At 42.3% G+C, this 72,089-nt stretch overlaps 2 protein-coding genes and 1 long non-coding RNA gene across 3 annotated transcripts; 1 reads left to right on the top strand and 2 right to left on the bottom strand.

The window, feature by feature from the left end:
• Positions 1-14,418: 14,418 nt before the first annotated feature.
• On the bottom strand, positions 14,419-18,847 carry LOC145396474 (uncharacterized). The gene is made up of 3 exons (XR_013896787.1): positions 18,715-18,847; positions 16,667-16,856; positions 14,419-14,796 (listed from the first exon to the last, which is right to left on the bottom strand). It is a non-coding gene; the product is annotated as an uncharacterized LOC145396474 (long non-coding RNA).
• A 2,197-nt stretch (positions 18,848-21,044) lies between these two features.
• Mpp6 (M-phase phosphoprotein 6) lies at positions 21,045-30,468 on the top strand. Its single transcript, XM_080269847.1, has 4 exons — positions 21,045-21,301; positions 24,390-24,487; positions 27,458-27,592; positions 29,389-30,468. The coding sequence occupies exons 1-4, from the start codon at positions 21,248-21,250 to the stop codon at positions 29,879-29,881; spliced, it is 780 nt and encodes a 259-aa protein (XP_080125973.1). The 5' UTR covers positions 21,045-21,247; the 3' UTR covers positions 29,882-30,468.
• A 4,421-nt stretch (positions 30,469-34,889) lies between these two features.
• LOC145396472 (pyruvate dehydrogenase phosphatase regulatory subunit, mitochondrial) lies at positions 34,890-68,376 on the bottom strand. The gene is made up of 17 exons (XM_080269846.1): positions 68,309-68,376; positions 66,470-66,658; positions 64,779-64,932; positions 63,336-63,548; positions 60,679-60,842; positions 58,849-59,085; positions 58,041-58,148; positions 57,343-57,512; positions 54,621-54,813; positions 52,921-53,088; positions 44,573-44,736; positions 42,897-43,045; positions 40,437-40,564; positions 39,435-39,604; positions 37,729-37,908; positions 36,639-36,839; positions 34,890-35,087 (listed from the first exon to the last, which is right to left on the bottom strand). The coding sequence occupies exons 2-17, from the start codon at positions 66,648-66,650 to the stop codon at positions 34,890-34,892; spliced, it is 2,778 nt and encodes a 925-aa protein (XP_080125972.1). The 5' UTR covers positions 66,651-66,658; positions 68,309-68,376.
• Between the last annotated feature and the right edge of the window lie 3,713 nt (positions 68,377-72,089).

Genomic DNA, 72,089 nt, shown 5'->3' with positions numbered 1-72,089 from the left:
TAGGGTAGGCTGAGGTAGGCTAGTGTAGGGTTGAGAAGAGTAGGGTAGGGTAAATTGAGCTGAATAAGTATATACAATAAAATCTGGCGATACAACAACCAGGGTCATATGCCGCCGGACGACAACGAGAATAAAAGCACTCGAAAAGATGAAATATACACACACACACACACACACACACACACACACACACACACACACACACACACACACACACACACACACACACACACACACACACACACACACACACACACACACACACACACACACACACACACACACACACACACACAATACAATTGATAATTAAAACAAGAAAAACACTAAAACACTAAGAACACTAAAACCACTGTATACTAAATTTTACACGGTAGTGCAGCTGCCTACACCAAGCAAAGGTTTCCCCCTCCACCACAACAAGCATCCTCTCCAAGTACAAACAGAAGACTACAATCCCTCTCCTGCCCGGTGCTCAGAGAGGTAACGATGGCGCAATTCCCCAACAGTGGACACCATCAGCAAAAGCCGAAGAGTCAGGGGGACGAAGCATTCCACGCAGAAAGTAGGGGGAGAGTCCTCCATTAAAAATCAATGAGAGAACCAGGAATGGCCCATTCGGAGCCAGCATAAAGCCGTCTCCCACCTGCATTCAGACCTCGGCAAATGAAGGGGCCCGTTTACCCACAAATATCACACATTTTGTTGGCCCCCACCGCATCCCACCTACTCTGCCAGTGGGAGCAAACAGTGAGTGGTTAGATGAATATCACCGAGCGAGGCAGGGGAGAGGTGAGGATGGGCGAGAGGCAGCAGCCTTTGCCAAAGCGTCAGCATGCTCATTGCCCATAATGGTACAAAACCACAAAGCAGTCCCTAGCAAGCACAGCCATTCTAAAACACTGTAGACAACAAAAGAGGATTGGACGGGAAAACACAAAATGGAGATCGGCAGAGTCGCTAAAAACTGTATAACAAACAGGAGGGAAGCTAAATATCAATTTGACTGCGAGTAAAATAGCAGTAAGTTCTGCGATAAAAGTAGATACGATGGGGGGAAGACTCCTACCACGAATGAAATAGGGAAATTTAACACCCAAGCCTGTCCCCTCACGGGATTTCAATCCATCAGTACATACGAGAATCGAGACACTGTGAGAGGAAGCATGTTCTAAAAAAATAGCAAAGAGCCGCCTGTGAGGAAAGAAAGGCCCCTCTCTCAGGAAAGTAAACACACGGTTGCACCCCTGAGAGGAGCCAGGGAGCCATCCTTGGTACACGCACAGGACAAACAAGAAAGGTTGGAACATCCACATTCCCCATGGCAGCCTTCACCCTGTACCCAAACGGATGTGGATAGCGAGGATACGGCGAGGCAGACACTCCCTCCGGAACAGAGCCAACAAAATCTTCCTGAACTTTAGCAAAGACGGTGACACTAAGGACACTAGTTTGAGGCACTCCCTCCTCTTGAGGATATGAGGGAAACAAGGTGGCACCAATACGGAAAAATTCCATAATCAGTAAAGGCAACCTACCACGCAAACCAAGATGGTGACCTGCAATACCTGGCTTGTGAAACGGTAGGACAACAGCCCCCCGCCAAGAAGCAGGAAAGGACGAATATCTCCAAATTCTATTTATAAGACTCAGGAGGAAGGACACTGCTTCATCATCCAGGTACCTCAGCACTGCATGGGGAATATTATCGACTCCGGAGAAGTGTCATGACAGGGAAAGGGTAGACCAAAGTTTACAACAAGACAAAGGGATGTTGTAAGTCTCTCCGCCCCCAGAACGGATGTCCAACACCTTAATCTCCTCCACCTCCCTAAGCCTGGCAAAAACCGAAGAACGAGTATCCCTACAGGAGACCTCAGCGGTAGGATAGGGTAGGGAACGCTAGGGCAGGGTAGGCTGGGGTAGGGTAGTGTAGGGTAGAGAAAAGTAGGTTAGGATGGGTTGGTTTAGGCTAAAGTAGGACAGAATAGGAGAGGGGTAAAATGTGCCTAGTCCAGGAACGAAAAATATATCAGTTATCCATGTAACTAGCGTTTTCTATTTCGGTAGATTATTTTCTTGTCTGCCTAAAGTATCGTGATGTACGAACAATGAGATTCGATATCGAAACTGTAAGATGCGAATTAGTTACAAAGACGGTATTTTGTTTTGGCTAACGTTACATCGATACGTTCAGCTAAGAGCAACTCGGCAGAACTGAACAGTATATGACGTGCTAGATGAACGCTGTGACCGGAAAATAAATATTTATGTATATATACTTCAGCATACAGTAAGCGATTTTATGTTAACTGCAGAGAAGCCACCACAGCTAATGGGTTAAGTTTACACACACACACACACACACACACACACACACACACACACACACACACACACACACATACACACACACGTCGCGAAAAGTTTCACTGACGAAGCGGGTGGTTACTGTCCCCCTTGAGCAAGGGGACTGGTGTGTGCGTGTGTGGTCACAGCCTTGCCCTTAGATCGGACTATATGAGTTCTCAGCTCCCTTCCGGGAGGGTAAAAGCTGACGATCACGACCATCAAGTGATCCTGACCGACCTGGTGAATTACACACACACACACACACACACACACACACACACACACACACACACACACACACACACACACACACACCACACACACACACACCATTACTTGCAACTGGCTGGCCTATCATACAGCCATATCCTATATTCATGAAGTACAACACATCTTACATTTATGTACTGTAGTATGTAAAAAAAAAAAAAAAAAAAAAAAAAGATGGTTATATAATACAGAACTGGGAAATATGATGATGATGATGATGATGATGATGATGATGATGATGCTGATGCTGATGATGATGAGAGGGGAGTAAACAGGGTGAGATGAGGAGAATGAGAGAGATGGATGGACATAACAGTGAATGTATTATGTATATTAACCTGACAAATGCCGAAGCTGGTAAGGGTGAGGTAATATGGAGCCTGACCCTACCGTGACACCATATAATTATTGATTTATCCACCGATAGATCTATCTATCTATCTATAGCCCGACCCCCTAATCCCGCAAAGAGTGGCCGCAGACAAAACGCCTCCAAGTCGCTGTCACCCATCATTTGACTACCCTCCCCCCAACTTAGCCCCCCCTCCCTCATATACCTGTCAACTCCATCCCTCCACCTCATCCTCGGTCTACCCTTCCCTCTCCCTCCCTCCACTTCACCTACATACACCCTCCTAGTCAGTCTATCATTCTCCATTCTCTCCACATGTCCAAACCGCCTCAGTGTATTTCTCCTAATCTTCTCAACCACATCCACATCCACCCCACAACGTTCCTCCACTTCTTCATTCGTCAACCTGTCCCTCCATGTCACTCCACATGCTCCTCTCAAGTAACTCATTTCCACTGCTCTCACTCTTGACTTGTTTCCCTCTTGCAAGGTCCACGCCTCGCTTCCATAAGTCAGGATAGGGATCACATTACTATCATGCAGAGACTTCTTAACTTCCATACTCACCTCCCTATTTCTCATCACTGCTTTCAGTGAACCAACAACCTTCCTTCCCTGCTGTACCCTTTCACGCACTTCATCCCCCGAAGTTCCATCCTTACTCATCATACTACCCAAGTACTTGAATGCACTCACATTCTCCATATCCTCACCATCCAACCTCACTGTACATATTGTGACTTCATTCCTCTCAAACACCATAACTTTACTTTTGTATACATTGACTTTCAGCGTCCTCCTCCTACACACTGTCCCAAATTCATTCACCAAACCTTGCAACTCCCATTCACCTTCACTCAACAATACTGTATCATCAGCAAACAGCAACACCGGAATCTTCCAAATCTCACCCTCATTCATTAGAGCCACCCCCACATCCACTGCCCTACCTTGCAGCTCCTTCACAACCCCATCCATGTATACATTAAACAGCCATGGAGACATCACACAACCCTGTTTCAGTCCCACATTGAGATCAAAGAACTCACTCAGCTCACCATCCACTCGCACCGTAGCCCTACCTTCGTCGTACATACTCTTCACAGCATTCAACAATTTCCTCTCCACCCCATATATTCTTAGTACCTTCCATATACCTTGCCTATCTATTCTGTCATAAGCTATCTCCAAGTCCATGAGGGCAGCATAAACTTTCTTTCCCTTCTCTAGATACTTCTCCACTAAACATCTTAGAACAATTATCTGATCTACACACCCTTTTCCCTTCCTAAATCCCCCTTGTTCTTCTCCAACTAGCTCCTCTGCCATATGCCTAACCCTATCAATGAGTATTCTACCATATATTTTACCAGTCACACTAAGAAGGCAAATACCCCTATGGTTACCACATACTTCTCTCTCCCCTTTTCCTTTGTATAAAGGAACAATTATACCTGATTTCCAGTCCTCTGGAACCCTTCCCTCTTCCCAAGCCAATCTACACAACTTCCATATCCACTCCACAACAATCTCACCCCCATACCTCAGCATTTCACCACACACTTCATCAATTCCTGGGGCCTTTCCCAACTTGATCTTCTTCATTGCTTCCACTACTTCCGCCCTACTGATCTCTTCCTCCCTCCTCTCATCTCTCCTTCTCCCAGCCATTCCCCAACCACTTATACTCGCATTGTTGTCACCCTCTACATTCAACAAATCCTCAAAGTGCTCCTTCCATCTCCTCACTGTAGTGGAAGGGTTAATGTAATGTGTGTGTGTGTGTGTGTGTGTGTGTGTGTGTGTGTGTGTGTGTGTGTGTGTGTGTGTGTGTGTGTGTGTGTGTGTGTGTGTGTGTGTGTGTGTGCGTGGGAGAGAGAGAGAGAGAGAGAGAGAGAGAGAGGTGGGGGAGTTGATGAAATGATGTGGAAAAATACTACGTGTCTTGTAATCACTCACCTGCATTGCCAAAATTCTATCTCTTGAGCATTCTTACTTGGTGTGCATCTCCCCCTGCCTTCGACCTTCATTTTTCTAACGCTGTGTGTCCAGGTACAGCATGGTCTTGACGTTGGCTTGCTTGTTTGACTATCTTGCGTTGGTGTTCAGCCTTTGGTTCCTTCTCTCTGAAAAATGAAATAGTGTTAGTATATTGTATTGCTGGCACTTACTGTTAGGAATTTGGCGGAGAGGAACACGCAGAGAACATCAGGAAAAGGGTAATGAAAATTAAAAAAAAATAAGAAAACTATAAATAAATGAGGGAAACCTGTCATAGAGGTATCCAGGAAAAATGGCCTTGGGTTCATTCTTCCTTGCACGGAAAAAAAAAAAAATACACAGAAATAATACAGACTTCTTCAATACTTCGTCTTAATTTAGTCCTTAATCTTAAAACTATGAGACCAAAGGAGAATTAAAGACCTCAGTTTTTGACGGTCACTAATGTAAAACTAGCAGGGATCAGATTTATTAGCCTGCATGCCACATTTTGAGTTCCTAATTAAGATATCATACAGGTAAAATCAACACATCAGTAGAGGTGCATAATATCAGTGATGGTTTTATGTGAAAATTCTTTACTTATTCAACATCATGACACCTTCTTATTTATTATTATTATTATTATTATTATTATTATTATTATTTAACTGGTACAACCTGATGATTATAATTGGCTCAGGTGTGAACTATGCAGGTAACTGGGTTGTCAACAGTCTCCTCTACTCCTGCCAGCGTCTAGAGATTTCTCCTAAGATGGGTGAAGCTCTACTGAAGGGAAGAGGCTGTGTGTGTGTGTGTGTGTGTGTGTGTGTGTGTGTGTGTGTGTGTGTGTGTGTGTGTGTGTGTGTGTGTGTGTGTGTGTGTGTGTGTGTGTGTGTGTGTGTGCGTGCGTGTGTGTGTGTGTGTGTGTGTGTGTGTGTGTGTGTGTGTGTGTGTGTGTGTGTGTGTGTGTGTGTGTGTGTGTGTGTCTGTGTGTGTATGAAGGTGTGCCTGTGTATGGAGGTGTGGCTGTGTGTCTCTGTAGGATATTACACAAACCATCTCCATAACGTGGTGTCTAAATATGTATATCAACATTTCGTAAAGCCTCTTATTTCCTAAGTACAGAATCACCCACTGTCTATCAATAAAGATAATATATACTTACATATATTCACACCATATTACTTCTACCAATGACATACACACACTCTGACACATAAACATAACCAATACTTTACAATATTTCCACTTTCAAAAACATCACACTCCCTACACACCCATCCCATTCCCAGATGTACTTTGCCAGCATGTGGTAGTTAATTCTGCCTTTCACTCTCCCTCATATTTCTCCACTTTCATATGCATCATCCCTCCTACGGACACCCATCTCCCACTGGCACCTCGTCAGCATGGTAGTTAATTCTGGCTATCACTCTCCCTCCGACTGTAAGGTCCGACCCTACACTGAACGTAGCATAGATTGATAAAGATATATATTCAAGCAAAAACTCCAGGATTATGTTAAGCTGAGACAAGACCTTACAGAGCAACAGAAAAGAAAAATCAATTGACTCGCTACTATGGATGTATTTATATCTCGGTGCTCTTTCTTATTTCTAAAACTAATCTCTGGAGGGGTGACCACAAACAAACTGCCTCCATGTTACCCTGCCATGCATCATCAGGCTGCCTCTCCTTCAACTCACACCAGCATCGTTCATATACCTCTCCACCGCATCCCTCCACCTCATTATTCTCGGTCTCCCACTACTCGTCTCTCCACCTAACTCACATACACTCTCTTATACTCCTTTCACTCTAACTTGTCCTAATATTACTGTCTCTGTCTTCAGTTCGGAGCTGTAGCAATACGAATACCAGAATATGACGCGTATAATAAATAAATAAATAACATCATGGTAAGAACGTACGTAGAACCGTAGTACTGTATTATATTTTCCTGCCACTGAGCTACATGAAATAAGCTACAAAGGGACGAAAACCTGGGCCAAGTTAAGGTGGAAGAACTATAGGTAATCTATCAGTCTTCATTCCACATGGCCAAACCATCTCTAGGTACCTCTCCCAACTCCCTCCAGCGCATCCACATCAACACCACAGCGCATCTTTACTTTTTCAGATTAATACAGACGATTTGGCGCAGCAGTGAGAACTCGTGGCTATCAAAGAACGAATGAACAGTATCCTCGCTTACCCTTCTGTACCTCAAGAAGACGGGGATGCTGTTTACACTCTATAATTCTATCACCGAGTTAATATACACACAGCAACTGCGTCCTCCCCCTTTCTCGATTAGAGGGTGACTGATGGGATTCGGAGCTTCAAGGGTTCACAGAGTTCCAGTTCGAGACAGAAGACTCATTTCAATCATGCTCGGTAACATTTGCTTTACTGTATATTTCATTTTAACTATACTCTTTCCCCTTATGTGTTATATACTTAAACATTATCATTATCTTTACATTAACCACTTCACTTTGAGAACGTCTCTTTGCCTCTGTTCATATTACTGTCAGACGATTTTAATTATCTAGAGTAAAATCTGTCGAAAATGATCGCTTATAGCAGCATCATCCATTAACCTCTACGTAAGATGCGCCTTTTTAATTATATCTGCCACCGAGTCTCAAGATATTAATATATATAAAATGCCCGCCGCCGGACCATCCACCCCGCCACCCCCCACCCCACCACCGGGCCACCACCACCCCAGCACCCCAGGAAGGGACAACGGGGGGGCTAATGACCCAGGGCAAGAGGGTCACCCAACCACCACTGACCTGTGCCCCTTCTCCCCGCAACTGCCCCGACACCAGGTGAGCCTGGATCGGAGACAACCTCACCGGCGGGCTAACCATCGACAGGACTTTTATGCATGGTTGCGGAGAGAACAGACGTGTTTCCTGAGCTTTCCTCTAGCTATAGGCTGCCTCACCGGCATAGATTTTGCTTTTTCCGCCACTAGGGCGTTTTTTAAATAAAGTTAGGATTAGTTAGTTCTCATTTTCCTCCCCTCCCTGTTAGAGATAAAATAGGTTTTTGTATCTATTTCCTGAGTTTACCTTTGCTTATCGCCCACGGAGGGTCCCCCCCACTGATCGCTCTGGGGCGTAAACGAACACGGTCGGGCCTCCCTGGAGTGGTTTGAGAGGGCAACCTCGGATTTAGGTGTTTTGCCCCTGGTTGTTGGTCCTTTGTTTGTCTTCTCACCTTCTTCCAACTTCCCCCTTTAGGGGGGAGTGGTACTATGGAGGACGCCCCTACTGCTTCTCCCCCCCATCAGGGGGGGAGGTAGTCCTGACCGACCCCCGACTAACCAACGGAGGGACTGTCCCCTGACTGAACGGCCCCGGACCAGAGCTTTAGATATAAGTGTAAATAACGCCGAGTTTGTCTTGATTCACGCGGTTGGTTCTACTCCCCTGTCCAGCCTTAATCCCTTCTTCATCAAGAAGGTGATTGATGGGTGTGCAGGTGAGGTGGAACAAGTTAAAAAAAACTTGCAAGTGGAGATCTCTTGGTAAAGACTATCAATTCTGCCTAGGTAAAGGACTTGCTGAAACTGAGGAAGTTCCACAGTTACGATGTCCAGACGACGATCCCCCACTCCATGAATTCCTGCAAGGGTGTTATCACCTGCAGGGATCTGGTGCTTATGGAAGAGGAAGAAATCGTACAGGAACTTGCTCAGCAAGATGTAATAGAGGCCACCAATGGGCCTTGTAGTGGGGATTTAAGTTTTCCGTACGTAAGTGTGCCGCTATAGTCTTCACTAATCGTAACGTACCTAATTTGTGCTTAACTTTGGATAATCAGGCGGTACCTTTTCAAAATTCTGTAAAATTTTTAGGAATACATTTTGATCGTAGAATGAATTTTAAACTTCACGTTAATACTTTGCTTGCTCGTTGTGATAAACCGTTAAATGTCCTCAAGTACCTAGCAGGTACTACCTGGGGTGCTGACAGAAAATCTTTATTAATGGTGTATAAGTCCCTTATTCGATCGAAGCTAGACTATGGCGCACAGGTGTATGGCTCGGCATCCGATGCCACGTTGAAAGGATTGGATGTGTTACAGAATAAATGTTTGCGAATGTGTCTTGGAGCCGTCCGGTGTACCCGTGTGGCTCGTATGGAAGTGGAGGCGAATGTGCCTCCCCTCCGTATTCGCCGTGACCACCTGGCCTTGTCCTACGGCAACCGATTTTCAACCTCGACACCGTCATACAACAAGAACCAGTTGCTCCCGACTCAGAATACGGCAGCCACCCCCCTTGGCTCCACCCGCTTTCAAACTAATAACTCCACACTCCTCCGCCAAAGCCAACACCCCCTCAGAAGAAATACGCCAACTCAGCCTAGACCTCATCGCTCACCTCACACCCCACAACTTCATCACATACTACACCGACGGATCTGTTAATCCACCCAAAGCAGGAGCCGCCTTCATCTGCGGGAACAAGACAGCAGCCTGGCGAATCACAGACGGAGCATCAACCCTCCTTACAGAACTCGTAGCCATCCGTGAAGCTCTAATAGACGCCAAAAACACCACTGTACCGCCAGCCATCATTATACACACTGACTCCCTCTCTGCAATACAAGTACTACGCCAACCAGACCGCTACGACAATATCGACATCTCCAGCACCACTGTCAACACGGCATACCAAATATCAGCAAGAAAAACTATAATCACACACTGGATCCCCAGCCACGTAGGCATAAGCGGAAATGAAAAAGCAGACAACGCCGCCAAACAAGCCACAAACTGCCCCCACATCGATATCGAAGTCACACTTAGCCACTCACAAATTAAAAAGAAAATATTAAACAAAGCATCAGCCCACAACCAAGCTGACCACGAAACCTGTGTAAATGAAGGCTCTCCAACAGCCACCTGGTATGCAACCGCCACGAACTACGCACCCCTAGCATATCCCAACCGCCACCAACTACGCATCCCCAGCATATCCCAGCCGCCACCAACTACGCATCCCTGGCATAACCCAACCGCCACCAACTACGCATCCCTGGCATATCCCAGACTAGTAAACAACTACACTCATTCACTGATGCGAAGGTTACGGCTAGGACATCGCCCCCCTCCCAATGTAATCGACGAACACTCCCAAAACTGCAAACACTGCAACGCAAACTTTCCCTTTCCCCTATTACTGTACATTATCAACTAAAAAGCCCTGCAACCGAACTACTCAGAGCGGCAGAATCTACCCCAACCCAGACATCCCACCCACTGAACCCTCCGTCCCCCTCGTCACGTCTTAGATCTATCTATCTATTGCCAGACGCCTTAATCCAATACGGGGTGGCCACAAACAAATCGCCTCCACGTCGCCCTGTCCCCTGCCATTTCACTGCCCTGCTCCCAACTCACATCCCCCTCTCTCACATACCTCTCCATTCCTCTTCTTTCCACTTCTCTCGTTATTACCTCTCATCCCTCTCTCGTACCCTGTCTGGTCCTACGTCATTCTCTTCTCTCATTGCCCTACAAAGCAACCTTCCCACTGGCAAACATCATCTACCCCCTCCCGCTGTAGAGAAGCGACTGTCTGTCAACGCATCGCATGAATGCATCGTCAATTGTCATCGCCGCGTAAGGGCAGCACCTTACAATGTCACCTCCTTCACATTGCCTGCCTGTCATCGCCGCGCGAGGCACTAAACAGACACATATCCTAAAAAAAAATACAAATGTTGATGCCTATAGCTTCTATTTGGATCAGAAATAGACAAGATTTTCTTCTGCATTGTAGAGACTAAATTCTTATGGAAGAGGTTATGCATTGTCAATCCCATTTATATGTATAAAATGGTTAAATGTAAATTAGTCTAAAGATATTTTGTCGCAGAGCTGCAACAGTAACATGCAAGAGTTACACAGAAAAATAAATCTGTACTATTATTTCTTCAACGAGAAAGGCAGTTACGTATCTCTTATAGCATAAAACATATAGTAAACAATTAATGTCCGCAATAGGCCAAGGGTTTTGTGCAATATCAACATTATCAAGTCTGAAAAAATTGCCTAAAAAATCAACTCGGCTTAAACCGCCTATGTTAGCGAGCCCGAGAAGTTACCCGACATTTCTAGTAATATAATTATTTTGGAATTATTTCGGAGCTATTCAAATGTACTGAGAGAGCAGTTCATTCCAGTTTTTCTATGCCATATTGCTTAACCACGCTAGTATACCTTTTTTGCCCATAATTTCAAATGCACTAGCTTTTCGTGAATCAAAATGCATGCAAATATGACAATACGAGTTGGCGGCCGGTCCATTCAAAACACGTTCTCAAAGTCCATTATTGTACGTTAATGCTTCTACAGGGTGCAATAATGTGGTAAGACATATAAAAACGCTTCTGAGGTGAGTTAAATGTGAGTCTGAAGTGATTTAGGCTACAAATAGAGATTTTGTTGTCACTCATTCATGTTTTCTCACTCTGTTTACGTTATGTTCATTCATAATTGTGTTTTTTAAATTTACTAGTTACGGCATTGTTTACGTTGCAGACCTTTAAATTCATTCATACTAAAGTTTGAACTTCATTCAAGAAAAAAGATATGCGAGAGAAAGAGGGAAGAAATTGAAAAAAAGAAGACATGAGAAAGAAAAAAGAAAGGAGAAAGAGAAGAAATGAGATAGAAAGGAGAAAGAATAACACAGAAGAAAGAAGACGAAAATAGAAGAAAGAAAAGAGGAAGGAGGAAGATGATGATGAAGAGGAAGAGGAGAAAGAGGAGGTGGAGGAGGAAGGAGGAAGGAGAAGAACAAAAGGAGGAGAGATGAGGAAGAAGATGAAGAGGTATGGGAAGAAGGGGAAGAGCAAGAGGAAGAAAAGGCAGACGAAGAAGAGGACGTAGAGGAACAAGAAGAGGGGGAAGGGGAAGAAGGAAAAAGAAAGAAAAGCAAGAGGAGGAAGCGGGAAAAGAGGAAAAGAAGGAAGAACAAAAGAGGAAGAGGAGGAGGAAAAGAGAAAATGGAAGAGGAAGTGCCGTATCTCCTTCCTTTCCTCCTCCTCTTCATCACCTTTTTCCTTTTCTGCCCCTTCTCCTCTCATCTTTCATTATAGCGCTATCCTCTTCTTTTTTTTATTAATGCATTCTTTTTCTGCCCCGTCTCCTCCCATTTTTCCTCCTCCTTCCTTTGATTTCCTCTCCTCTTTTTTTTTCATTAATGCATTTCTTTTCTGCCCCTTCTGCCATCTTTCAACCTCCTCCTCCCTTTCACCAGTCTCCTTCCCTCCTCATACCTGTACTGGCATGTCCTCTACTGGTTTATTATTTTGGCAGCTTTTGACAGATCTTCATATATACGGGGTTTGCAACACCTCAAACTTTCTTTAGTTATACTTTTCAAGTAGTGCCCAATTCTCTTGCTGTATGGGGCTACTCTTGGATCAGTATTATTATATTCTTTAGGCAACTTACCTCACTCCAGTTACCTCCCTATTCATTTACCTCAGGCCTTTGCCGGTTCCACCTTTATATTTTGTAGTATTTCCAACCTCCCGTCACCCATCAAAGAAATACAGGTAATATATTACAGTAGACCAGTTGGCCCACGCTAGGCAGCTCCTACACAAGTGTGACTAAGTAAAAGAATAAGTCATATGCCCACTGGTTGGGAAGACACCCAAGCACCTTTCCTTACCAGTTTATTTCTGCATATACATATCAGTGTTCCCCTGTTTATGGTCACAAACTGCCACCATTCATACATCAGTAAGAGAAAGAAAAGAGTTGCGTAAGGTCAGCAAAACCCATCACTGGGCCTCAGGTGCTGGACTGCCTCCTGTGCTAAACACCACTGCCCACTACTAACAAAGGCTCTCTCATTTACCTGATCTATTATCCTTTCCCAGCTTTCTTGTCTACAGGAGCATATTGGCGGCAGATCACCATTCTCCTTTCAGGGGATGCTGACCACCAGTCCCCTGAGTTCATATCTAGCTGAGTGAAGTGAAAACAATACATGAAGCTAAATACTGAAGGATTTAATCAAACACTCAAATGATGCCATCCTTTTTCTGAAGGAATCCCCAAACTGAGGTAAGCCACGGTACTGTACACATGGCTTGTATTCTCATCAATTAAGCAAGCTCCCTAGCCCTTAGCTATTTATTTTTGGATACAGCTGGGTAATAGGATTTTGTATATTTTATAGGAGGAGTATGGTGATATTTGAATTATTTAAATAACATACAAGACGACAGCAAGGGTTAATAAGCATCTGGTAGCGCTCATGACTGGAATGTCACTCAGCCATATTGCAGAACTTCGGCCTATCAGAATTCTTTCATTCCCGGAACTGCATCTCTCTGGAACTCACTTCCCCAGAGTTGTTTCCCTCCAAACTTCAGCCTACAGCTGTTCAGGTCCAACTGTTACAGACGTTTTATGAATGGAGGACACCAGTAATCTGAAGTATGGATTATTAATTTTTTTTATTCATTTGTTTTTCCTTCCTCTGTTCTGTTATTTAAACAAAAATAAAAAAAATAAATTGTTTGGGAAGAGGTGTTAGGGAGCTGCCTTAACTGACGAAAATACAGGCCATGATTTAAAGAACTGGCTAAGCACTGAGTCAAGAGAAGAACATAACTGAGAATTACTGAAGAAGACTGGCAGACAAAAACACAGACTGGCAGAACACAGCACATAAAGAACATAACAGAAGAAGGAGGCAGAAAAATGCACATAAACACAGAATATGACACTGACAGAACACAGCACATAAAGAACATGAAAGTGTAGCTCCAAAATCCTGGAAAAACAAAGAACGTAACTATGAACATGCAAGTTTAACTGCAAAAGGGCTGTGTGAGCTGAGAGCAGGACAGTGAAATGGCAGGGGACAGGAGGACATGGAGGCAATTTGTTTTTGGCCACCCCTTACGGGATTAAGATGTCTGGCAATAGATAGATAGAATGACAACAAACATGCAAATTTAACTGCAAAAGCTTGGCAAAACAAAACATAAACAAAAAACATGGAAGGATAACTACAAGAAATTGGAAAAGCAAAAAGCATATGAGGGGAAAACTTAAAGTAGGTTAGTCCACGCTAGACTGCTCCTGTAAGTGACTAATCTATAAGAGTAAGATGTAAATAGCAAAGAAAACTATCACGCGAGTGGATGGCGCAACCCACAAGAGGCCACATTATGAGTTGTATGGCAGGCACTGTAGCTCCATTTTGTTAGTGATTTATCTTCATTTTTGCAACTCAGTATTCTCCTGCATTATTTTGTTCATTACTAGTTACATACAAAAGGACACTGAGATGCAATGGGAATGAATCACAAAGATGTGTTAAGTCTGCAAAAGCCTCTTGTGGTATGACTCTGGGAAAAAAAAAACTCATATTTCACATGATGCATAATTTATTTTTCACTGTGGGATAAAAAATGACAAGAGATACACATAATTAAACATTCCCTATCATTCTTACACAACTGCAGTCATCTAACATTCTCACACAGTTGCTCAAACATCTAACATTCTCACACAATTGCTCAGACATCTAACATTCTCACACAATTGCTCAGACATCTAACATTCTCACACACTTGCAGTCATCTAACTCTTCAGGGGGAATTAAAAACAGTTCAGTGGGGGTTAAAAAGTAAATATTCCGACATTTATTTATGCCTTGACAGCATACCTGCGTGGTGGGAAATTCGCTTCTTGATATCTTAGGTGTGAGGAGCTTCATCTGCCACTGTCAGACTGCATCAGATGGCATGGGTCTTCTTGGGCCACAGATCCAGGGGCCTGAACTTCTGTGGATGGAAAATTCTGAGTTAATACTACATAGTTTTCAGCCAATGGAACAGAGCTTTTCTTACAATATGCATAGTCATTGGCCTCTGGTTGCTTCTTCCCCTCCCCCCCCACACATACACACACAGTGGAGCAATAAATGGCAAATGGAATATAATGTGAACAAGTGTCATGTAATTAAGTTTGATAAAAGTGAGAAAAGATCAGATTGGGGTTATAAGTTAGGAAGACCAACCCTGCACATATCAGACATACCGGTATCAAAAAGGGAGAAGGACCTAGGAGTGACTATCAATAACAGACTATCTCCAGCTGACCACATCAGTGAGAAGGTACGTAACATGTATACACTGCTTGCAATATGAGAATAGCATTCCCATATATACATGAAGACATGCTGAGAGAGATAATAACATCATTCACCAGACCAACCTTGGAGTATGCATCAGCAGTCTGGAATCCTCATCTCAAAAAACACATAGATAAGATTTAAAAAGTACAAAGGGCAGCTACAAGATGGGTACCAAGCTAAAGGGATCTAAGCTATGAAGAAAGACTAGAAAAATTGAATCTACTAACACTACAGGAGAGAAGGAAAAGGGGAGAAATGATAATGCCATATAAATCCATAAAATGAAATGGACATAAATGAATATATAACCTATGGGGAAGCATCAGCAAGAGGACACTGCAAAAAGTTACATAAAAAGAGATGCAATAAAGACACAGGGAAATTCTGTTTCCCAAATAGTGCAACTGATCAGTGGAATGCACTACCAAATGAAACAGTGTGTCCAAACATTTCATAAATTTAAGGATATGTATCATAAAAATGGTTTAATACATCGGACAGTACAAGCTTGACTCATTCCTGTAAAGATACAATTAGGTAAGAACACACACACATACACACACTTTAAAAAAAAACATATAGGCTGAAGGTACCGGCATCCAGGGCAGCCACAATGCTTGTGTTATACAACAGACTGTGAAGCTTCTCATTACTGTTCTATTATCATCATCATCATCATCATCATCATCATCATCGGGACCTCCTTTCCCACCCTAGGACAGGGTGAAGAGTAGCAATGTCCAGACAGCCCAAGTTTGCCCTGTCCAATGGGCCACACTTCCACTCACTCATCATTCAAGCCCCCAGAATTCTGATACACCAAAAACATTCACCACATTCTGTAGCTTCGCATAAACGTATCCGATAGAGTCAATCTGTTCTACAGGAATAAAAACTCATTTACAATACAGTACACATTACTGAATCCAAACAGCCAATTTCCAAAATATTTTTTCATGCTACAATAAAACTCTCTTTAAATCTGCACTAACTGTGTGAGGATGCGATATCAACCCCTCTCTGTTTGTATCATTTATAAAGGCATGTTGGAGCCTTTATAAACGACACAAACATACGATATCAACCCCTCTCTGTTTGTATCATTTATAAAGGCATGTTGGAGCCTTTATAAACGACACAAACTTTTGATATCAACCCCTCTCTGTTTGTATCATTTATAAAGGCATGTTGAAGCCTTTATAAATGATACAAACATATGATATCAACCCCTCTCTGTTTATATCATTTATAAAGGCTCCAACATGCCTGTGTAAATTAAACATCAATGCCTCTCTGTTTGATTACTACTACAACTATCACAACTACTACTACTACTACTATTACTACTACTACAACCATCACAACTACTACTATTACTACCACTACAACCATCACTATTACTACTGCTGCTACAACAATAAGTACTACTACTGTAATTACCACACCCACTACAACCACTACTGCAACCCTTACTACCACTACTATACTCCACTTCTTACACTAAGCCGTGCTCTTACCTTCCTATCGGTCACCCCATTAGAGTCCAACTGAAGGCAGCACTGATGGAGGTCATTATGGGCCATGTTGTGTGCTTTACTATCTATCTATATATCTATTATCAGACGCCTCAATCCTGTAAGGGGTGGCCACAAACAAATCTCCTCCATGTTGCCCTGTCCCTGCCATGTCATTGCCCTGCTCCCAGATCTAGAAAAAATAAATAAATAAATAAATTAAACCTACTCATTGTACATCAAAACAAAGCATTATATATCTTGCTACCTGTTTGTCTGTCTATTCATGTCCATCTGTCTATTTACCTGTCCATCTATCATTTATCAAGGCTCCTACAAGCTTGTATGTGTAGGTCTTGCTCACTGGAAGGCTGCTCTCCATGCTGCTCAATCTCTAGCACCCTCTCTATCAATCCCTTATCCCTGAGATCACACTCTATGACCTCATCTGGGAATTTTTATTTTTTTTTACACTCTGATACACTGCCATACTAAACAACTTCTGCCTATCAGATATCATCTATTCCCCAAACTGCTTCTCTTTGGAACTCACTTCCCCAGAATACTTTCCCTCAAAACTTCAACCTACAGTAGTTTAAGTCCAAGTGTTATAGATTTTTTATGAATGAACGACATTTGTTATCTGGTATATGGATTCTATTTTTCTTTTTTTTTTTCCCTTCCTGGCACCTGGTGGTTTAGCGGGTAATTACTGTGCTCCAATCGGACTGAGCCGGTGAAGGTTTATATCCAAGGGGTGATTGGGGTTTATTGCTCACGTAATGCCACTCAGGGATGAGTGAGGTTGGTCACTCTCATCTTAAATGTCAGGACCAACTGCCTAGCCCCAGGCTTCTATGCTCCTCATGGGGCAGTGTAGGATTGGATGATGGATGGATGGGACATCTCGGTAGTCAAGATGGAAAGATGGTTATTTCATGCTGTGATAAGAAGACAAACAGACAGACTGACAAATGAAGACGTAAAGGAGCACTGTGGTGTTGATGTGGTTGTAAGTGTTAAGAGAAATACTCTGAGATGGTTTGGCTATGTGAAGAGGATGGAGAATTAGAGACTGACTAGAAGAGTTTGTGAGTGAGGTGGAGGGGAAGAGGGGGAGGGGAAGACCAAGAATGAGGAGAGAGATGGAGTGGAAAGGATGGACAATGAGAGACTGACCTGAAGAGTGTGTGTGAAGGGGGTGGAGGGGGAGACCAAGGATGACATGAAGTGGAGAGGATAGGGAATGACAGACTGACTGGAAGAGTGCAAGGGAGATCAAGGATGAGATGGAAAGATGGAGTGGGGAAGATGGGGAATGAGAGACTGACAGGAAGAGTGCACATGAATGAGGTGGAGGGAGAGACCAAGGATAAGATGGAGAGATGGAATGAAGAAAGATATGAGAGAGGAGGGGTGTGAGTTGGAGGGAGGGTAGGGGACAGGGCAACATGGAGGCAAGTTGTTAGTGGCCATCCCTTACAGGAATAAGGTACCTTGCAACAGACAGATAGAGAAAGACAGATAGAAAAACAGACCCATAAGTTTACTATTAACAAAAATGGTTCAGAGTCTGTTGCTTTGATATTCCATCTAAATGACTTCATTGTGAAGTGTATGTTGACACTGAGTGAAGACAGATGCAGTACAGAAGCCATTTTACAAACAATATAAGCTCAGTAAAGTATACAAAGACAGATGCCTTCACGTGGTGTACTGGTCAGCTCCGCTGCCAGGTTTGACAAACATTCCTCAGCTCCCTCCCTATCCCCAGAAAAATGGATGGTGAACTGCAGGAGGAGGGCAGCTTGAGCCCACAGTTCACTGGGTTCACATTTCAGATGTGCTTGAGGACACTATTACATGTGTTGTGTGCTGCTGGTGCAGGATTTGTGCAGTACACTGACAAAATATAGTAAATATTACCTATAGTGCTGCCAGCCAGTTGGGTACAGCCTGGGACATTCCAACAGACAGGTACTTGTATACAATTGTCATAAGTGCTTCCTCCTCTCCTCTCATTGCTGCAGCCTTCAGATGACCCCACTGACCTGGGTGATGCCGAAGATGGTTTGGTTGATGAAGTATTGGTTGATGCTGCTGACTATGAGGGTGATGTCCTACCAACTAGCACATGCACCAGCTGAGCAGAGCAGTCACTGACCTCACTGAGTACACAGCTCTGGAAGTGTTGGGAAAGATATAGTGTAAGACAAATAAATAAATAACTACATCAGTTCATCCCAACTCTTATTTACCCATCAAGTTAAATAAGTAAACTGAAATGTCAAAGAAAATGTAAAGTGATGCATATGGGCCTGATGGAGTTCCTCCTGTTGTTCTCGAGAACTGTGCTTCTGTGCTTGCACCCTGCCTAGGCAAACTCTTTCGCCTTTGTCTATCAACTTGTACCTTTCCTTCTTGCTGGAAGTTTGCTCTCATTCAGCCGGTCCCAAGGAAAGGTGACCATTCCCAACCCTCTAACTATTGTCCAATTTTTAACATCCTGTATCTCAAAAGTTTTTGAGTCTATTCTTAATAGAAAAATTTTAAAGCATCATTCTTATCACAACCTTCTTTCTGATCGTCAGTATGGGTTCCGTCAGGGACGCTCCACGGGCGATCTTCTCACCTACCTTTCAAACTCCTGGTCATCCTCCTTTTGGGATTTTGGTGAAAGCTTTGATATTGCACTTGACATCTCAAAGGCTTTCAATCGAGTCTGGCTTAAATCTTTAATTTCCAAACTGCCCTCTTACAGTCTCTATCCTTCTATCTGTGCCTTCATCTCTAGCTTCCTTTCTGGTCATTCTATAGCCACTGTTGCAGGCGGCCATCGTACTTCTCCTAGATCTATTAACAGCGGTGTTCCTCAGGGCTCTAACCTATCACCAACTCTCTTCCTTTTATTCATCGATGACCTTCTACGCTGTACATCTAACCCTATCCACTCATATGCTGATAACTCCACTCTTCACCTTTCCATTCAATTCCCGCAACATCCATCTCAGTTTGCGGTAGCTGTATATATACACACCTCATATGTCTATCTATCTATAGCCCGACGCCCTAATCCCGCAAAGGGTGGCCGCAGACAAAACGCCTCCAAGTCACTCTGCCACCCACCATTTGACTCCCCTCCCCCCAACTCACCCCCCCCTTCCTCATATACCTCTCAACTCCATCCCTCCACCTCATCCTCGGTCTACCTCTCCCTCTCCCTCCCTTCACCTCACCTACATACACCCTCTTAGTCAGTCTTTCATTCTCCATTCTCTCCACATGTCCAAACCACCTCAGTGTATTTCTCATATGGCTTAGGGAAATTTGTATTCTATTACATGGTTCCTACCTGTATGTAACAGTAATCTCCTGTTATTGCTAAAATACCATCTTTTAATAATAAATGGTGCATACCTTCAATATCATCTTCACATGATCAATAACACTGTCATCATAGCACAATCGTCAATACTGATCGCTTAATGGCCAGTTAATAATACTGTATGCTACGCTGTGAATGTACGGTAGCAGTTGTACTGTACGGCAGTATCAATACCTAAATTAACCTTCATCATAATTATGAGGAATGAATCAGTGATTTCCTACAGCTTTCTTTCACAGGTGTACTTACTGTTGTTTTTGCTTAATTTACACCTGAATTTCTGACCGTAGTATATTTATTGATGTTTGACTGGTTACCTCAATTCATTTTACGTACCTCGTTTGTCTTGGGAAGAAATGAAAATGTATGTCGGTGTCAGTCCATCAGACTTTTTCACAACACAGCGGTGTCCATGTTTATTAGCACTGCCACGGATTCTGCTTTGTACACAATCAGTGTCTATCAACCTTGTAAACAAACAGACGAAACACCGGCGACCACAGTGCCATCTGTTGACAAAGCCAGCTCATACACTGCTCTCGTGATGCAAGACACTGGATATTATTTGATATTATTATACTTTTATCTTTTCAGAGTCAATTTAAAACATAGCCAGGATATTGTAGTACCAATTAAAATTAATGAGAGCTGTGGGTGACGATAGATTATAGTTCCGTCATAAGCGAGGCAATGTGCAACTAAAATATCCAAACCTTCGCTATTGAATGAACTTAGATTATTGGTGGTTCCTCATAAAAATTAATTATCGTAGTAATATTATTTCTATAATGACGGAGATTCGCCCTGACGGGGAATCGCCCATGTTTACTCCACCTCCCCCATATGATCTCATTCTCGGTTTCGTCCTCCTCCTCCAGTTCGTCTCACTCTATCCACATGGCAAATCAAACCCACCTCGATGTACTGTATGCATGATGGTGTAGCCGTGTAGGGTCCGACTCGCATAAGGTAATAGATAACGAAAATACTGAAAACTAGCGCCGATGCAAAAGATTTGGGAACAGGGATAGACTCTGTACTCAAGGAGGAGAAGAGCGACTATCAGGTGCCGTGCACAATTTATCTTAATTTAGGAGGATGCTGCGGGAAATTTCCCACTGAAGAGTACCATAGGTGGTGAGTTAATTAGGTCCGCAAGCTTCAGAAGGTTTCGTTGAAGTGTGAACTACTTTGTGGAGATGGAACAGAGACCACTTGCCAAAAAGCTGTCTAAGGCAGTTTTGGAACTGAAGGTATGGATTAGTTTTATACCATATTTTGCCTAATACTTGCTAGTGCATTGTTAGAATTTGATATGGTAAATTTTTAGAAGTAACCAACGGTTTCTTTTATTATTATATTTATGTTTTCCAATGCAAAATACTGTTTTAATTAGTTTTGACCTTCATTTTTGGGGGAAAATCCCTCTTTTGGAATTCTGAGTAAGATTTCCAAAACAGGGCTTATCCCCCAAAATCAAGATCAAAATTAATTAAAAACACACTATTTTGCATTAAATTAACCCAAACTAACTTAACCTAACCTAGGGCCTGGCATAGACCGAGTGCACACGCCTGTGCCAGCCTATATGGCGCAACATTCATCCGCTACTGAGCAGTAGCATAACCTAAGCCACTATATGACTATCCCTACAAAATTTGCTCCCCCATCTCAAACTAGGCTTAAAAGGTAAGTCTTAGTTAGAATAGTTCAGGGACGTAATGTAATGAAAATTGGTAACATTGGTTACTTCTAAAGTTATACCTTTGATATTTAGATCCACACTGACAGAATTAACGGAAGCAATATTGAACCCCAGTCCAGTCCAGTCAAGTGTTGGGATTGCCTTTGCTATGGTACTAATCCCTTGCATCGTCATTTTCGTATTATTTTTTTGATTTTACTTCTTCCATACTTGTGTGATGAATTATTTTTTGGTGTGTCTTGAATTTTTGGCTGTTAATAATAGTACTTCAGCCATTTTGTCTTTTTCATGTAATGTTTTTTGCATGAAGGTATACAGCATTTTCTTATGATGGTGTCCTAAACAGGACATTCAAGTATAAAGTGTATTTCCTCAGATTCTCCACATGATGGGGATGTTGAGTCCTGGTTCTGGTGTCCCTTCCTCCAGTGTAATTTTAATGTGTTTGTTCTGCCTTTTGTTAGGAGGCTTGATCCTTCCATATTGTCAAACCACGTTACTTCTTTGTGTTTATATTGTCTGTCGAGGACGAGAGTAGTTTTGGTGCATATTTCTTTTTTCCATTTTAAGGTATCCAAGTCTTTGACCGTCTTTTTTAGTTCATTTTCTGTCATATCTCTAACTTCTGTTTGGCTTATGTTTACAGTTTTTAAGTACTGTAGGTCTTTAGTTGTTTTATCCATTTTGTTTTTCCTTCTTCATACTCTCTGATAAATATTTCTTTTAATAGCTTAGTTCCATCTTTTTCTATCACATGTTTTGTGAAGAAATTTTTGATGCTATGTCACGTTGTGCAGGATGAAGCTCCTATTTCAGCTCTCATGGTGCTATTTGCCACATATGTTGGTGCTTTCGAATTGGAAAACTCTCACCTTGCTGGCACTGATTCACATCACTTTCCAGAACAAAGGGGTTTAGCATCCCCATTTTTTTCATCCAACTAAGTGATATTTATCAGCCAAGGATGGTTTGCATAACATTTGTATGGGGTAAATGAACATGACAGTCGGTCAAAGGAAGCAGCGTATGTATGGTACTGGTAAAGTACTGTGCAGGTAGATGTTTCACAAGCTACCTAACCATCCCCCTTTGCTGACTTTTTCAGTGACACTAATATGGAGAGTAGACCAGCATAGTCTCCCAAACACTTCCTCTTTTTCATACACTATACCACATTCGCTTTACATATCACACAATGTACCCCACTACGTCACTGGGGTTGATGGCACCAAGGGCATGCGGCCAGAAAATTTCCCCTTCAACTAGTGGCAGACCTTTTGAGAGGAGGCATGATGAGGCTCCACCAGCATAGATCGTGGGGCTGGGGTGAGATGGGGCTCAAACTTGTGCCAGAGGGTACAGGGCATTGTGGTTTCCAAGCTGCTGTTTCACCCAATAGAGAGGGGCCCAAACCTGGCAGTAACGCTCAGGAGGCTCCCCTGTCAATAGGCATATAATGGCGGGACAGTTACAGTGCCAAGGCGCGATTGGAGGGTGTCCCTGTAGCTGTCCTGGCAGGGTGGCCCTAGGCCACTACCTCAGCCACTGGTCAAGGTTAGTGGGCTAGGGGTCCCAGATCCATTGCCAGGACCTGGGACTGTGCAGTGGGTGGGGCCTGTGGCATGTCTCTCACCTTTGTTATTTCACTGATTATGACCAAGTTAAAGAATGAAATTCAAAGCAAGCCTCAGGACACTGAATCACCCAGGATCCATCCATGCCTAAGCTGAATAAAATCATTTGTAGGATTAAGAGTAAGCCCCTATATTGCGGGGGGTTTATCTGCTAGGTTGACTCTCCTGACTGACGTAAACTTCTTCATTTTAGGACTGAAGGATACTTAGGTTAGGGCCAAATGATACCAGAATTATGACTTGAGATGTTTGCTTTTACAGTTAGGTTAAAGTTTGGTTTGTGCATTATCACTTTTTTTATTTATTTATTTTTTTTCCCTTACTGCACTGCAGTGCTGTAGTTGGAAGTGATACATCAACCCTTTCCCAGTTATAGTTGTGGTTGCTGAACCCGTCTGTGGCTAAGCAGATCCATTGACTGCAGGTAAGCAACTGCTGTGGAGGCCACCCCCAGCAAGTACAGTACAGTGCATATATGGTGCTGGGATCCAGAACACCTTGTCATAGACAGTACAGTACCTCAGGCCTTACTCCACTGTGAGGTGCAGGGAAATACTGTATGTGGGAATTTGGCTCTCAGATGGACGCTGCAGCCACTACACCAGGGGGTCACAATGCCACCACGTGTAGGCTCCTCGTCAGTGCTTTCCAGTGACAGTCTGCTGGTTACATGTCATGTTGCCACTTCTGCATGTGCAAATAATGTAAATTTTTAAATTAAGGGTGCAAACATGTATTGACCACCAGTGAATTCCTTTGGAAGAACTGATGCTTCATAAAAACAATAAACCAATTATTATTATTTATTTTGTTTTATTCATAAAGGCTCCAACATGCATCCGTGTGTTGGCCTTGGTCACGTAATGGCTGAACTCATCATCATTATTATTATAGATTTTAATTGTGTATTGCTTTCAGATTTCACTTTTGTTTATCATTATGATCAAAACTTTATATTACCCAAGTTCCAGGCTTCCCTTCTTATGTTTACGTCATTTACAGTTCATGAAAAAGAGCAAAGAGAAAGCAGCACTTCAAGAGGAAAATGATGAACGCCAGCAGTTGTATCAGGACCAACTTCAGTCACTGCATGAGGGAGCGTAAGTTATAGTTCTTTCATCCTTACTTGGCCCAGATTTTTCTTCTTTTGAGGCTTATAGCAGTGAGGGAGGGGAAATAAAAAAAAAACTGAGGCTCTACATCCTACTTTGTGACTAGCATCATATTCTAGCAAGAAAATAATATAACTGCTCAGCACTGAAGATGGAGAGATGGATATTTTAGGCCAAGTTAGAGTAAAAATAGTATACTGTACAAGGTGCTATCCAAAATTTTTCAGACTGGGATTGTGACGCCTAAACAGGTTGTAATAGCACGATTCGCCTCTAAGTGACAGTACTAACATGCATTGTGGGTCAGTGTGCCACGTGGTGCGGAGCTAGGCGGACATCGGGATTAGTGACTTTTTTTTTTTTATGCAAGCAAGAAGGAATTGAAGGCCTGGAGCCCGCAAACCGTTCCTTCCAAGTAAAAGCAAAAACAATGCAAAAGAGAGCCAAATTCAAGATCCGTTCATTTCGAGATGCCTGGACACACTGCGTTTGAAAGACTGGAGATCATAGGAAGCAGGAAATACAGACAGAGGGAGACAGTTCCAGAGTTGACCTGTTGCATGAATGAAGGACTGGGAGTAATGGTTAACTCTTGCATTAGAGAGCTGGACAGAAAAGCGATGAGAGTTTGTTGCTAGACGGGTGCTACGCATCCGTCGTAGAGATGAAGGGATGCGGGATGCAAGCAGACAGTTCAAAGGAGCAATGACCATGGAAGTAACGATAGAAAAGAGATAAAGATGCAGCAGCGTGGCGAAGAGACAGACGTTGAAGGGAGCCAGTAAGAGGAGGAGAATTGATAAGACGAAAAGCCATAACTCCACCCTATTGGGAAATGCTGTAAGTGGGGAGCCTCCCCACACATGAGAGTTGTACCCTAAACAGGGGCGAATAAAACCCGTGTATAAGGTCAACAGCTGTGCTGGGGTAAAGAAGTTACGGAGTCGGCTTAGCACACCTAATCTCTTAGAAGCAGATTTTACAAGAGATGTAATATGATCTTTCCAAGATAAGTCCTGAGTGAATGAAACCCCAAGCATGTTCAAGGATGATGCAGGATTGAACTCGATATTATTAAACATTAGTGGGCACTCCTGTGGAAGATTGTGTCGGGTTGATAGGTGTAAAAACTGAGTTTTTGATTCATTAAAAACAACATGATTATTTTTACCCTAGTCAGAGATACGAGCCAAGTCAGACATTAGGTGTGCCATAGCCTCATCTCTTGTTTGTCGAAGTAACTGCTGAGATGGAAGCTGCAGGAACCAAATGGAAAGGTGAAGGGTCAGTGAAAGGAGAGAAGAGCCAAAGGTGGTGGTGAACATTGAAGTCTCCTAGAATGGAGATTTCAGAGAAAGGAGTAATGGATGGAATGTGTTCCATCGTAGAAGTAAGATAGTCGAAGAATTTTTCATAGTCAGCAGAATTAGGAGGTAAGTAAACAGCGCAGACATATTTAGTCAGAGAATGACAAGAAAGTTGAAGCCAGAGAGTAGAGAATTCAGAAGAATCAAGTTCAAGAACACGAGAGCAAGATAAATCGTTGTGTACATATACACAACAGCCACCGCTGGCTTTGAAATGAATATAGAGAAAGTAGGAGGAAACAGAAAAGGGTTTTCTGTCAGTTGCCTCAGACAGCTGAGTCTCTGTTAAGAAGAGAAGGTGAGGGTTAGAGGAGGAGAGGTGGTGTTCGATAGTTAGAAAGTTAGAGGAAAGGCCGCAAATGTTGCAGAAATGAAGAAGTGAGTCAGACAGTGGCTCCAGGCATCTCTCTGAGTCGTCACCGGGAGAGGGGCGGATAGTGGAGGAATTTATGCCCCCCCCCCCCCCAGACTCCGAGGCATGATTTATTGACGCCATTTTTCTTTTAATTTTGAAAGGGTAGTGTTGTGCGTACTATGCATGTAGTTTGGTTTTGACAGTTAGAGAAACTTGTATTGGAGGGCATGCTGGCCTACTCTCTGTGTTACTGAAACACTGAACCAGTTCAGCAAAGGGGGATGGTCAGGAACTAAACCTGAGGGCTGGTGAAACGGGAACTCCATCTCTCCCTGTCATCAGCTTTCCATCCACCTTGGGACTGCTGCCCTGCTTGACTGGTTTGCTGTCATGTACTTGTCGTCAGACGATTTTTGAGATGGATATAAAAATGGAACTACAAATTTGCATTAGATTTTGTGCGAATCTCGGGAAAAATGTAACAAGAGACCCTGGCAATGATACAATGTGTTTGGTGAGCAATCTCTTGGTCGGACACAAGTGTTTCAGTGGCATGCATGGTTCAAGGCCAGTCGAACATCAGTTGATGATGACCAACCACACAGGGAGGCCCTAAACCAGCACAACTCCTCAAAATGTTGCAAAAGTTCAGCAGCTCGTCAATGAGGAATGACATCAGAGCATTCACAATGTTTGTGAAGAAAAGGGAGTTGGTTTTGGGACATGTCAGAGGATTCCCTCTGAAGAAATGGGCAGGCGCTGCATCGCAGCCAAATTTGACCCCAGGCTCCTGACAACTGACCAAATGCAGCAGTGCACTGATGTCTGCTCTGAGCGTCTTGGACTCGCCTCAGAAGATGAAACCTTCTTGTCCAGGCCCCCTGGAATTCTTTCTTTTCCCAAAAATGAAGATCAGACTGAAAGAGTGTTGTTTTGATACCACTGAGGACATCCAGAAGGAATAGCAGGCAGTGCTCGACACTCATCCAAAAGGACTTCCAGGGAGAGTTCCAGCAATGGAGGAAATGCTGGGGCCGGTGTATCAGTGCACAAGGGAAGTACTTTGAGGGTGGTGGCGGCCAATAGGAGCTATGGTGAGTTTTCAGTTTCGTATACCATTAGTCCAGAAAATTTTGGATAGCACCTGGTAGTTTCATATGTACTTAGTCAGTAATGTTTCTTACTGTTCTGTGCTTGAGTTACAATTAGCAGCTGTCTCTCTGTCTCCTAACACAGGGACCAAATAATGATCATCAACTCGTATGTTGACTGCATAGAGTTCCTACCCTCCCGCCTTTCCTTTGGTGGGATGGATCCAGATGTGGAGAAAATCAATGAAGAAAAACTCACTGGATTGTACAGAGTTGTCAAGTAAGTTCTGTCTGTCCCTCTGTTTATTTATATACTGTACTTATTTGTTAGTTCATCTGTATGTTTTTTGTTTGTCTATCTCTGTAGCTATGTATCCAACCTTCTTTTGTCTAACCATCCATTATCTGTTTATCTGTCAAACTGAGTAACTCTGTACCGAAGTGTATGTAATACAGTACTCTCTCAGTTATCCATTATCGCAATATCAGGCTGAACACAATATCTGGCACTGCTGGCTCAGCTCTATTAACCTTTTCATTTCAGATTTTTTTTTTTTCCCCCTGGATGTCCCAGACATGGGTTTTGAGATATTTAATGGGAATAGTTTTCATAAAATATTCCACATCAAAAAATAGACCACATAGTAATTTCTGAGTAAAATGATGTCTAACATTATTTAAAAAAAAATAATAATTACCCGTGTGGTGAGCTGTCAGAACCTGTGGTGTTGGAACCATTCAACATAATTATTTTTTTTTTTCTGGATGTCCCACACACACAGGGGTTTTGAGATATTTAAAGGGAATTGTTTTGATAAAATATTCCACATAAAAAAATACACCATAATTTCCTGAGTAAAATGACGTCTAACATGATGTAAAAAAAATAATAATTACCTGTGCGGTGAGCTGTCAAAACCTGTGGTGTTGGAGCCATTTGATATAATGAACTCAAAACTGTTTTACTTTCTTTCTTTTATAGTAGCATTTTCATTTTCACTCTCACTTTCATCTGACAAAATAATCTGAGTGATCAGACATTGCTTCCATTGAATCCAGCTAAGCTGCCATTGCAGCAAAACATCTCATACCATGTGCCTCGACATACTTCTCGTACATGATGAAAATTATTTAGTGTATTGTATATATAGCCAAACTCCATAATTCAAGAAGGGGTGGCTTCAGATGAATCACCTACATGTCATCCTGTCTTCTGATGTCAGACTACCTTTTCTCCAACTCAATTCCCACTCTCTCATAAACTTTTCCACTCCATGCAATTCCTGCCGTAAAATTAGTGAAATTGGCAAATATACTTCAAGGGCAGCAGTTGAAGTGATACAGGAAACCATTTGGCTTGTCACTCAGTGTAGAGTCACCCATAGACAGAAGAAAAAGGAAGGAAAGAAGGAAGGAAGAGAGGAAAGGGCCGGCACCCGAGAGCAGCATTGCATCGAGTGAGTGGATGATGAGTGCCACCACCTATTATTATCATCATTCTTACAGTGGGTGCATAAAAGATGAAATGGTATTAGAGACAGATTGCAAAATAGTGCTGATTTTGTGTGTGTAGTGTGTCGGGGGGAGCATGAAGAGATTGTCCTGTGTGAAAAGATTGATCTTGCTGCAGAGTCTGTGAAAGAAGAGGCTATTCGTAGACCCAAACATACAGAAATGACAATGGTTAGATGGATGTGTAGTGTGTCCTTGAATGTGAGGCCTGGGGGGGCTAAGATTGTGACTGAAGAGGTGAGAGGAAAGATGGGACTGGAATGTATTGGTGGTGTGATGAGGGGTAGACTGAGATAGCTTGGGTGTGCTGAGTGGATGGAGGATGACAAATGGGTGTGGAAGATGAGAAGTGTGAACATTGTGGGTAGGGTTATGAAAGGCAGACCAAAAAAGACCTGGAACAAGGTCATAAAGTGTGACCTCAGGGATACAAGACTGAACAGGGAGGCTGCCAGAGATCAATCAGCGTGGAGAGTCACCATTAAGTGACTAAGGCTGTTGCATGCAAACATGTTGGAACCTTTATAAATGGTATGATATAAATAATACAAATTATTATTACAGGTCTGCTGAACCCAAGGATGTGACCAGTATGGATGCAGATGTGAGTGTGGAGGAGATGGCACATCACTATAAGAGAAAGAGCAACCACCTCGATGACAGTGACTCCTGGAAAGACCAGGAGCCCAACACTGATGAAGCAGCAAGTACCGGTAAACACTTAGCAAGGCCAAGGGGCAACTCCTATATAAGGCCAGTGTTCTCTGTGAGGGGCAGAAGAGGTGATATGATGGGCAGGGAAAATGGCTTTAGGGGAAAAGGAAGAGGGGAGTACAGAGGCAGAGGAAACTTCAGTGGTAGAGGCAGAGAAAACTTCAGTGGTAGGGGTAGGGCAAACAGAAATGAACATGGAGAAGAGGAGATGCAGGATTTCAGTGGTAATGGACAGCCAAGAGAATTCAGTGAGAACCATGGTGATGACAGTGCTGCTGACAGAAGGAGCAACAAGTATGGAAAGGGTCATAAAGGTAAAAAAATTAAATCCACTCCATCATAGTAATTATATTAGTGTACTTTCCGTAATCTGTTTTCATTTGACTGAGTTAAGCCACTCACAGCTTGAAATACCAAGTCATGGCTGCAAGGAATTTGGTGACCCTTATTTATGAGGCAGGAATGAATCCCCTTGGTAATCAGTCAAATTTATCCCCAGTCTGACTTGACCTGTCATCTACAGAGCTGAAACGGGGTATGGATCACTGTCAGATGAAAACTGACTGACTATAGTAAGTATGATTTTGACATATAAAATGTCATAGTTAACAATATTTTTAGAAATCAATAATGCTCCAGCTGGATTGAGCCTGTGTAGGTTTATATCGAAGGGGTGGTTGGGGTTTATTGCTCATGTTATGCCGCTCAGGGATGAATGAGGCACTGGTCAGTCTCATCTTAAGTGCCAGGACTGACTTCCTTAGCCCCAGGCTCCTATGCTTCTCATGGGGCAACACAGGATTAGATGATGCATGTATGTACTGGGTATGTATTACTGTAATAATGCTGTAAAGTTGGCAGGTACATTAACTGTTAATTTTTAAACTGGTGTTTCTTATCACTGAAGAATTGAGATAACAGAACTGAATGGTGGAGATGTTATGAATAAAGATTTGTTCCATGTTTTAGTTTTCATTACCATCATCATTATTATTATTATTTGTCATTCTGTATCCGTACTCCGCATCATTCACAAATCTCTTGTGTTTCATATATTATCAAATCTATGGAACCCATGTACATTCCTTGACCTCTTGAATCCAGTTGGTCTGTTTTATCTTATTACAGGTACTGCTATTGCCAGATTATATTATTTAACTGAAGAAAGGCCTCATGTACTGGTGGTCTTTATTAGTGCTATGTTTAACCCTCTCACCATCCACTCACTCAATATAGTGCTGCTTTGGGTGTGTACCTTTTCTTCTATGCCTTCCTTCCTCTTCTGTCTTTCTTTCCTTCATTCTTTCCTCTTCCTTCTGCCTATGGGTGACTCTACACTGAGTGACAAGCCAAATGGTTTCCTGTACACCATTTACTATGCTGGGTGGTAACCATATAACCAAATTATGGCACCTGGTGATTTAGTGGGTAATTATGGTGTCCAATTGGATTGGTCCTGTGTTGGTTTATATCCAAGAGGTGGTTGGGGTTTATTGCTCATGTAATGCCACTCAGGGATGAGTGAGGCTGGTCACTCTCACCTTAAATGTCTGGCCCAACTTGCCAATCCCCAGGCTCCTACGTTCCTCATGGGGCGGCATAGGACTGGATAATGGATGGATGGAATTAACCCTTTCAGTGTGAAGTTTCTCAAAAGCTGAATAAAGTTAACCCTTTTAGTGTGAAGTCTCTCTAAAGCCGAATAAAATGAACCCTTTTAGTGTGAAGTATCTCTAAAGGTGAATAAAATAGTTAGGAGACATTTTGATTTGTTTATAAAGGCTCTAACATGCTGGCATGCATTAGTCTTGGTCACCTAATAACAGCTCTACTGGTCACCTAATGGCAGCTCTCCATGCTGCTTGATCTCTGGCAGCCTCCCTGTTCAGTCCCTTATCCCTGAAGTCACTCTTTGACCTTGTTCTAGGTCATTTTCTATCTGCCTCTCACAACCGCTTCTTGCTTTCTGCACCCAACTGTCATCCCCCATCCTCTCCATGTACCGAAACCATCTCGAGCAACCCCTCCTCATCACAACACTAATACACTCCAGTCTATCCCTCTTCTCAACTCTTCCATTATAAATACAGCCCCTCCAGGCTTTACATTCAAGGATGCACTACATATCCACCTAATCATTGTCATTTCTGTACATCTGATCCTACAAATATCCTCTTCCTTTACTGCCCAGGTGTCACTACCATACAGGGCATTACGCTCATAGCACGTGCCAAATAAAAAGGTCCCATAGCACAGAGGGAGTGCCCTCTCAACGTCAGGAGAGGCAACAGCTCCCTGAACGTCTTCCAACCATTCCTCACTCTAGCCTCAGAGCTAGTTACAGCCCCACCTCCAGCACATAACATGTCTCCCAAGTAACAAAACTCTTCCACACACTCAAGAGACTCGCCAGCAGGATCAATACTTTAATGCCTGACAATCTCCACATGCTCCTCCCAACACACCACACACATGAAATCAGCATTATCTTGCAGTCTACCTCTAATAAAACTACATCTCTAATGCACCCACTTATTACAAATATTGCACAGGATGTAATTATGACAAGAATAAAGTGAGAAAGGCATCCCCAGGCTCAGTGGGTTAACAGCCCCATTTCCACTACCCTCACTGCTGGCATTTCACTTCTGCCATACTAAAGTCTCACACACTTTAGTTAATGTAGGCATTAAGGGCAATATTATTAAAACTGAGTAAGCAAACTCATCCACCAAGCCTTGCAGCTCCCCTTCGTCTTCACTCAACAACACAGTATCATCTGCAAACAACAGTACAGGGAGTTTCCAAACACTACCCTCTCTCACCAGGGCCACTCCAACATCCACTACCCTACCTTGTACCTCTTTTATTACCCCATCCACGTACAGACTGAACAACCATGGAGACATGACACATCCCTGTTTCAACCCAACCTTCAAAGAGAAAAATTCACTCAGTTCACCATCCACACGCACTGCAGCCTTAGCATCATCATACATACTCTTCACAGAATTCAACAACTTCCCATCTACTCCATATATTCTTAATACTTTCCACAATCCTTGTCTATCCACCCTGTCATATGCTTTCTCCAAATCCATGAAAGCCGCATACAACTTCTTTCCCTTCTCTAGAAACTTTTCCACTAAAGATCTATGAATGAATATCTGAACAACACAACCTCTTCCCTTCCTAAAGCCTCCCTGTTCTTCTCCAACTAATTCCTCTGTTCTTTCTCTAACTCTATCAATAAGTATCCTACCATACACTTTTCCTATTATACTAAGAAGACAGATGCCCCTATGACTACCACACACTTCGTTTTCCCCTTTTCCTTTGTACAAGGGAATAATTATACCTGACTTCCAATCCTCCTGGACTCTACCTTCCTCCCAGGCCAATCTGCACATTTTCCACATCCATTCTACTACTATCTCTCCCCCATACTTCAGCATTTCACCACACACTCCATCAATTCCTGGGGCTTTCCCCAATTTAACTTACTTCATTGCTTCCACAACTTCTATCCTACTGATTTCTTCCTGTCTTCTCACCTCCCTCCTCCTTCCAGCCATTCCCCAGCCACTTATACTAGCATTACCTCCATCCTCTATGTTTAACAATTCCTTAAAGTGTTCTCTCCATCTGCTCACTTTTTCTCCCTTCTCCACTAGTAATCTACCATTTTTATCTTTCACTCCCCTGCTAACTTCACTTCCACCCTGTCTTACTCTTTTCACCTCTTTCCAGAACATTTTCTTACAGTCCCTCCACTTTACACTCAAGTTCCTTCCAAATTCCTCATCTGCTCTCTTCGTACTCTATCTTACTGATCTTTTCACCTCTCTCTTTCTTTCTACATATACCTCTCTCATCCGGCTCTCAACTTTTTCCACGCCCCTATTTCTCATCCATTCATCATATGCTTTCTTTTTTTGTGCCACAGCCTGTCTCACCTCTTCATTCCACCATGCTGTTCCTTGCACACCCCTCCATCTTCTCTTCATCCCACACACCACAATACATACTGCACATATTTCTTCTGTAAATATCCTGCACACACCTTCCACGTCCCCCATCTGCTCCAATTCATATTTGCCCAATCGTTCCTCCACTTCTCTCTTATACTCTGCCTTTTTCTCATCCTCTTGTAACCTTTCCACTCTCCTTACAAATACTCCTTCTTCCCATCCCTCCCTTCTTCTATTTCTTCATCCTAATTGGACCTTGATTCTGGCCACCACCAAGTCGTGGTCAGAAAGTCCACTCCCCCAACCTCTATAAGCTCTTGCATCCATTACACATTTTCGCATCCTTTCATCCACACACACATAATCAATCATTACCTTCCTTTCATTCAGTTCACCACCCACTCTTCTCATCACTCGCCATGTATACCTGTGGATCATCTTGTGCCTGAAGAGGGTATTGGCTATCACCAACCCCCTCCCAGCACAAATGTCGCACAAATGTCTGCTAACGCACTGCCATTCTCATCTATCTCAGCAGGCACACCCCACTCACCAACTATTCCATTCACCTTCACATTCCCTACTTTACCATTCATATCACCAATCAAAAACACTCTCTCATTCCTTCCAAACTTTTCCATGCACACTTCCACATTTGTCCAGAACTCTTCTCTCACTCTGCTTGCACGATCTTGCGTTGGCGCATACACACACACGATCGCCCACATTTGTATTCCAACTTTCAATCTTACCCACACAATCCTTGACCCAACTGATCCATACTCTCTTATGCTCTTCTTCCATCTTTTACTCACAACTATACATACTCCTTCCTTTGCCCTCTCATTCTCACCTACTCCTACACATACCCCATCCATACTCCCATTCTCTCACCTCTCCATTTTGTATCAGTTATTCTGCATACATCAACTTTCACACCCTCAAGCACCTGGACAATCTCTCTCTCTTTCACCTCATCATTCGCTCCCCTTACATTCCAAGTTCCAATAACCATGTCCTTTGTCCGGTCCTTGGTCGTTATCTTTTGGTCAGTCCTTGATAAGTCTGAGAGTTATTTGAAATAAAGTATGAAATGTTCTTCAAAACAGTGTTGTGATATGCTACAATGCATTCACTTTAACTTGGATAAGATTTTTATCTTTTTGCATCCAATTTCCCATAGCTCAATGTCAGAATTAGAAAATACTATAGTTCTATATCCTCTCCAGAGCATTTCTTCATAAACAGCAACATATCATAGTGTTAATCTCATTACACCTCAGCATTCAAGGTGAAGATATGGCAATTTTACACATAATTAATGTGAACAGAGTATAGCTATGCTGAACCTTGTTTGGAGTTGGCTGGCGGCCAGACTAATTAGGTTTGTGTGGCCAAGTATCGGTTGTCTTGAGGTTCAGGGAATTTAGTAGGCAAGGAAGGAGAACGAAGGGTGACACTTGCTGAGTACCGCATGCCCGCCACATCCACTTCGTAGTCCCCTGCCATCACATACTCTGGAGTCACATAGCCCAACTTGCCATCAGCTTCATAGTTTCTCACAAATCCAAGACACACCTAATAAAAAAAAAAAAAAAAGTTATTATGGATACTGTTCTGAATGCACCTATGACAAAATGAATAACTGTAGTAAACTGATACATCACTGCATACCATACATTGTTTCTAGCAAATCCAAGACACACCTGAGACAAATGTATTGCAAACTAACATCTTACAATAATGCACTTAGTCTAACCTGACAAAAATCCTTAACCCTTTTCAGCTTAGCTTATGGCCAAGTGTAGTCAGAATACAGGATAAATTTAATTATACTGTACTCCATTTCACCGAGTCTGGCACCATCAGTGATGTCCTCAACACCTGTAGCACTGATAAAGGTCCTCAGTACTGGATATACCTTTTTGTATTGTCTTTTGATACTGGTTCTCAAGGTAATAAACAGAGGTTTACCTAGTGCTGAGGATTTACATCAACACTACAGGCGTTGAGGACATCACTGATGGTGCCAGACTCGGTGAAATGGAGTACTGTATAACAAAAAAAGAGACTCATTCCTTCCTCATAACTAAGGCTCATAAAACTTCTTGCAAACATGACCATATTTGAGCCCTAAGTGTGCTCCTGTTCCATTACATGAAAAGAAAGACTGCTGTTGCTATTCCTCTTTTATTTTCATGTTTTTATTTTTTTATGCATGTATTTATTTATAATTGTAAACAGGATGGTTTGTGTGTTTCGCAAGGGAGGAGAAAGATGATATTTTCCATCTGGATCGAGATATTGGGTGTTATTACGTGTGTCTAGGCATGGCCACGAGCGAAAACAATTGTACAGCCACTTGTCATAGCAGCAGGTGGTGAACCGACAAATGAGGTGTGAGAATGTGAAGTGAAAGTCTGTCTCATGTCCAAGATGTTCGTTCACTTCCCAAAAGTTTTCACAGTTTTCTGTAAGTCGCACTACATTGAATAATCCAAACCAGTACAACGAACCACAGCAAATAGGTAAAGATGCCAAAACAAAAATGTATTTTTCTCTTATTATCATGTCTTTTTTGTTTTCGCCTGTATTTATTCATAATCATAAACAGGGTGGTTGTGTGTGTTTCACAGGGGAAGAAAAAGATGATATTTTCATCTGGGTAGAGATAATGGGTGTAGTTTTGCATGTTTAGGCATGGCCACAAGCGAAAAAACAAAGAATCTGCTCATCATGGCAACAGGTTTTGAACTGATTGATGAGCTGTATGAGAGTGTAGTGTAGGTCAGTCTCATGATGTTCAAAACGTTGATTCGCTTTGCAAAATTTTTTTCCGTTTTTTATAAGGGGTGCTGGAATGACAGTGGCGGCCATACTACGGTAAAACGTCATTTGACATCGGTAGCCACAGAGAGGTTAATCTGAAAAAGACTCATAACTCCTTTCAGCTCAGTTGCTGGTCATTTCAGACTGAAAGGATGATTTGACTAATAACCAAGATGACTCACTGCCACCTCATAATTAACGATCATCGAATTTCATGCAACTCAGTATTCAAACTGTAGGAGTGTCCCAGTACCATCTGATGAAAATAAACCAACTACATAACCAAACAGCTCCACTCACCAGATTATTGAGTGTGAATCCATACCCTGTGGTGGTAGTGACCCCAACAAACATGCCATTACGGTATATGGGCTCGCCTCCCCAGGCCCAGGGGTCCACCTCCGGGTTATGGTCCTGAAGTTGAAGCTGGACATATAGACGCTTTACACCCTCTGCCTTCTGCTGCTCCAGGGCCTCACGACCAATGAAGTGGATGCCTTTCTGTACCAAGGCAAGGAAAATCATTAAATACTTTGGAGTACACAGGAGGAACATATTGATAACAAAAGCCTACTAGCCCATAAGAAATTTATGTGCTTGAGTGGGTAGGGGTGGATTGGGGGGAACTATTAAGAGCTAACCATTGTGAGTGAGAAATGGAGAGAAATGAGGAAGGCTCTCCCCCATCCTCTCTAAATATTCATTCATTCATGATCTAATCCAGTGTTGCCCCATGAGAAGCGCAAGAGCCCGGAACTAGGCAAGTTGGTCCTGATATTTAAGATGAAAGAGACCAGCCTCAATCATCCCTGAGTGGTATTACAAGCTATAAACCCCAACCACCCCTTGGATATAAAATTGTACCAGCTCAATTCGACAGGGGTACCTTAATCCCCCACTAAACCACCAGGCGCCATAATTTGGCTATGTGGTTACCACCCAGCATAGTAAATGGTTTCCTAGTGTAGAGGAAACCATTTAGCTTGTCACTCACTACTGAGTCACCCATAGACAGATGGATGAGGAAAGAATGTATGAAAGAAGGACAGAAAAGGAAGAATGGAAAGAAGGAAGGAAGAGAGGAAAGCGCAAGCACCCGAGAGCAGCACTACATCAAGTGAGTGGTTGGTTAGTGCCCCCACCTACCACTCCCCTCTCTACACTCTCCACCCCCCCCAGAAAAAAAGCTGTTGCTGTTGTTGTAGCTGTAATACATAATTGTAACATTTTATGAATTGTTACAAGTCCCTTATCACCAACTAACATAAAATAAAAATGGGATCCTCATGCTGAAAGGGTTAACACTTTTCCCTTGTAATGTACTCTCTAATACAGAAAAACAGGTGTTCCTATCCGGCACCAATTCAACTGATAACTGTGCAATACCCACCCCAAGCTTAACTCTGAATCCACGGCCACATTCAAGAGGGGTAGTGGTGGAGTCGAGGTCCTGGCCCCAAAAAGCATAGAACTTCTCTATCCTGAGGGAGCGCATGGCATAGTAGCCAGCATGACGCATCTGGTACTTGCGGCCAACAGCCACCAGGTTGTTGTACACGTGAAGAGCATACTGAAAAACATGTAGCATTATCATCATCATTATACAGAAAGTAAGGGAAAAAAATGAGTGGGAGAACTAATCAACAGCATGACCAGAGTGGGAGAACTAATCAACAGCATGACCATGTGATATAGGTGAATACAAAGACCTGGCAGAAAGGACAGTACAGAGCTTAAGAACCCAACTACACAGAATGGAAGAAAACTCTTAAAGACTCTTACTACTTAGAGATTTGAACACAAATATAAATTGGAATTCCCTAGATGTATCTGAAGCTATGAAAGCTGTTGGGATCAACAGCTCCTGGCTTTTTATACAGGAGTTTTTCCTAACTACTACTACTTGCAAATACCGGACAAGAACTTGGTAGGCAAGAGCAGAGTTCTGTTGACATCTGTGAGCATCGTACCTTGAGAGTCAACGTAGAAAAGAGTAAAGTGATGGTTACAGAGAGAGAAGAGGACTCCCTGTATGATGTTACAGTGAATGGAGAGAGACTGAAATATGTGAGAGAGTTCAAATACCTGGGAAAATGTGCAAAAGAAGTGGAAAGCAGAGTGGCACAAGGAAAGAAAGTAGCTGGTGCTATGAAGGCCTTGGTAAGAAACAAAGGCTTGAGTGTTACACCTGCACAAAGCTTACATGAAGGAGTGTGCCACCTTTAACATATAGATGTGAGACTATGGTGGGCATGAAAATCAAAAGTCAAGAGTAAGAGAAGTGGAGAAGGGACTGCTGAGGAATGTATGTGGAGGACAGAGAGTGGATTGGATATGAAATAATGTTATCTGTGAAACTGTGGAGTGAGGAAGTAGTGTACTGAGATGGTATGGTCATATAGAGAGAACAGATGACAACAGAGTGGTGAAAAAGGTATATCTGAGTGAATTTGAAGGAGGGAGGAGGCAGAACATGTACACACTGCTTGCTAATATGAGAACAGCATTTACATATATAAATGAAGACATGCTGAGAAAGATAATCACATTATTCATCAGACCAACTCTGGAGTATGATTCTGTAGTCTGGAATCCACATATCAAAAAACAAATAGATATGATTGAAAAGATGCAAAGGGACACTAAAAGATGGGAACCAATCTTAAGAGCTCTACACTGTGAAGAAAGACCAGAAATATTAAACCAGCCAACATTACAAGAGAGAAGGAAAAGAGGAGACATGATTATGCTATATAAAGGCATCACAGGAAAAGAGAAAATAGACATAAATGTGCATATAACCTATAGGGAAGCAACAGCAAGGGGACACTGCAAAAAACTGAAATAAAAAAGAGATGATAAAAACGTAAGGAAATTCAGTTTCCCAAATAGTGCAACTGGCAGTGGAATGCACTACAGAATGAAATAGTGTGTGCCAAAACTATTCATAAATTTAAAGATATGTATGATAAAACTCGTTCAAAACACGGGAGGGTAAGAGCTTGACTCATTCCTGAAAAGATACAATTAGGTATGCACGCACGCACGCATGCACACACACCCACACACACACACACACAATCTCACTTACCGTACCTCATTTGGAATATACAACACCCATCCTAGCTCTCCTGTGTGGGTGATGTTCATTGCCCGGATGCCATTGGCCAGCCCTACATCAATCTCTTTAAACGAGAAGAATGGGAACGTCTTTGTTGAGAGATCCACGTCGGTGAGTTCCGTAAGGACGTTACGTGCCAGAGGGCCTGTAAAAATAAATGGCTTAGCAATTCATCATGCTCATAATTTTATCATCATATCCAAACCTCTTTTCCCATCCAAAGAAGAGGTAGGCAAGATTTAGAGAGCAAGAAAACAGCTTGACATTATGTGACTAACCTAACTCTGCTCAGTCAGATGGGTCAGACTCTCATTTACTCACCATTAGAGCCCCTAGAATCTTGACTCCACCTCACAGGCATAAACATAAATATCCACACTTACATGCTTCATATCACATCAGTTCAAGTCAAGCTAAAGTGAAAAGAGTAATGAGATAAAATTACAATATTCTGAAGTCAAGTGACAGTACAGTTAAAGTGAAAAGACTATAGCATTACCGTAGTTTACAGGGCCAGATTCTGGACTTTGGAAATGAGTGTATGATACCTAACAGAACTGCCACAAGTCTGAATTCAAGTTAACTCACCACCAAATTCATCAAAATTTAATACCAAATCCCTCTCTTCACTGATATGATTCTATAACAACATTTATGCAAGATTTTACATACAATCTGGTAAATAACACTTTTTTTTATCATAAGCAATCATTGGTCCTTCAAAAACATAGCAGGGTATGTACCCCCACCCCCTCTAAATTGATGTCTGGTTCATTCACTTTAATAAGGAAGAATTTTTTGTCATTTTGTAACTTATTTCTTGTAGATCAATGGCAGCATAAGACAATAATATGGCTCTGCACCCTTTCTGTAGAACTTTTTCATGATTAGCATCATATTCTAATCCCTTGCTACAGCTTAGTACTGAATATGGAGAGATGCCAATTTTTCTTTAAAAAAAAAAGTCTGGTTCTTACCCATTAGACATATAGCAGTGTACATGGAGGTGACATCACTCATACCAACAGAACCATCAACAGGCAGATTCCTCTTCAGCCACGTTCCACATCGGGTTTGCTGAATGCTGGGAGCAATCATCATGTAACTGCAAGAGTGACAGATGCTTATGTAGACCACCATCATCATCATCATCATCATCATCATCACCCAGATCTCTTGTCCCACCTAGGGATGCGGTGAATTTATGAGAAAATAAATAAAAATAAAAATAAATAATAACTGAAGGACAGTCTATACATAATTACCTATTTATCTATCTACAGCCAGATGCTTTAATCCCAGTTGGGGTGGCCAAAAACGAATCTCCTCCCTGTCACCTTGTCCTCCACTATCAGGCTGCCACTTTCCAACTCACACCACCCTCACTCACATACACCCACCACAAACTGACTTAGGACCTACACACAGAATTGCTATGGGAGAGTTGTGTCTCTGCTTTGTGTTTCCACCTCTACCTTGTGAATTTTGAGGGAAAGAAGTAACTGGCACCTCCTCTGGTGTTGGCAGGAAATGATGAAACACTCAGCACAACAGTGCTTGCCCAGAAGTGAGAGTGGGAGTACTGTATATGTTCCCATTGCTCCGAGCTTGCACCTCCCTCTTTTTTCGTATGCATTACTGTTTGCCCTGTTATTTTCCTAGAGTCGAGTTGTCATGCCTGGAAAGTACTGCTCCAGGGATGAGAGGGTCCGTATCATTGCATGGAGGCAGGATAATGTCCATATCAACACGATTGGTGAACGTACTCAATGGGCAAAGTTGGCCGTCATGAAGAGTCTTGCTACAGCGTGCGGCCTGCCACCTGATGTACCAGAGCACAAGCATGGCGGTGGAAAGAAGTGGACGACTTCCAGAGGGACAGCTACACTTCTGAAGAGGGAAGTAATCAAGAATCCTCAACTGACAGCAGCAGAATTGAAGAGAATGCATCCCCAGCTGTTACAAGATGTCCCAATTTGAACTATCCAACACCGCTTGCAGAAGGAGCTAGGTTTGCCAAGCCGCACCACAGCCAAGAAATCTCTTCTCACTGACCACATGAAGAAGCAGCACATTCAGTTTGCCAAGAAGTATGCACACTGGACATCAGATGAGTGGAGAAAAGTTATGTTTTCCGATGAAGGCATATTTCAAGTGTTCCAGGTGCATTCTGCCAAGGTTCATCACCCTGCCTCCTGTAGTCGATACGACCCTGCTTACACAGTGCCGACTGTCAAGCACCCACAATCAGTATTGGTATGGGGGTGTTTCTCAGGTGAAATGGGAAGGGGAGACCTCTACTTTCTTCCTAAGAACTTGATGAAGAATGGTGGCCAGTACATGCAAGTTCTGAAAGATCATTTGTTAAATAATTTTGCTATTCATGGGTGCAACTTTTCATGCACGATTCAGCTCCATGTCACAAGTCACGAAAAGTGACAAAATGGCTTCAGGATAATCGGATTGAGGTCCTCGACTGGCCTCGCAACAGACCAGATCTAAATTTGATAGAAAACTGCTGGGCAAAGATGAAGAAAATCATGGCAGAGAAGAAGACACCGAATCTGGACAACCTCAAGACTGAACTGACAAATGTTTGGTGCCAAGAAATGACCTTAGATTACTTTAGAGATCTAAGTGATTCCATGCCAACATGCATCCAATTGGTTCTGAAAAACAAGGGAAACATGATTTCATATTAATGAATGGCATTTCATGAACAAACCCTGATGCATTTCAGCATTTCAGCAGTCAACCCAGACACACCTGCTGCCTTCTCCACCTGCAACCTGCCTATTGCCCTGCTCACAGTAGCAGCATCAATCAAAGGCCAAGGGTCAAACACTGGATCTGCTGGCTCCAAACCTTCCCTGTTCCAGTCAAACTCTTCATTCAACAACTGCTTACAATGCTCTCTCCTCACTGTTCATCACTATCTTTCTTTCATCATTCTTGACACACTGCTCACCTATGACATCCCTGTTTTCTCTCTTCATCTGAGTAGCCACCTTAAATTTCATATTCTTCCTTTCTACACATTTACCATCATCATCGTCATCATCATCATCATCAGGACCTTCTTTCCCACCCTAGGGCAGGGTGAGGAGTAGCAATGTCCAGACAGCCCAAGTTTGCTCAGTCCAACGGGTCATGCTTCCATTCACTCATTATTCAATTCCATCATGACAGGAAAATCTGTAATTAAATTATCTCAAAATACACTGTACACAAATATTCTGATGTCTGGTACTATTTTAATGAACTAAAAGGAATTTTTAGGCAATCACACATTATGGCTGTGGCGGCTTTTGTAAATTGGTTTTCATTTTCATCCCCAACACCCACAGATGATGAGAGCTAACTGTATAGGTAAAGGTGCAATAGAGACAACATAATGTTCTACTAGCCATCATATTAAAGAACTTACTCTTACTTACTGGTTTGGTGCAATACGAGCTAAGGAGCAATCATTCTCATAGCCGCCATTGGAGTTCTGCATGCCTGTGTGTATGATGCCGCCCACTGGGATATCAACATCATTACTGCACAAGTACTGCAGTGCCTCTACCACTTCACACCCTTTGGACTGTGGACAGGAAATACAGTAAACATCTGACAACTACTTAATACCATACAATGAGGCAATTATCCCTGTTTTGTCCTGCTTTCCTCACAGAATGTTAATGTCAAGGAAACTACGAGTGTTATTTGCTGCAGTTTATTGCCTCAAGTCATAGATATTTGTACCGGTATGAGAAAATTATACCATACTGTGAAAAAAATTGTTGTTGCACAATACTGATACAGTAAACCCTCGATATACCAAACCCTCTTTAAACAAATTTTGGTTTTAACGACCACCTTCAGCCACCACATTATATACATGCATGTCAGGGAAAGAGAAAACAGACATCAATGAGTACATAAGACACTGCAAAAAACTGCATAAAAAGGGTGGTGACAAATATGTAAGAAAATTCAGTTTCCCATGTAGGGCAACTGCTCTGTGGAAAGCACTACCGAATGAAATAGTGTGTGCCAAAACTATTCACAAAATTAAAGGATATGTAGGATATGTACCTCCCTTTCCTTGGGGGAAGCAGCCTAGGTATATAGATAGACAGATAGATGTATGATAAAAATGGCTTAATACATGGGAGAGTATGAGCATGATTCATTCCTGTAACGATACTGTTAGGCAGGCAAGAACATACACATGTGTGCGCTCCTCTGCATCCTGCAGAACAACACATCAGTCTCTGGTCAACCAGCATCATGAGAGGAGCGATAAATAAAGCATTTATTGACAAAATCAGCTATTTAGACTTTGCAGCACATTACTTGGGTCTGGTTTGTACTTGGATGGGTGACCGCCTGGGAACACCAGATGCTGTTGGCATCCCTACATGTCAAGTGGGGTTGGTGGAGGATTAGTGCCCCTCCCTGTAAAACAATTAACTCTAAGCCATTGGCCACCCCGTCTGGGATACATGGCGTCTGGCAATGAATGAAAAAATGAATGAGCACATTACTGTGTACGACTGTACAGCCGAATAGCACTCTATATTTAATTATCTTTGTTCAGTAAAAGCAATGACGCCTGGGAAATTACTAAACGGCATGGTGTTCACCTTTAATGACAAGGGCCTGGTACCAATTAGTTTGTTATCTCAAGGGTGTACTGTAACTCCTAACCCTTTTCTCACCCAAAGACATGGTGAGGTAGCATCCAAAGACAAAGATAAAACAAAAGCATTAGTGTGAGAGAACTATCAACAGAATGACCATTGAAATGGGCCAGACAATCTATCTACTGCCAGATGCCTTAATCCCACATGGGGTGACCACAAATGAATCATCTCCAAGTCATCCCCTCCTCTACTATTAGGCTGCCCTCTCTCTAACTGACACAACCCTCATATATATCTCTCCATCACATCCCTCTGTTTCATCTTTGATCTACACTTCCTCCTCTTCCCACCCTCCACCTAAAAAATACTCTCCTGATCAGCCATTCATTCTCCATTCTATCCACATGGCCAAACCATCTCAGTCTGTTTCTCCTAATGCACGTCCATATCAACACTATGGCTCCCCTACATTACGCACTTACCCAAATATCAAATTTAGCAAATGAAGAATAGTCCAGAATAGCCACCTGTTCCCTGCAAGCTGCATATTCTTCTGCAACAAGATCATACCATGGAGGTTTGGTCCAGGTGCTTGTCTCTGCCATGTGAAATGGGGCAAATTTTTCACTGTCGCTGTCTTCATAGTCTGGAATATAAAATTCACATCAGAAGTGATTCAACATTATCCAAACCCTATTTCACATTAAGGGAAGAAGGATCCAAAAATAAGAATGTACAAGAATAAGAGACTATCAAATGTCATCATTTTCATTGTCATCATCAACATCAACATCATTCAGATCTAACTGTCCACATTAGGGTGGGGGAAGGTAGGGTCTAGAGTGCTAGAAAAAAAAAAAACTGGTAGAAGGAGATATTAACCAAAAAGTGCCTAACTGAATGTGGCAACACTGCCATTCACGTACTGTTGAACCTGATCAATCACGTAGTTAAATTATGGCCGTGGGTGTCAATTAGGAGTATTTTTGTTATTTGTGAGTGAGTTTATTCTATTACACTCACAAATGGATGGGATGTTTGTATGAGCATTTTTGACATGTTAGTGGGCCTCATACAGTACCAGTGAAAATCAAATTCTCATACTATTCCTTTCCACAATTATGATCAAACCAACTATGGCCAGTTTGCTTTCATATGACAGAACTGGATCATTTATACACCATAATTTCTATGTCATGGTTGCTTGAAACTAGATAAGTCTTAGCTGTGAGGTGGGAACGAGTTTTCTCGGTTACAGATCAAATCAACCCTCCAATGTGATTACACCCGGCTATCGAATGAACTGAAATGGGTTACATTTCTTTGTTAGGTTAGAGTATATGCACTATACCTTATGGTGAGCTGTCTATTCATGTTAGCATTTTGCCACTACATTTTCATTAGACTAAAACAACTTTTAATTCACTTCTGAAAATTTCTATCAGGCGATCTTTCAATTTTATTTTTTATTTATTTTTTGCCCAAGGGCTATTTAGCCACAAACCCAGTGGCTAAATAGCCACTCAAACCAGACATTAGCAAAGTTTTTGATGCCATCCCCCGCCACAACATCACAGACGGAATACTGTATTCAACACAAACATGCACAATAACACAAAATGCTGGCTAGCCAACTACAGTATTTAGCAGGCAGATGTGCACATGTTACATTTGCCGGTCAGTCATCGACATCAGAAACTTCACAAACAGCATCCTTCAAGGATCTGTATTGTCCCTTACACTGTTAAACCTATACATGCAGGACATACCCACACTCCACATACCACAGAGTCACATAGCTTCCAATGCAGATGACATAACATTAGCATGTACAGTACCCTTGCGTTCAACACTTGTTGGACCAAAAACGTGTTGGACAAATAACAGAGCTTATGGGGAAAAATGAATTATGTCAGCAACCCTGGGAAAAGTCACCCTAAATACCTCCCATATACCTATACATATACTGGTACTACTATAATTATAATAAATGGTACTGTACTATGAATGATGATTAACCTTTTAGGACAGTGTTGGTGGGCTTGCTGGGAATGGAAGGTGATATCCGAGGCTGTAGGTAGTCCTACTGGGTCCCTGGAGGATGGCTGCTGGCATCACTAGCGGATAATGCCTGCTGCTCCTCCTCATCCTCCCTCATAAATCCTTTGAAATTCCTCTCCCCTTTCTTCTGCCTCTCACTGAATTCTAGCTTGGTGGCCTGAGGGAGGTGCTGCCACTTCTTGGGGTTCTCAGAAGGCTTCCTAGGGATCGTGAGCAGGGTAAAATGCAGTAGCAAGGACATAACATGCAGCGAGAAAAAAGCACCTTCCAATATGAATTATGCGACTGAGTGGTGCTGTGGCAGGAAAAATTTAACCCCTAAACCGCAGGCTTGTTTTGCTTTGACTTGCGTGTTCCGCAGGTCCAACAGACTCTAAAAATATTTACCAAAAATCAGTTATTAGTCCTAGAATATTAAAATTAAATATGCATATGGCACATACCTTCAGCTTTCTACTGGGATGTTTGCTGAGCCTACATCGAGTACCGTAGGACTTGTGGAGACCTCTGAAGTTGGGTAATGAATTCTCCACTTTACACTTCCCGACATTCTGTAATATGATTACCACAGCCTGATATTATCACTAGAAACACTATTCTATGATTCTCAAATAGCTTGGAATCCATACTCCAAAAAAAAAAAAAAAAAACACTGTGAAAGCAATGAAAATTAAGAGCGCGTATGACCTTCCCACTTCCGATCATTTGCCGCTGGTGTTCTGTCATTTATTATTCAAAAAAACACTCACAGTTTATATTTCTATTACTATATAGAAATATGAGAGAATGGATAATGAGCGATTGGTGAAAAAGATAACTAGATCTGATGTGAGAGGCGTGAGACTGAGAGGAAGACCACGAATAGGATGGATGGACAGTGTGAAGAGAGCGCTGGATGCGAGAGGGATGTCTGTTGAGCAAGGAAGAGTGGCTGTGCGTGACAGAAATAAAAGGAGAGAAATTGTGAATGAATAAGTGATGACGCAGCCCTGAGGGGATATTCTCCCGCATTTGGTCTGATCAGCTAGTCAGGTCAGGTGCGGGTAAGGGGATGGGTCTGTTATGATGTGGCAGGGGTAAACCAGTTCTGCTGTCGGGCCCTGCTGTGGATGTCACTGATTGCATTGCGCAGTTGACCCTTGTGCAGTGTGATGCGGTGAGGATCTGTCCGTTCTCCCCTTTGGGGCTAAGATGCGAATGAATGTGTTTGAATGGATGAGTAAATGGAGAGTGAGTCGTCCTGTCTCGGCTACCTCCCTTTCCTTGGGGGAAGCAGCCTAGGTATATAGATAGATAGATAGATATATCTACAGTCTTTATCCATAAGTTTCCTTCAGTAATAGTAGTTTATTGTCACTGTAGGCATTCAATTTCTCTTTCAGTAAAATACGTAGCATTCACTTTCTCATCCTGTATACTAGCGTTGAGAGTGAATCTGTCACTTTCACCTTCACTTTCATAACTCATAGTATTCATACATGCTAGAGTGAAACTTTCACTTTCATTACTCCTAGTATATATACTCATATTCTTATATTACTACTCATTTACATTTCTATTTACATTCTCTATTTTATTTACATTTCTATTTTATTTACACTATGTTATGCACTGTCACTTGCAGTAACTTATAAAACTATTTTCCACTGTTCACTTATATTTACATTCATTGCTTTCACTTGCTGTTTACACATTATTTACACATTATTTACATTTCCACTTGCACTGTTTTACTCACCACAAAGATCGTTGTCACTCTATCATTTTCATTGACAAATTAGCCAGTTCATGTTCCACAACACTCACTTATCCCTTTACCTCTTTCCACACAAGGTTTAGTAGGGGATAGAGGTAACAGGGCCCTTTGCATGGGGCTAAAAAGGGGCGGAATTTGACAGGCACGAATCCGACGTGCTTTCACCTTGAAAGACGACAGTAAACTGAATACAGTGTGTGGTGGCCTGCCTAGGGGAAGTGCAGTGCTGCCAATTTCAGCCTGATGACAGCTGCTAATATATACACTATGAAATGATTGGCAGGAAATCTAGATAATACATAATAAATCAGGTAGTTCCAGGTGAATGTAAATGTCACTTTGGCTTCTCCCTTCCCTCCTTATATATAATTTTATTACGAGAATAGATTATAAGGCATATTTCAAGGGGAAATAAACAGCGAAAATTAGCGAATGAGTGCACGTGAGGTGTTGTCAGGTGATAATTAGCCAATTCCAGGTGTACGGCACTATCACTTACCTTATTTCTTTTTTGTATATATTATTTGGTATAAGAATAGGGCATAGGGCTTATTTCAATGGATGAAATCAGTGGAAAATTCCAGGGAAGATTTACTTAGCATAGCACAGCCAGGCAGGTGAGGGGAGAGGGTAATGGAGGGAAGGTAGGGAGGGGAGTCAAGAACGGGGAGAAATGGCTAAATTGTCAACAATGGATGGGAGTACAGATGAGATTAGGAGTGCTGACTAGCAATGGACATTGGCAGTACTGATAGATGATACAACCCACCACTTGAAAGCCCGGGCGAATTCAAAATAACACAGAATCACAAAAGTGACGCCCCGCGGTATGATCCCTTGCTCCTAAGCGTCACGGAAGTGATGCCCTGAGGTTAAGGGGTTAAACAAAACATCACGTGAGAGCAGAAGCATTTTAATTGGGCGACATCATGATCACGTCAAGATAGCAGGCAGGGGAGGCTACTTGATTGGAAATTTTGATTGGCTGTCAGCGTCACGGGAACGTCCAGTATGACCGTTTTGGACCAGGGGTAATCGTGCTAGAGGTGAACTCAGCGGATTTCGCCCACTTCTCAGAGCTCCATCCGTGTTATGCTAACGCACCTGTTTTACAGTACTTAAATTGTATTAAATCGTACTAATTTTTTGCTCTCCGTGCTGGACGCAAACCGTGCTGGACAAACACGTGTTGGACGTGAGGGTACTGTACACACCAAAACACAATCACAGCCACACACATCCTCCAACCTTACCCCAACACACTACACAAATGATTCACCACAAACAGACCCAAAATAGCCCCAGCCAAATCTACAGTGACCCTTCTCACAAACTGGACAGCAGAACATAGTCACATTCTACACCTCCCCATAAACAACACCCCCCTACCACATACACACACTCAAAATCCTTGGTGTAAATATACAATACATCAATGTCACTGAAACAACACATCACAAACATTAAAAATAATTTAGCACCAAGACTCAATGCCTTAAGGTCACCTGTCCATACAACGTTCGGACACAACAAAGAAACCACCACCACGGTATACAAACAATATATACGTTCAGTGATGAGCTATGCAAGCCCTGCTTGGGCTTTTAACCTCATTGAAAAACACTACAACACCCTACATACCATACAGAATAAGGCCCTAAAAATAATCACCGGCTGCACAGCTACTACACCTACAGACCAACTATACCAAGAAATCAAAGTCCTCAAATTCAAGGCTCATCTAGACATGAGAGGCACATAAATTCGTGCCACAGTCTTCGCAAACCCACACATTCCATTACACAACATGCCAGCACATCCACACACACTCAGGAAAATCAAAACAACACCCAGCACACGATATCATACAAAAATACCATCATCTCTCCCCCTTCGGCTGCCTAAAACCAGTATCCAGAAGCATATCCATGATCAAATCACTCGCCATTCCATTCAGTTACTCAAAGACAACATATAGCTGTTTGCACGGCCTCCTGATATCCACCCTTCTGAATCCTACTTCTCTCATGTGGGCAGGGTCCACATGGCCAGGCTGAGATGTGGGCATCATCCCACCCTCTTGAGTCATCAGAAAAGGTTGGATGATTCCATCGCTGATGCCTGTCCAGGATGCAACACAGCACCCCATACGCACATTATAGAAGACTGTATTGCACACAACTGCCTGTGCCAACAACACAAAATACGCTCCTTGAGAATTCTGTGGGAAAGCCCAGTCTTGGCCTTGGCCTTCCTTAGGGACATGGAGCAGTTCAGCCAGCCTGCCTCATTTCATTTCGCTTTTGAAGGCTCCAACATGCTTGCATGCGTCAACCTTGGTCACCTAATGGTGGCTCTCGACGCTGCTCGATCTCTGGCAGCCTCCCTATTCAGTCCCATAACCTTGAGGCAACACTTAATGACCTTGTCTGAGGTCTTTTTTGGTCTACCCTTGCCTCGTCTGAGGTCTTTTTTGGTCTACCCCTTGCAACCCCACCCCTAATAATAACTTTCTGCACCAAATTATCATCTCCCATCCTCTCCACATGCCCAAACCACCCAATCTACCTCTCCTCAACATAACACCGATTCACTCCAGTCCCATCCTACCTTTCAACTCTTCCATTGTAAACCTAGCTGCCCCCACCCCCCCGCCTTGCACTCACGGATGCACTGCACATCCATCTAATCTTTTTCATTTCTGTACGTTTGAGCCTGCGAATATCCTCTTCCTTTACTGGCCAGGTCTCACTACCATACAGCATTTCACTCTTAACACAAGCTGCATACAGACATCCCTTAGCACACAGGGAGAACCCTATCAATGTTAGGAGAGGCAACAGTTAACTAAACTTTTTTGAATCACACCTTACCCTAGCCACAGAGCTAACTCCAGCTTCACCTCCAGCATATAACATGTCTCCCAAATAATAAAACTCTTGGACATACTGAACAGACTCACCAGCAAGTTCAATCCTTTCAAACTTGACAATCTCCACATGCTCTCCCCTACACAATGCACACATAAAATTAGCATTATCCTGCAGTCTACCTCTAATACACCTACATCTCTTATGCACCCACTTATCACAAACACCGCACAAGATGGAATTACTTCCCAAGCCCTAGTGGCAAATTGCACATGGCCACTCTCCCTCTTCTCTGACAGTACCACCCCCAACCCTAGATATCATCACTTTTGTTTTATCTGCATTTACTCTTAAGCCCTTGTGTCCCATACCATCTCTCCACTTCCTAAATATTTCCTCTGCCTCCCTTTATTCTCTGCAATCAGCACCAAATCTTCAGCATACAACATCTCCCACAGGAGTCCATTTCTGAAGTCATGTGGGAGGGCTTCAAGTACCATGATAAATAACAAGTGACTAAAAACTGACCCCTGATGCACACCAACATTCATGGAAAACTCATCACTCAAATCTCCAATCACTCTATACATGGCCATAACCACCCTAACCAGCCACTCCTCGATCCCAAGCTTTCTCATTGCCCACCTCACCATCTTTCTAGGGACTCTGTCAAAGGCCTTCTCCAATTCAACAAAAACAAAGTACATTCCCTTTTCTTTCCTATATATTTTTCCAGAAGCTGTCGAACAATGAATATGTCATCAGCAGTCCCTCTGCCTGGCATGAACCCAACCGCATCTCATCAATATTCACTCTTTCTCGAATCATACTTTCTAGAACCCTCTCCATTATTTTCATCATCTGATCTAAAAGCTTTATACCACTATAATTTCCTCATTCCAGGGCATCATCCTTCCCCTTGTACACATTTACAATTACTCTTCACCCAATCACCTGGGACAACATTCTCATATACCTGTACAATCATATTTATCAGGTCAGTGATTAACCTCACTCCTCTATCTCCTGAGGCCTTCAACATTTCAGTAGTCAACCCAGACACACCTGCTGCGTTCCCCACCTGCATGCTGCCTATTGCCTCACTCACAGTAGCAGTGTCAATCAAAGGCCAAGGGGCAAACGCTGGATCTGCTGGCTCCAAACTTTCCCCATCCCAGTCAAACTCCTCATTCAACAACCAGCTATAATGCTCTCTCCATGCGCCTTTAATATCCCTACTCTTCACCACTACCCTTCCTTCATCATTCTTCACACACTACTCACCTATAATATCACGATTCTCCCTCTTCACCTGATTTTCCACCTTAAACATATTCTTCCTTTCCACACGACTTAGGTTATCAAGTAAAAGTCTCTGTGACTCAGACTTCGCCCTGTAAACCTTTTTTCTAACCCTACACTTGGCAGCCAAGTATTCCTCTTTGTTACCATCCTTCTTCCATTCCCAGAAAAGTCTTTTCTCCTTAACTGCAGCTTCTACACCCTCATCCCACCACCAAGTTACTTTATGTCTTGGTGGGCCTCTTGTCAAACCACATACTGCATCAGTAACTCTCAGGAGGTTATTCTTGAGGGCTCTGTACTGTTCATTAACACCTCTGTCAATGGCTCCCTGTTCAGCCAACACTCTCCTCATCTCACTACAGAATGCATCCATTACTGCTTTGTTTTTCAGCTTCCATATTTTCCTCCTAAGTGCATAATTCCTCTTTTCATCAATCACTCTTTAAGTACCATGTCACATATCAATAATTTGTGCTGCTGCACACACTCCTCACTTTCCATAACTTTAACATCCCTCACTAATCTCTCTTAGTTCCTCTCTAATGATTCTTCCATGTACCTTCCCTACCACACTCAATAAACTTATGCCACGATAATCCTTGCACTCACTTCGCTCACCCTTATTTTTGTACAGGTGTAAAATCACAGCCTTTTTCCACTCTGCTGACACAGTTTCACTCATCCATGTCTTCATAACTACGATCATCACCATCCTGACTTTACATTTGACTACTTTTTTTATGTACAAAGTAGCTGGGTAGTTCATAATCAGCAATTACTGCTACTACTACTGCTATTACTACTACTACTACCACACCACCACTACTCTTACCCTTACCTTCCACCTGAGTACTCTTGTCATGTATGAAGTAACTGGGTCGTTCATATCCCATCACCTGTCCAAAGACACCGCCAGCAGCCTTCAGCTTTGGAAACAAGGGCGACATGCGAAGGCACCGCCCAGTGGCAAAGTCCATAAATGGGTAGGGAATGGTGTAATGGTGACCTGGAAAAAAAGAAAATGATAACAATAATAAAATAAAATAACCAAACAAATACTAATAACAAGCATTCTCATCATTATCATACGATGCCTGTATGGTGTAATGATAGCCGAGAAATAAAAAGTAGTCATCATCATATTCATCATCATTATGGCAAAGTCCACAATTAAGCAGGGTATGGCATAGTAATATCGTGAATACTGGAAAAATCCTCATCATCAGTGAATAATTATGCTAACAACTAATTTTTGTTACTCTTGCTGTGAATATACTATTCAGTATTACAGTTAGTCTGCTTTTTTTTTTTTTTTTTTTTTTTAATGCAAGGAAGAAGGAACCAAAGGCCAGGAGCCCACAAACCACTCCTTCCAAGAAAAAACAAAAACAAAACAAAAGAGAGCCAAACTCAAGATCAGTTCATTTCGAGATGCCTGGACACACTGCGTTTGAAAGACTGAGATCATAAGAAGTAGGACATACAGGCAAAGAGAGACAGTTCCAGAGTTGACCTGTTGCATAAATGAAGGTCTGGAAGTAACAGTTAACTCTTGCATTAGAGAGTTGGACAGAAAAGGGATGAGAGTTTGTTGCTCCTCTCACAACGTAAAAACAGTCATGGTTGTATGAAATTCACTGAGCCTTGGTTAGGAGGTAGGAATGAATATCCCTGGTTATCGGTTTTCTCAATCATCCAGTCTGACTACACCTAACCATCACCTGAGCAGAATAGATGTCTCTGTTTCCCCCCCCAACAGAAGATACACAGAGGAAGGAAATACAAATTCAATGCAGAACAAAAATTCCATAGGCCCAACTACTGGTGTCCAAACATTTATACCAACAAACCAATTATAGTAGATGTATGGTAGTTGTAGCCCCAGGTTCATCTGGGCATTAACCCACTGAACTACAGAATTAAGCAGTCCTTCTCCTGCAGTCCACCACCCTCCTTTCAGGGCACAAGGAGGTAGTAAAGGAATGTTTGTATAACAACAAAGTTATGCTGACCAGCCATATTGATCCAACCGCATGCAAGCATCCCTACTGAGCACTGTGAAAGATAAGAGTGGAAAATTGGGCTGCCAGCCAAAGTTTATATTTTCTATGGATATCAAACACTGAAATACAAGACCATACAGCATCCGAATTACCATCATCATTAAAAAAATAAATAAATAAAAAAAATTAAAGTAGGAACACCAGCAAGTCTGCCCATTCACTGTATATAGGCCACTCTCATTCACTTATTATCGAAGCCCCTAGAATCCTGGCTCCATGCAACAGGTACAGACACCCACACTTACACACTTCATACCAATGTACTTTGTAGGGTGGTCCATAAATAATGCTCCACTGGAAGCTCACATGGTAGCATACTGTGTTGTAGGGGCAGCTCATTCTGCTGGTGTGGACATGGGTGTGGTAGTGGAAGCAGCAAATGAATATATGTTGCAAGGTAGATTCTGATAACCACCCAACAGAGTGGAAAAGGAATATTATATATGAAATACCTCATAAACAATGGTAAGCTAACCTGGTACCTCCCGAACACGGTCAAGGAGAAATCTTCCGTTGTTATGGGCAGGAAGAAACCTCAAGATGTCCAGCTCGTACGTGTCCACTGGTGAGGCTCTGTTTACAATCCACTCGGCCAGCACAGAGCCAATACCCCCAGCCGCTGTGCTGCCTCCGCTACGCACACCACCCACCACAAAGTAATTACTCAGCTGTGTACACAAAACAAACCAGCATTACCAATTCTGAGCATTCTTTACCATTACAGTACTTTATTCCCTACTTAATGTACAAGTCTCTTTTGCTTTATGATCGACCCTTATGTGACCATTTACTTATACGATCTCAAGATTTTAGCACATTATGCATGATTGCCATTTTGTCCTATATAATCACTATGGCCCACTACAATACTAACCCTCAGTGGTCAATGTACAATTGCCATTCTCACTTGTATGATCACTACAATCCCCTGCAAAGCCTCAGCAGTTGCCAATACATAAGCTTACGGTCATGTGTCTCTGCCTCAATGGTTGGCGGTGTATCTAAGCAGAATCCTGTTTTGAGCCATGTGTGCCATCTTGCCATCATTCAGCCATCACAATCATTACTGTGCAAAGTCAATGACCATACAATACTGTGGTGTTGAATTTGAAGCAGCAGGTGAACAAGAGTGAAATGAAATAACACACACTCACACAATGTTTAGGTAATTTGGGAAAAAAAATTTATTTACAGTAAAACCTCGCTGTAATGGACTTCAACAGACTGGAATTCGCTTTTATCAGAATCGAAGAGCAGACCGGACCACAAAATGGTGGTGGTGACAGTCAAGGGTTCAAATGAAATGGAGGAACAGAAGAAGAGAATAAAAGGAGGAAGCAGTTCATACAAACAGGGTAGAAAGGTTATAAGAGGAAGGAAAAAAGGCAGAATATAAGTGAGAAGTGGAGAAGCGACTGGGTAAATATGATTTGGAGCAGATAGGGGATGCGGAAGGTGTGTGCAAGATATTCTTGGAAGAAATACGTGCAGCATGTGAGGTGGTGTATGGGGTGAAGAGAAAACGAAAGGGGATGCAAGGTACAGCATGGTGGAATGAAGAGGTGAGACAGGCTGTGGCACAGAAGAAGAAAGCATATAGTGAGTGGATGAGAAACATGGGCATGGAGGAAGATGAGAGATGGAAGAGAGAGTTATATGTAGATAGAAAGAGCGAGGTGAAAAGATTAATAAGATAGAGTAAGAAGAGAGTGGATGAGGAATTTGGAAGAAATTTGAGTGTAAAGTTAAGGGAATGTAAGAAAATGTTCTGGAAAGAGGTAAAAAGAGTTAGGGTGATAAAGAAGTTAGTCGTGGAGTGAAAGATACAAATGGTAGATTACTAGTGGAGAAGGAAGAAAAGGTGAGCTGAGAGAGAGAACACTTTAAGTAATTCTTGAACATAAAGAATGAAAATAATGAGAGTACAAGTGGCTGGGGAATGGCTGGGAGAAGAAGAGATGTGAGAAGAGAGGAAGAAATCAGTAGGATGGAAGTTGTCAAAGCAATGAAGAAACTGAAAATAGAAAGAGTCCCAGGAACTGATGGAATGCGTGGTGAAATGCTGAAGCATGGGGGAGTAGCAGAATGGATAGATGGACGCGCTCTGTGAGGGGTGGTCGCGCACTAGTAGAAAATGGCATTTTTGAGCCACTCCTTGCCTCTGCCTCGTGTTCTGTGCGGTAAACTCGCGCATGAAAGGGTTTTTGGTTATGATTTTTGGTCACTCGTGCACAAGGCGAATCGCGCACTGTGGTGACACGCACTGTGCGAGCCCACTGTACCACAATACCTAGCCTAACGATGGCCAAACCCCGGTTTAACAATGGGTTTAGATCTTTTTACTGATTTTGATTATATTTTTTATTTAAAATTTGTGTTTAGGTTGGTTTATAAACTGTTTCTAGACTTATATTAATGTGTCTTAGTCATAGGCGTGGTGAACACTGTCATTCTGGGGTAGAGTTTACTAAGTTTGATTTTTCCGGACTTATATTTGACGATTTTCATATTTTATTATTGGGTTTAGATGAGTTAGAAATGGCTTTAGGGCTTAGTTTAGCTTGTTTTAAAGCTATTTGAGGGTTTACAAGAGTTAGAAACTTACTTTTGGACTCATATGGGTTGGGGAGGAACCCTAGGCTCAAAAACATATCCCTATACAGTACTTTACATGTTAAATCTGCTCCAACATATGATACCCCACTTAGTGATGGGTTTTTACTTAACCAACTGCATCATTAAACCAAGGTATACCTGTATAAGAATTTAGTTTGGTCAGCTCCTCGATTCCGATAAAAACGGTTCGGTCTATTGAAGTTCGTTATATCGAGGATTTATTGTATGGTTAAGTTTTTATTTTTCCAACTCTGGGCATAAACTAGACAGCACATTCTCTGAGGTCATGCAGTCCTTGTATGTGTCACATTCACTGGTGCTAATACCCACTGTCCATTCTGAATACATTTTAGGCCTGCTTCATTGATATTAGATGGGTTGTTATTATAACATGTCACTGGGTCTTGAGCAAAATCAATAAAGTCTCTTTAATTAACCAAAGTGTTCCCTGCTCCAGCCTGAATGAAAAAGACAACTTCTCCAACCACTCAGCCACCACCTCACCCCATATCTACCTGAATGTTTAAAAAATATGCAGCTCTGCAATCCAATAATTTATGAAATTCATTACTTCATCTAACCTCTGGTGCCTGGCCAAAAATCCACCGATGATCTGGTGAAAAAGAGCAGGTGGTGTTGTACAGATGACTCAACTCAGCATTGGTCATGATGGGCACTCGGTGGAGAATCTCACGCAGCAGCACATGGAAGTGGTCCCAATCCTCCAGCTGTTCACGCTCCTGCATGGCCTCTGTGGGTTACAAACTATCATCATCACCATCATCCCACCTTTTCTTCCCCACCCACAGGTGGGACGAAGTAGGGTTCAGAAAGCATGAAAAAAGACAAAACATGATAGTGGGAGAATTAATCAATAGCATGTTCAGTGCAAATGACAACACACTCATTAATTCACCATTCAAGTCCATGGAATCCTGAGCCTACCTTACAGGTACTCCTTTCCACACATATGTGTTTATAATTAGCTACCTATCAGACAGAATCAGTCCTGTGAATATCTAGTTAAAATGGGATGCCAAACCTTTGTCATGTAATCTTCTGTACAAAATCCTTTCACTCAACTCACTCCACTCTCAGCTCCCTAACCACATCAGCTTCCATACCTTGCTTTCTCAAACATTCATTTATCATATCTCTCCCCTTTCTTCTTGGCCTATCATGCCTCCTTTCACCTTCAAACTCACTTAGTTACATCCTTGTCACCACCCACTTCACACTCATTCTCTCCAAGTGGGCTAACAGGATAATTAAATTTTACCTGGAAGTTCTTGTTCAAATGAAGGCTTTGCCCATTTTTCAAATCCACCACATAGGAAGCCCCCGTTGAATTCTCGAATGTAAACATTTCCATCAGGATCTCTTATGGCTGAAAAACAGATGCACCACATTAAGAGCTGCACTTTTATAAATCACACCTGATAACAAGAGAAGCTGAATAGTCATAAAGGTAAAAGGTAAAGGTGGGGGCAGATGTCACAAGGCACTTAGCCATGGTGCTTATCTCTGTAACACTGGCCTAACAGCCTGTGGCTGGTTATTTAACTAATATCCTGAGATACACGGCGACTGCATCAATCAGGTTACCATACTCACCTCCCCAAGATGTTACCCTAGGTACTCATTTTACCTACCAACTCACAAAAGGCAGATGGACACCTGAGCTGAGTGATGCCAGCTGCCCACACTGTTATTCCAACTCTGGCACTAACAGGCCAGTGGCTTCACAGTCAGCAACACTGACCATTCAGCCATCATGGTCATACAAAGTCAACAACTGTAGAAGTACAGTTGGTAAGACCTGGGCATACCTGGCATCATGGGATCCACACCACTGAGTGGATAAGTGTAATGTTCAGCAAGAGATGGTAACTTCACCCTCCATTCTACTTCTTCTCAACAACATGTACACAAATAAATAAAACTTAAGAAAACACCAGGCATCAAGGCATCCACACCACTGGGAAGATGGATGTATAGTTAGTAATGTTCAAGTGAGGGAAACTTTAGCCTGCAGTATACTTGGTTCACAGCAACAATGTGCAAAACTTTAAGTTTTGAGTACACACCTGGGATCATAGGATCCACACCATTGAGTGGATGGGTGTAAAGGAAATAATGCTCCGCGGGGTGGACAGGAACCTTTACATGCGGCTCGGACATCTGGCCCATCTTCCGTGCCCACATACCACCTGTGTTGACCATGTAGTCACACTCAATAAATCCACAGTTGGTTTCCACTGCAACCACATGCCGGTCGTGGACTAAAACACGATGAAGGTGACACTCCTCCACTACCTGAGCACCTGCAGAAGTTCATACAGATGATGATGAAGCTGAAGATGATGATGATGATATTACTACTACTGCTACTACTACTACTACTACTACTACTACAAAAACTAAAGAAAATAATAATGACAAATAATAATAACTAGTTACCTGTTCTTATTGTGCAGCCACAATAAGGAATCTTCACCATAACTATTTATGGTATACAGTATAAGATATGTGTAATATAAACAAGATCTTAAGACCCTAAGGTAACTTCTTGTGTAACATCAACAAGATCTAAAGACAAAGGTGTCGAAGAACATATGTGTAAATATTATGTTTGTCTCAGTAACTGGCTAACTGTATACAGTACTTAACCCCTTAAGACCGCAATTGTTTCAGGCAGGGTACCTCCCACAACCGCAATTCAGGGGTGTTTTGGTGATTTTCACCATGGGCAAATTGACTGTTCTGGCTAAAGAGGAAGAATTTACACACCTGACAACGCAATCCTTACCCCTGTAGACCTAATGGTTACCGCACAATCGCACGTCAAAGTTCAAAAAAAGTTTATGATAGTTACCCCTCATAAACAATCGAAAACATGAAAATTTTGATAACCTATTTTTCTTATTAAAACAGGTTATTTCAAAGTGTTTTGTCACACCAACCATGAAAACAGGTTTATGTAGGTGTGGGGAGATTACTAGACTGTGGGGAGATAAAGTAGGCCGTGGAGAGTAGGCCTATAGGTACGGGGGTTGGAAGTAACCAGCTTTTCGCATGAAAAGAAAGCACTTCATTGTATTCTGTAACATCTACCATGAAAACAGGTGTGTATGTAGGTGTGGGGAGATAACTAGTGTGGTGAGTAGGCCTACAAGGCCTTGGTGGTTCTTGGGGAGAAAAATTTTGGCAACAACCAAATTCTCTTGTGGAAACCTTCCATTTCAATGGGATTTGTCATACCGGCCATAAAAACAGGTGTGTATGTAGGTGTGGGAGAGAGAAAACAGGTGTGGGGAGCAGCCCTACAAGGCCTCATAGTCATTCCAAAACTAACATAGATGCCTATAAATGTTTATAACCATCAAGGACATCAAAATAAAGTTGAATAATGCTATAAATGCATGCATAAGAAAGGAAAAAAAAAAAAAAAGCAATAATTTGTTTCCAATTTCCCTTTCTACTGTCCCAACTTCTCGTTACACATTTATCACACCATTACAATTATCACATTATCATTACACTTCATCACACTTATCATTACAGTTTCAGCAACAAGTACATGTTTTTTGGATGTTGGTATCATGTGTGATTGATTTGGAAAAGAAAAAATAACTGGGGAGGAAAATCCAAATTATGAAAATAAGCCCAGTTGTGGAAAAGGGATAGGGTGCAGGGAGCCTGAAGTCAGAGGGTTAAATTCCGGTATTCAATGAGAGATGGCAGTTGTAGGCCAAGTTAGAGTAAAAAGAATATTGTAACCGAAGACAATCAGCCATATCTCACAGGTAAAGTTTATTGAATTTCACACAACCCTTGCTTAGTACTGTGTTTAAGTTGTAGGAGTTGCCCAGTTCCCTCAGATGAAAACAATCTAAGCATACAGTGACACCCCTTACCCATTTCTACAGCCAGCTTGAGGAGAGTGGCGGTCAGCTTGTACGAGTCACAAACGCCATCCCTGGGCACCCAGAAGGCTCCTATTAAGTCTGATGTGTTCACTAGCTCACATTTTCTTGATACCTCCTCGGGTGTCAGGATGTAGCATTCAGTTCCACGGGCTCTGTCAAAGTGCACACAGCTCAAAAAATACTTGTATTGTATTGCATTAGACAGTAGGTAACTGACACCCCTCACTACAAGATGAGTCCCCTAAAACACAAGCAATAATAATAATAATATAGTAATAATAATAATAATAATAATCCATCCATCCATTACCTAATCCTGTGTTGCCCCATACGAAGCATAAGAGCCAGGGGCTAGGCAAGTCAGTCCTGACATTTAAGATGTGAGTGACCAGCCTCACTCATCCCTGAGTGGCATTACATGAACAATAAACCCCAACCACCCCTTGGATATAAACCTACACAGGTTCAATCTGATTGGAGCACCTTAACTTCCCATTAAACCACAAGGCATCATAGTATGGTTATATGGTAACCACCCAATGTAGTAAATGGTTTCCTGGTGTACAGGATATATAATAATAATAATAATAACAACAACATTAATAATAATAATAATAATAATAATAATAATAATAATAATGTGGTAGATGGGGGCGCCCATCATCCACTCACTTGGTGTAGGGATGCATTATGGTCTCTACACTGAGTGACAGGCCAAGTGGTTTCCTGTACACATGAAATCATTTACTACACTAGGTGGTAACCATATAACCGGGGGTTTTTATCTAAAATCACTTAATCATGTCAAATGCTTCGGAGAGCCCCGGAGGGCCCAATACCTGCCTCAGGCCCCAACAAAATGGGCAGATACACATGGCCATGTGGAATGTGCGAGGTGTGAATGAGGAAAGCAAGAGGGTGGAAATGGTGAATGTGTTCATGAATGCTAGATATGCCATGATGGCACTGTGTGACGTAAAGATGAAAGGGTGTGAAGTGGAGGAGTGGGAGGGTGTAAAGTGTATAAGGTCGGGCATGAATGGGCAGGGAAGATGCAAGAGAGGAGTTGCTTTGCTGATGAATGAAGCGTGGGTGAGTGGAATGAGAGATCACAAATGTGTCAGCTCAAGATGTATCTATGTCGAGTTCAAGTCTGAGAAGATGAAAGTGGCAGTGACTGTAGTGTATGCACCATGTAATGACATGACTGAGAGACAGAAAGACAGGCTTTGGGATGAGCTGGATGAAGCAGTGGGTGAAGTGCCCAAGAGCTATATGGTGATTGTAATGGGCGATATGAATGGAAGAGTAGGCACTGGTCCTGAGGATGAAATATAGGTTGTAATGGAGTACCAGGAGAAAATGATAATGGGATGTGACTGAAGGATGTGTCAGGAATGAAGGTTGTGCATTTGTAACTCATATTTCAAACACAAAGATGCTCACAAATATACTTGGTATAGAAGGAACGGGGATCGTGTTGAAAGGAGCCTGATTGATTACGTGCTTGTAATGAGGTCGATGATGGGAATGGTTGATGATATGAGGGTCGTGAGAGGACGATGTGGAGGTCCATCAGATCATATGAGTAGCGCTGCGGGAGAAGAATCCAAGCGCCCTTTTTAAAAAAATGGCAGAAATCGCTCCTAAAGTTTGCCTTTAAGAAATGTAAAAAATCTCAATAACCAACCCTACGATTTTTATGTTTCACATATCAAAATAAACCTTAAAGCATCAGCTTCATAATGGTATGAAAAAAACTTATGACTATACTTATTTAGTAATTATTATTAATTAATAATACCAATCATGTGCATGAAGAGTTCAGCTAAATGCCATCTTTTCCTGCAAAGAATGATTAGAGATATGATTATAACACTAATATTAGGGGTACTTACCACACTGGAGTGACTTGACTGTTGAATGTTGATTCATCCCCCTCCCCCCTCCCCCCATCCCCCCAGGATTAGTTGCAATAATCAAGCAAGTCGTCATCCTCATCAGGGAGGGCGACGTTGTGCTCGACTCTGCCAGCTTCATAACCTTCCCAAAGCACCCATCACGGCAAGGATTACCAATTGCATGTGCAGAAACCCCTTTCTTGGTGTTATAACTCGTGTAGGCTTGGCCTAGATTACGCTTCACCTTGGCCACAACACTGCCCCACTCCTCCCCTCCATCCTTCTTTCCTTCCATCTTCTTCTGTCTTTCTTTCCTTCATTATTTCCTCGTCTTTCTGCCTGCAGGTGACTTTACACTCCCTCTTCTGTCTTTCATTCCTTCATTCTTTCCTTTTCCTTCTGCCTGTGGGTGATTCTACACTAAGTGACAAGCCAAATGGTTTCCTGTACACTAGGAAACCATTTACTACACTGAGTGGTAACCATATAACCAAATTTTGGTGCCTGGTGGTTTAGTGGGTAATTATTGTGATCCAATCGGATTGAGCCGGTGAAGGTTTATATCCAAGGGGTCATTGGGGTTTATTGCTCACATAACGCCACTCAGGGATGAGTGAAGCTGGTCACTCTCATCTTAAATGTCAGGACCAACTGCCTAGCCCCGGGCTCCTACGCTCCTCATAGGGCAACGTAGGATTGGATGATGGAGGGATGGATGAATAATAATAATAATAATCGGTTTACTCTGCTATAGCCTTCATCTTGCGGAAGAGTGTGAGTCTGTCTCGGGTGCGTGCCAAGTGAAGACCCCCACACTCCCGCCATCCTGTGTCCTCTCCGACCTCACTCAGTGCCTGTGCCAGACGCTGACTTGAACGAAGAATGTCCATCTCGGTTTTGTTCAGCTTCACTCCCCCCAAGAACCCAGAACCCCTCCATGATGAACCACCACCAAGTCTGGAAATAAATGGCTGTATTTTAACCTGTACTCTCCCGACATCGTACGTTGTACAAAAGTGCTCAATAGCTGCCGTAGACCCAACATCGTAAGCCGTACGATTCGCAATTGCAAGGTACACTGCGTGCACGTTTTTCAAATTTCATGGGTGATTCAAGGCAGACAGACGTGTGAGACCTTCCTCTAGCGTATGTTAGTGGAAACAACAGTATCAGCTACTCAAGTGTGCCAGAAATTGGCAATTTATAGGTGGTACCATTATGAACCTATATTATTTTCACCCATTTTTTATATATATACCACAATATTGTTGCTGTAGATGTACTTATGTAGCAAATAAATGTAAATATATGTATTTAGGTTGGCTCTGATTAGTTGCCGTCCTCCTTCCCACTGTAGAAAAGGAGCAGCCGCACCGGCCCGACCACAGAACACCTGGCTGAGGTGAAAGGGGACCCACCTTAGGAGCACTTAGGGGTGACAGGAGCAACTTTCTTGGTGACTTTCATTAGTTTCTCACCAAAAGGGAATATTTGAGCAAAATAAAAACAATAATTCGAAAATTAATCGGGTTTTCAGGGGGTGTGGAGGCCCGATAAAACCGGAAGGGTACAGGATAAGAGCCTCCTCTATTCCTATCTCTCCCATCTTTCCTGTCACTTTTTATACACTTCTTTCCTTTTCAGGTGGCTTTACAATGAGTAACAAACCATATGTTTCCTGTATGTTAGGAAACCATTTACAATGCTGGGTGGTAACCACATAACAAACCCATATGTGTTCCCTACGTGCCAACAAGTGGGCTGGCGGAGGGTTAGTGCCCCTCCCCGTAAAACAACTAACTCAAAAACAAACAGCAACTCCTTGCGGGACTATGGCATCTGGTTACGAACAGACAGATTTTACACGGCTCTGAGGACTTCCTAACATTAAGTTCTTACATACATATATAAAAATCACACCCTGCTTCCTCTTCAGCAATCCCCATTTTAGGGTTGGCCATGATACAGGTGATGCTTTTTATGGACTGGAAGCTAAATCAAGTGACAAAAGCAGCTAAAAACTTCCTAACAGTTGCTGGACACCGTTGAGAAAAAAAGAAATCTAATGCAGATGCAGTATGTGTAAGAACTGTAACAATGTGCGAGTCTCAGCTTGGAATCTGACCATGTTTATTTGTGGCCGAATCACTGCCCAATCCCTGACTAGCTACTACTACTACTACTGACCTGCCCTGCTCCAGTAATACCACATTACTGCCCAGTCCCAGTTTGGCCAGGTGGTATGTCAGAGAGGTGCCCACCATCCCTCCTCCACACACCACCACCTTGGCCTTCTTCGGGAGAGTCTCAGTCAGTACCAGTGTGGATGACAAGTGCGGCCCTGCAACAGTGCAGTAAACACTGCTAATATTCACACTGTGATAACTATGCAAGGTACAATAATTAGCTGTAAATAGTATATCATCATCATCATTGCTATCACTGCATCACCATGACTTAGTTTCATCATAATTATCATCAAATAAATTGAAATGAGGGCCCTTTGTATTACTGCCAATGACAGATAGAATGTAACTCATACTGTATCATTTCGTTTATACAAGCTCTGACATGTTTGCATGCATCAGCCTTGGTCACCTAATGGTGGCTTTCCACACTGCTCAATCTCTTGCAGCCTCCTTATTCAATTACTTATCCTCGAGGTCACACTGTTTAGACCTTCTCCCAAGTCTTCTCTGGTCAGCTTTCTTGCAGCTCCACCCCCAACGTTCACATTTCTCATCTCCCGCATCCAACTGTCATCCTCCATCCTCTCCACATGCCCAAACCGTCTCAGTCTACCCTTCATCATCATCACAATGATACATTCCAATCCAATCCTTCCTCTCAACTCTTCAATTGTAAACCCAGCCTCCCCAGGCCTCGCATTCAAGGACGCATTACAAATCCATCTAACAACTGTTATTTCTGTATGTCTGAGCCTATAAATATCCTCTTCCTTTATTGCCTACGTCTCACTACCACACAGCATTACACTCCTAAAACATGCTGCATACAGAGATCCCTTAGCATGGAGGGAGAGCCCTCTCAGTGTCAGGAGAAGCAACATCACCCTGAACTTCCTCCAACTACTTATTCTATGCACAAAGCCAGCTCCAGCCCCACCTCCAGCACATAACTTGTCCCCCAAACAACGAAACTCCTCTACATACACCCAAGACTCTCCAGCAAGATCAGTCATTTCCTTGCTCCTTGAGACATGGAACAAACTATGATGGGTTTTAAATGATATTATTTATAGTTATCCCACTGGACTTGGCAAACTTGGGCTGTCTGGACGTTGCTACTCCCCACACTGCCCTAGGGTGGGAAAGGAGGTCTGAATGATGATGATGAATGATTAATACTTATGTAAACTACCTATCATGGGTTTATAGCAAGAGCAAGTCGTGAGAGACAGTGAATCAGGATTTCAAGCAATCAATGTGGCGGAAGGTGATAAGAAGGGTAGGTATGATAGAGGTCATGGTGTGGATTTTTTTTTTTTTTTTTTTTTTTTTATGTAAAAAAGAAGGAACCAAATGCCAGGGGCCCACAAACTGTTCCCTTCAAGAAAAAAACAAAAACAAATTAATGTGTTTTGCATAATGACAAGGAGACCCGCACAGGGATTTACAGGGGCCATACCCCCTGTAGATGGGTGGAGGGTTAGAAAGGCATTATGGTATCCAAAATAATGCATTACCTGATGGGACCTTGGCTGAATTACAATAAATTAACTGCATGAAGAGAATCAGCAGAAGTCAATGCAACTAAATGAGCCACACTTTCATTCCCTCATTACCCATGCCCCTGGAATCTTGACTCTCACAGAAAGGAAGTGAGAGAAAATAAAACATGAGAATAAATTGACTAACCTTCCACATCACGATATTGGTGAGGGTACCAACCAGCTTTGAGAATATCAGCAGAAGATGATGCAGGTATGTGGCAATGACATTTGTGGCTGGTAAATGCCTCAACACTACCACCACGGCATCTACCCACCTGGCACACCCTAACACCTGTCCACCACTGCCGAGCAAGGATACCTGCCATGACTTATTCTGTAACACAAAATTATGCATATTAATTTTACATACATGGTACTCTACTTTCTTAAATACTGACAGGTAGACAAAGAGATAGATACATACATATATATATAGATAGACAGATAGATAGATACTGAGTACATCAAGCTGGAAAATGTGCTATTATTAACAGAACAATCAATTCTATACATACACCAAACCTGAACAGACCTAACTTAACCATAAAAGCAACATTCATTAATCACTTAGCAAACAGATGCGGCCGTTCCATATTTTCTACTGACGAGTCTTTCACAGGTTACAGTACCGTACTTATATCATTTTTCCTGGATTACCACAGCTACTGGGGATTTTTGTAAATTTACCTGTGAACGTTATAAATGAGGATTCAGAATGCATAAAGATTCTGCTGACGACTGCCAGTAGCCAGCCATATTTAACTTTCAAAACACGCATTTTTAAACTTGAAAGCTGGCTGTCAAACACAAGTGAAGTCTGGTTGGACTGGGTCAAGTTTGGTTAAATCATTAAGTTTCCCATTGCTCTGACACAGAATACACTACAGCATCCAGTCGGAGCGATGGTTGGTAAACAACGTGGCCAAAGTGGAATGAACATGGCCAGTTGGAGATCATTTGTAAACACTGCCTGTCTGCTTCCTTCATTATCCTTGGAACCCCCGAAAATGTATACTTGTTTTTTTCCAATCACTTCTTGCATTCACAGGGGAACAGTTAACCAACTGTGTTGCTTATGTACCAAAATTACTTACCTTGAGATCGTGAGTTTGTTATAATACAGGTGAAATCACTATGCCCGTTTGGTAAATAATTACCCAACATTCTTTGGCCCAAGCCATTGATATTTCTGCATAAATTGATTGCGATAAATGAATTACAAATGATGAAACTAAATCCGGTAAATTTTTAGAAGTAACCAACATTTTCTTTTCTTATTATTTTTGTTTTCCAATGCAAAATACTGTGTTTTAATTAGTCTTGACCTTCACTTTTGGGGGAAAATCACCCTTTTGGAATTTTGAGTATGATTTCCAAAAGAGGGCTTATCCCCCAAAATCAAGATCAAAATTAATTAAAAACACACTATTTTGCATTAAACTAACCTAACCTAACCTAACCTAAGGCCTGACATAGACCGAGTGCACACGTCTGCACCAGCCAATATGGCACGACATTCATCCGCTACTGAGCAATAGCCTAACCTAAGCCACTACATGACTACCCCTACAAAATTTGCTCCCCCAACTCAAACTAGGCTTAAAAGGTAAGTCTTAGAATAGTTCGGGGACGTAATATAATGAAAATTGGTAAAGTTGGTTACTTCTAAAGTTATACCCTAAATCCTTGTCATAAACTTATCAACATCAGTGTGGAGCTCCTGAGGTTCTCCACATAGTAAACTATTTACTAAACTTGTTTTGGCTTTCATCAGTCAAAGGAGGTTCCGGCAGCCTCTTGCACACGACTGGTTGATGTAACTGGCAATGTTGCAAGCAGGAGAAGCACCTACAAAGCACTGTCGCTAGCTTTTTATCTGGTGGCGAAACACTCTACAATGCACCAGGCTAAAACTAAACTCAGAACGATACCGTACAGTAAGAAAGCGGCCATTTGAAACTAGTTCTCTTAATTTTGTACATACCCTGTACTTGACATTCCTGTATTTAAAAAAGGAAGCTCCGTGAGCTCATCTAAGAACCGATTTTGGCGAGGATCACTTCTCTCTTATCCTTCTTCGTTATTGAGTCCGGCCCGAGAGTTGTCTCACCATCAATTTTTCTTCCGGGAGTAATATTCTTTTCAATTTTACTTGCTTGAATGCTGAGCTTTGGCGAGATTATTTCTATAAAATGGTGCTAATCACGCAAGTGTTGGGGAAAGGATGCAAGGCGATAGTTTCTCTTTTTTTTCTTACTAAAAGCGAGTAGTAGTAGTAGTGGTGGTAATAGAAGTAACAGTACTATAGTAGTGATAGCAACAGTAGTAGTAGTAGTAGTAGTAGTAGTACTGCAGCAGCAGTAGTAGCATCAGTACTTGTAGCAGTAGTACTGCAGTAGTCTATCTATCTACAGCCAGATGTCTCAATCCAAAAAGGGATGGCCACAAACAAATCGCCTTCATGTCACTTTATCCCTTTCCATTTCACTGACGTCACATTCCCCACTCTCATATAGCTCTCCACTCCATCCCTTCATCTCATCCTCAGTCTCCCCCTCCACCTCACTCATACTCTCCTCGATAGTCTCTCGTTCTCCGGCATCTCCACATGGCCAAACCACCTCAACAAACATATCTCTCCTAACGCTTTCTATTACATCTACATCCACACCACCGCGCTTCACACAAATGGCTACTAAAGCACTACCATTCCCATCCACTTCTGCAGCCACACCCCACTCACCAAACACTCCATCCACCTTCCACCTTCACACTCCCTACTTTCCCATTCATATCTCCAATCAAAAACACTCTCACTTCTTTCAAAGTTTGCCATGCATGCTTCCACATTTGCCCAGAACTCTTCATTCACTCTGCTTGCACAGTATTCTGTTGACGCACATTCACACACAATCACCCATGCCAGTATTCCTGTTTTCAGTCTTATTCACACAGTCCTTAAACCAATTAATCCATACTCTCTTATATTCTCCATTCATCTCTTGCACACAACAATACATACCCCCTCTTTTGACCTCTCATTCTCACCTACTGCTGCACATATATCCAATCCATACTCCCAATCTCTCATACTTTCACCACTCCAGTTAGTCTCAGTCAATACACAGAATGCATCCTCAAGCACCTGGACAGTCTCTCTCTCTTTCATCTCATCATTCACACCTCTCATATTCCACGTTGAAAAATGCACCATGTCCTTTGTATGGTCCTTGGTCGTCGTCACCTGTTGGTCAGTCCTGTTCCGAGGCATTTTGTTTGTCTTTTTAGTTAGTTGTTCACCAGGGAGGAGCTCTAACCCTCCACCAACCAACTTGTTGACACATTAGGAACACATGTTGGTTTGTTATAAGGTTACCATCCAGTGTATTAAATGATTTCCTGTCTTACAGGAAATTATTTGGCTTGTCACTCAATGAAGAGTCACTACGGTAGCACTATACCAGGTGAGTGGATGATGGACACCCCCACCTACCAAGTAGTAGTAGTAGTAGTAATTTAAATGTCAGGTTCAACTGAATGTGAAAACAGTGTACTGCAGGCTAAGTTGTCCTCCTCCAGCAGTCCACCATCCTCTTATAGGGATATGGAGGTTACTGAAGGACCACATGAAGGTATCCTTTTCCAGCATTGCCAAATTCAAGTCAATCTTCTCACATGACAGAAAACTGCTACTTGTCCCTATCAAATGCTGAGCTGATATTGAAGTAAAATTTGTTTCTATCAGTGGCATAGATAGAGTTTTTAAAATGGGGTGGCAATGGGGTGCCGAAAGACCCTGGCTACCCCTCTGACTACGCCACTACTCCTCATCCCACCATCTCATCCTCAGTTTCCCCCTTCCCCCTCCCTTCTCCACTTCACTCAGACCCTACAGTCTCTCTCTCTCTGTGTCTGTATGTCTACCTATCTGTCTGTCTGTCTCTCTCTCTCTCTCCATGGTAACATTACCCATATTTGGATCATGCACTTGTATTTATACCTGCTTTATGTATCAAAATCTTTCACACACTGCTATCATTTAATTCCAATATAATAATATATGCAGATAGAACTCCAAAAAAGGGCAGAAATGTATAGAATGTTTAGAACCTTTTTATATGTTTACCCACCATTACTGTACAACACTATCATGGCACCACTCACTGCCTAAGCGGTCTCGTTTCTCCCTGACAGCCTCTCCACGATATGCACCTTACAGTCGTGGACAGTGATGAATCACTAATACATCTGTAATGTAAATATTGCTAATATAAACTCAACAATAATGGTGCCTCATGATTAATTAAAGTCAGTATCTACTTCAGCATACCAACTTATCCCAAGTAAGTAGGGCAATGAGTCCAAAATCATCTGCCAGGTTTCATTTTTCTCTGCTAGGTTTCATTATTCATTGGACATAATGAGGAAGATATTTATGTCTGCATCTGTACAGGTGGTGTGTTCTATGGGCTGGGAGTAAACCAAATGCTAAAGCCAGCTATTAACTTCCCAACAGTTGTTGGAAATTGTTGGGAAAAATGATAACAATATTCAAGTCTCAGTTTGGACTCTGACTCTTCGTACTTCTTGCTGAGTTTCCTATTTTAGAGAGATAATTGTGAGGTGTTTCCAAGCCTGTGGCCACACTTACCTAAGTGGTGCCTCCCAGAGCAGATGGTAACCATCCATCAACTAACTATAATTCAACATAACATAAATGTGATGTCATGCTTCTTCTTAATGAATCCCCATATTGGGGTTGGTCATGGTACAGCCGGTTTTCTATGGACTGGAAGCTAAATCAAGTGCCAAAACCAGTTAAATGAAATGATGAAATGGTCTTGTGGGTGAAGCAGCTCAGGGATATGAAGGAGTAAATGAGGAATGTGCACATGGTACGAAGAATGTAGAAGAGGGAGGGATACTTGAGTTTGGGGAGGCAATGGACATGATTGTGTGCAACACGCATTTTAGGAAGAGAGAATAGGTTGATTACATATCAGTCTGGGGGAAATAGTTGTCGGATAGGCAATTTCCTGGTCAGGAGTGCTGGTGAGGGATGTTCAAGTTATAGGGGGTGAAATAAGTGCACAGCAACACAAATTACTGATATGTGACATGGTGCTTAAGGAGCAAGTGGTGAAGAAGAGGATCTGTGCATCTAGGAGGAAAATATGGAAGCTGACAAAACAAGCAGTAACGGATGCCTTCTATAGCACGATGAGTAGAATGGTGGATGACCAGGGAGCTGGTGACAGAAGTGTTAGTGAACAGTGCAGAGTTCACAAGAACAATCTCCTGAGAGATACTGATTCAGTGTGTAGATGGACAACCCCCCCCTCCAGACATAAAGTAACATGGTGGTGGGATGAGGGTGTAGAAGCTGCAGTTAAGGAGAAAAGAAGGCTTTTCTGGGAATGGAAAAGAGGTGGTAACAAAGAGGAATACTTATCTGCCAAGCATAGGGTTAGAAAAGAGGTATACAGGACAATATCTGAGCCCAAAAGAATTTTACTGGATAACCAAATTAATGTGAAGAGGAAGAATATGGTATTTAAGGTGGCATATCTGATTAAGAGGGAAAACATGGATATCATAGGTGAGCTGTGTGTGAAGGATGATGAAGGAAAGATAGTGGTGAATAGTGTGGATAATAAAAATACCTGGAGAGAGAATTATAAATGGTTGCTGAATGAGGCGTTTGACTGGAACAGGGCAGGTTTGGAGTCACTGGATCGTGTTTGGCCCTTGGCCTGTGATTGACG

Source organism: Coenobita brevimanus, chromosome 38, assembly GCF_032717465.1.
Source record: "Coenobita brevimanus isolate Jiangsu-jjx chromosome 38, ASM3271746v2, whole genome shotgun sequence".
Lineage (NCBI taxonomy): Eukaryota > Metazoa > Arthropoda > Malacostraca > Decapoda > Coenobitidae > Coenobita > Coenobita brevimanus.
This window is presented reverse-complemented; position numbering and strand designations above follow the sequence as displayed.

Bases quoted from the DNA above. Each gene is read 5' to 3' on its own strand.
- LOC145396472 (XM_080269846.1), bottom strand. From the start codon at position 66,650: ATGGCAGGTATCCTTGCTCGGCAGTGGTGGACAGGTGTTAGGGTGTGC. The intron at 60,843-63,335 runs GTAAACCGATTA...GCACTTTGACAG, and splicing joins AAGATGAAGGCTATAGCAGA to AGCCCGTGGAACTGAATGCT. The intron at 57,513-58,040 runs GTAAAATTTAAT...TGTAACCCACAG, and splicing joins ATTTGAACAAGAACTTCCAG to AGGCCATGCAGGAGCGTGAA.
- Mpp6 (XM_080269847.1), top strand. From the start codon at position 21,248: ATGGAACAGAGACCACTTGCCAAAAAGCTGTCTAAGGCAGTTTTGGAA. The intron at 24,488-27,457 runs GTAAGTTATAGT...CTCCTAACACAG, and splicing joins CAGTCACTGCATGAGGGAGC to GGACCAAATAATGATCATCA. The intron at 27,593-29,388 runs GTAAGTTCTGTC...TTATTATTACAG, and splicing joins GGATTGTACAGAGTTGTCAA to GTCTGCTGAACCCAAGGATG.